General features: G+C 35.7%; 1 protein-coding gene across 1 annotated transcript; it reads left to right on the top strand.

Moving 5' to 3' along the window:
* Positions 1 to 20,149: 20,149 nt before the first annotated feature.
* On the top strand, positions 20,150 to 56,213 carry LOC120415943 (uncharacterized). The gene is made up of 4 exons (XM_052709446.1): positions 20,150 to 20,574; positions 37,277 to 37,616; positions 37,682 to 37,958; positions 55,023 to 56,213. Exons 1-4 carry the CDS (start codon positions 20,563 to 20,565, stop codon positions 55,942 to 55,944), a joined length of 1,551 nt encoding a protein of 516 aa, XP_052565406.1. The 5' UTR covers positions 20,150 to 20,562; the 3' UTR covers positions 55,945 to 56,213.
* Positions 56,214 to 72,089: the final 15,876 nt, after the last annotated feature.

Genomic DNA, 72,089 nt, shown 5'->3' with positions numbered 1-72,089 from the left:
AAAAGTTTTGAAAAAATTGGCCGCCGTTGATCATGGCCGTTCAACGTCCCCGCGACAGACACCAAAAAAATTACAGTTGAGTAACGGATAATCGGAAAGTTTTTAAAACTTTTTTAGTGTTTTTTTCGGTGTAAAATACATTTTTTATCGGAATTTTGAGACGTCATCAAATCGGGCGTCCAATTTTACACAAAAGTCCCTTTGACACCAAATTTCTATCTCATCACTGTTTCAGGCTGCAAATTATTGAAAAACACCTATTTTTTCGCATGTTCAAAAATGGAAGGGGTCGTACCGCCCCTCCGTCACGAGATATCAAAAAACGGACCTCAGATTCGTGATCAGGGACAAAAGTTACTCCTTAGGACAAAGTTTCACGCAAATCGAAAAGGGGTCGGAACAACTTTTCCCGATTTCGTGTGAATTTCGTGGTTTTACTGACACTTTCTTTATTTTCAAGTAACTGGCGTAGAACAAAAGTTACCTCCTAAACGCGGAAAAAATTTAAAAAACGAAAAAAATTAGACATTAGAAAATAATTAGAGAATGGATTTGTTCTAATTATTTCTAAACAAATGTCTTGAACATGAATAATAAATAAAAATTGTGTTGATGGTAAAGAAATCTATCTTTTACTACAACTCAATCAATCATGCATTTTTGTTAAAAAATAAATCATTGTTGAATCGTCATAATCGTATGGAGTTGTAAAACTGCTCAAATGAACATAAACAATAGATCAAGGTTAAACTAAAAGTTTAAATTCAACTTATTATCATATTTCACCACAGCACGTATGTATGTATGTATGATCCCCATACCCGCAGGCAACTTGGTCCTGGAACACATGTGAGCGCTAGGTGAACAATTCGATCATCTTTTACTCCGTAATCTGTACACCCACGTGCATAAGTTTTTTTTGCACGAATTTTAGTGCTACAAATACCGGCGCATATAACAAAATGGTTTCCCTTTTCCCTCCCCAAGCGCCGAAAATTTGTAGCGGGTGTAGGGACACTTCGCATAGACGCCCTTGCTCCCATCACGTCACTGAGGGTATGGAGCGACGAGAAATTAATAAGCATGTCCCCTCAGTCGAACCTTCATTAGAGAAGCAGGCAATCCACAACTCACAGCGAACGACCAAGGGAACACCCTACCGCGTATATAGTAAAGTGGCGTAGTTGTCTTCATTGAAATGTATGAATGTTAGAATAGATGAAAGAATTATTTGAAAATAATAATGGAAAGCTCTCACCAAAAACACGAAATCTTCAAGAACAACTCCAATCGTCTCGCCACGTTCCACTCGAATCTTCACTTTTCTTGAGTTCTTGTCTTGAATCGGCTTGATCAGCAGAACTTTCGACAGTACTGGTACCGCATGATATACAGCAAGCAACACACGACTTTGGAGTGGCAGGACGCCACGACGACCCACACCTTCTTCAGTAATTCTTGATTGACGCTGGTGTCGGCAAGGATCAGCCATCAAATACATCCCCGACGCCGTCCTGGATGTTATGTGGCAGGAACTGGACTCACAGGAACGCTTGAATTGATGGCCACTTCGCGATTGTTGTCTTGGTTTTCTTGTTCCCTTGTCGTGGAATCGAATTTTTCATGTTCCATGAAAATAGCTTCCAATTCACTTCCACTGTAAATGTCTTGCACCCGAATCGTCATATTTCACCACAGCACGTGATACATTAATTAGTCAATATATCTACTCCAAGGATCAACCGATATACCGATCAGAAATCTATAGCAATCCCATTTAAAACCCCCTTGGGGTACTCTCATAAAATTTTCGTCACCTGATCTTCAATCTGGTGTCCATTTAACGGCCCCCAAGTTCAGCAGTAGCAAACCACATCCCATTGAGTCAACAACGATCCTCATACGGTGACAAGCTGTCAACATAATTTTCCCCCTCGCTGTTCCATTGTGAACGCTCCTCCTGACTAAGGTCTGCAGCAGAGATGAATCACCTCGATTAACCAATTAGACACACGTAGCGCACGTCGACACACGCGACTCAAAAGTGCCATCGGCACCATGTTTAGATGGCGCTGACTGTTGCAGTGACTGTGGCGTCGCCGGATGAATGACAAAAATGGTCCCAAAAAAAAGAGACCGACTGGCGGTGAGCATCAAGTGTCAGCTCACGTTTCAGTTATAGTTTCGTTACGAAGTAAAGAGCAGATAAATCTCTTTGCAAGGTCGAACTAAAGGCATCCCACTCTGTTTTTAAAACTTGACCAAAATGGTGAACTGATGGTTATCTGGTGGAGGTCGTAAAGCAGTTTCGCGTTCAGATTATCAACACGACTTGAAGAATAGAAATGCAAAAAATAAACAAATCATAATCTTTATTTCAATGGAATCGTGGTGGGTTGTTAACAGACTTGTTAACCATAATGAACATGATTGGTGAATGCTACTGCAAGCAGGTTGGAACAGCATAAAAACATCCAGCTGCTTATGTTGAGCGCTACCAAAGCATGCACAGTTTGTTGCATAACGAAAGGCGCATGGGCTAGGGCGTCGCGACGCTTGGAACCGCAGTTCTTTAGGGTTCGTCGCTTAATTGTGGGCAAGTCTCTTGTTACTAATTTGCGATTTAATTGATCTTTGATTGATCAGATTCAACTAAGATTTTTTTGTTATGGCAAACTTGGTTCAAAAATGCTAGTTCGCTGTTTTAAAACTTGATACATATTTGATCTGTTAACCTAAAATTGTTTGAAATTCCTCTATCTATTGAAATTGAATTGGTGCTAATTTCACGGTTTAAAATAGTTATGAATTAGTTGACTTAACTTATCTTTTAAATTTAATTCCGGGCAGGTGGGGATAACAAAACGGAGATCATTTCAATAACAAGGCCTGCTAAAATATTTATTATTGTTATCAGAAAGTCAAGGCCATCGGTAATGATAAGACAACATAATAACATTCCCAGAATTTAGTCGAAAAATTGTTATTGAACAGATCTTATGAGAGAGTAAGACAATAACAACACAAGGTATGGAATATGGAAAATCATTTAATCATTTTTCGCTTTATTCATGTGATATTCCAACTTTTTAGAATCTCTCATCAGTTATAACCAAATTTGTTATTATTTTTTATATTGTTGAATTTTACTTTAAATTTGGGAAAATTGTTAACAATTTTCCATAACCCAATTCGTTATTATTTTTTTATTTTGCAGCATATAGCCAGGAAACTTTGACCAATTTTGTCAAGGATATTATTTGGCCATGAAATGTGACTTTATACCGAAACTTTATTTAATGATGAAAAATTGAAAAGTTGATTCTTTCAATTATTGGCATTGGAATATTCTTTTAATTATTGGTATATCAATAATCAAAAGTATCCAAAAGTTTGCACGAAAATGTTGTGCTAACATGTTGGCTATTTGCTCGCTTGGATTTTTTGGCTGGTCTCTGTTAAATTGTACAATTTTTCAAGTGTGTTCAAAAACTTATAAGCCGTCAGCCAATGTTTACTGATTTTATTCAGCATTTGAAAATATTTAATATTTAATTGGAACCAAGCAATAATATTAAAATTTTATAATTAGCTAATAATAAGAAATCAATATCAAAATCATTTATTTACCAGTGCTAAAAACTTATCTCAGCAAAACCAAAATGAGTAATTGAGAATATTTTTTTTTCTCTGTTATCGAATTTTCTTGTAATATATTTTTGATAACAGAAAGAGTTATTTTCCAACAAATCTATGTTATTATATTGTGTTATTATAACAGCTAATCTGGGAGTTTTAATTACAAGTTCTGACCTCCAGACAATAACAGAACTTGAAATTTTACAGTTATTTCCACGTGCTCGGGAAACTAGGCTATCTAATTTGGATTCAAAGTTTTTTTTTTGCTTTTTGCCTAACGGTTCTAAAACCATTCTTTGCACATTTCCAGCCAGATTTTGCGTTGTTATGCAGTTGTGTTTTTTCACAAACATATCTTTCCCTGATTTTTGTTTCCTACTTTTTTTTATTTTTGACGGAATAAAATGGAGAATGGCACTTATATTTGATTAATCTTTATACATTCATCTCAGATAACATTTAATGTAAATTTCAACAAAACAAAAAAAACCCTTAACAAAAAAGTCTGTTAGACCCGTACGCCATTAAAAAGATTGTGCTAAAACACATGTCGTTTCGCCGAAACACCTCACACATTCCTCGCAGGCCTTACTGCCGGAGTGCGTTTCCCCCTGGAGGCACGTTAATCTAATTTCATAACCTACAACCTTCAGCTGCAGAGCTCTCGCTCTCGGGCAGGACCTACCGCTGCTGTACGGTTACAGCCTTCAATTTCACGCACGCCGTGGCCAACTTGTCAATTCGGTGCACGGCGTGTCGCTTTCTTTCAACTTTATTAAAAAAAAAAGTTTCCCAGCATCCAGCGCTTGTCCTCGGCAAGCAAACGGTGTGTGAAACAGCGAATCGGACTGGTGAAAGAATGAGATTAATTCAATCGGAGTGTGGACAACACCTCGCCGAGGGTGTCACCGAGGTCCAAACGGTGCGAAATGTTGTGGAGCGTTCGTTTGATCAACCTGTTTTCAATATTTACAGAGAACTTAGCCTTAGCTTTAACCTATTAATTGTCAAAGCTAAGTTTCAGCTTAATTTCAACGGAATAATTAACCTCATATTATTGAAGAAATTTACCAAGCACAACAAAATTAAACTCACACAGTATTCGTTTAAATCTGGCTTTCTACCAAAGTTAGCGTAGGTTGTTCAAATGAAGTCAGCAAAAGAAATTTAGCCAAACAACACGTGGGCCAGGTTAATTTTTTTGTTCCAACTGTATCATAGACAAACAATCTGTGCGCGCTTTTTTTTTAAACCGTGTAGAGGTTCGCTGATTTGGTTACATTTCACCCGGCTGTTCACGCCCGTATTACGGTTGTAGTTTGCGTAATTAAAACATTATTACGACTGAAAGGCGACAGATTTGTGGGTTTTTTTTGCTTACTCAACTCGCAACATTTCTTTCACGACACTTGTCAGGATGTCCCATATATGACACTCACTCACATTATTTGTTGCAGATTGGTTCGCGGTGACACAGCTTGTTTCATTTCCTCTGTGATATTTCGTTTTTTTTTTTTTTTTGCAAAAGTTAATTGAGGTGTGTGTGCGCGAAAGAGGTGTTACGCAACGCGAGCAGGTTGCGGCTACTTTGCTGGTTTGTGCCGGGTGCGGAGGGAATGTCGTTCTGTTAATTGGAACTCAACGGATCAATGAGAGGTGCAGGAGGTATCAAACTGAGTGTGCCACTGGAAATGGAAGTAAGTGATGTTTTCTGTATCACGTGATTTAACAATAAAGTCATGTTTTATTGGTTGAGATTATTTCTCTCGAAATACGGAATTCTTTGAATTCACTGGTAGAAAATGGAGAAATATTCAATTTCAAATCGAATGGAATGTCAAAAGATGTTTCATATTTTATTTTTTAACTTCTGTCTTCTGCCTTCCAAATCTTCTTAATCTTGTAAATCTTCTAAATCTTCTAAATATTCTAAATCTTCTAAATCTTCTAAATTTTCTAAATCTTCTAAATCTTCTAAATCTTCCAAATCTTTGTAATCAATGCCTTTATTTTTGTTCAAAACGAACACTTTAAGGCTTATTACAAATTTTGAATTTTGGGACCACATATTGCGAGCACTTCATGAAAAAATCAACATCGGCGCAACACTTGAAAAAACTATATTTTCATGAATTCATTAATATTTTGAATTGACAGTTACAATATACAGCAATTCCATTTGAAATGAGCCTAAACCGAAAAAAAGTTCTTCGATCAGGCTCAAAAAAATTCTGGGGATTCCTTAGCCGAAATAATTAGACCCGTATTTTTTTTGTTTGGCCATTAGGATGACCTACACCATCCTAGGGTGGTCCCAAAAACGGAAATTTACGTCATTTTTAGCGAAAACCACATTCTTCAAAAAATTATAACTCCACGCCATTTCATCCGTTTTTGGTTGTCTCGGACAAGGGTTTCCAGCAAGGCCTCAGACTGGCAAGTAATTAATAATTACTTTGATTTTTAGCTGGTAATTAAGTAATTTTTTAATTACTTTGTAATTCATGGTAATAAGAGTAACTTAATGTAATTTATTGGTAATTAAAGTAAATTTTGAGTAATTAAAGTAATTGATTTTTTTAAATTGTACTTCTTCAACGAAACTATTTACTATTTAAATATAATCTATTATAACAGTATTTTATTAATTTCAAATAAGAGTGAATAACAAAGATTAAAAAATACTGGTTCTGTATGTAGAAGGCCTTATTCACCATAGTTCTCTCCTAAAACTCTCCTAAAATTTATTTTTATCATGTTGTTTATCGAAGCTATATTTCCTAGTGTTTTTTTTTTGTAAATCCGAAATCTATTCATTTTTTTTAAATAATTAATAAAATATGTATTTTTTTGCAAGAACTACATTAGAATTGATTAATTTTTTATGCTTTTCCTAAAAAATGTGCTATAATTTTTGAAAGAGCTATCGAATGAGCTATTTATAAATAATTTAGTTAAGAACCGTAGAAATGAATACTTAAATTTAAATTAAATGTTTTTTATCGTAGTGAAAAGTAATTAAGTAATTTATGTAATTAATAATTTTGGGTCAGTAATTTGAGTAATTAATTGGCAGACTGGCAAGTAATTAACGCTTCTGGAAACCCTTGGTCTCGGACGCAGATGAAAGGTGACAAGTTGGTCTTTCTAGGAAAAATTGTCTTAAGACCGAAAAATCTAGCCTAGCATATGAGAAGGTCGAATGAAACATTAAAATGCCGTTTTGACGGTGTCTGGACCAAAGAGCCTATGTCTGAAACTATTTTTGTTGGATTCCTTGGACAATTTTAAAGTAACATACTCAAAAATGGGAGGTTTTCATTAACAGAATTCCGAGATATGATTTTTTGAAAATAAAAAGCGGGATTTTCGGCGCACCGCGCACATAATTTAGAAAATGACGAAAAGGGGAAAAAATCTATTTTTTTTTCACTAAACCTGCGATAACTTTAAATTTCAGCGATGAAATTTTGGATTGCCATTTCAGTAAAATAATTAACTGAATGCGATTCAGTAATCATCACTTTTGCTGAAATTCGGTAATGAACAAAAACATTGCTGAAAAATCAGTAACTGCATATCTGTCAAACTGAAATGTCACTTATGACTTATTGTTTGGATGCTGCCGAGAGAAAATCCTCTTTCAAACATGTTGTGTTTTTTTAATTTTGTATTGTGTTCTTTAGAAACCAAGGAAAGAAAAATGTTAATAGCAAATGCCTCGATGCTAACCACCTGTTTTTTTAGGTTTGGACGATTGATGAAATAAATGTATAAATAACAGTACTGGAAACATTTTCAATGACAAGCAAAATCAAATTTTGATAACTGAAATACCAGCAACGATTGCTGAATCTTCAGCAAATGATCTGTCAAACTGCCACAAGAAAATTACTGAATTTTCAGCAAAATAATTTAACGTTTCTTTTGCTGAAATTTCAGTTGTTTTGAAAACCATTTTACTGAAATTTCAGTAAATCATCTGTCAAAGTGACAAATATCAGTTAACTGAGAATTCAGTAAAATCTAAATTACTGAATCGTTTACTGAAATTTCAGTAGATGAAAATTCAGTAAAACTTTACTGAATTTCAGCGAAAAAAATTTGGTGTGTATACATGTTTGTCCGAGCAGGGGTAAATAACACGGGAATACCAAATTTTGGTATTGCTTGGGCAAATAACAGCGACCAAAATGTGCCCTTGGTTGCCCAGTAATAGATGGTAAAATACCATGAAATCATACCAAAATCTTGTATGTGGAAGGGCACAACAATACCAAACCATGTTATTCCAAAGGTAAAATAATACCACAAAATAAAATCATTTCAATACCAAGTTGAGGTCTTCTGGATTTTTGAACATTGCTTTAATACCAAAACTTGGTATTGCCATAGTTTTAATTTTAGGTATTCCCGCGCCCTTGGAAAATCATATTTTGGTATTCCTGTGGTCTTCCATATACATGATTTTGGTATGATTTCATGGTATTTTACCATCTATTACTGGGCAACCAAGAGCACATTTTGGTCGGTTGTATTTGCACAAGTAATACCAAAATTTGGTATTTTCATACCATTTTTATTGCAGCAGTTGCAGTTAGTGAAAAAACGGAAATGATCCATATGCAACAGTCAAATCTACTCACCTGATGATTCCGTGTTGTTCTTAGTGATATTCTTCACCACACCGCATGCATTTGTCATTAATGAACGGCATGTGCTTGAAGTTCTTGAAGCTTCTGAAAAATAACAAGATTGAAAAATAAGTATTATTAAAATGAAACTGGATTGAAATTCACCAAAATTCAATAATCTGTTGATTGACTCGTTTTTCAAAGTATTTGGTTTTCAATTTCAACGTTTTTGAAAAAAATATAAGTGGGTATATCACAAAAAAAAATTAAATCGGCTTTAACATTTTTGGGTTTCAAGTCGTTTCAGAGAAAATCGATGAAACCTTTCAATACCAAAATAATACCAAAATGTGGCATCCTGACTTAGAAAATTTTCCACAATTTCAAATCATTTCTGTAGGGGGTATATCAAAAATGTTTAAAATCAAGTTTAAAATTTCTGGTTTTCAATGAAGGCATTCGCTTTGAGACATCATTTAAGCGCAAAATTAATTATTTCGTCAAAATTGGTCAACATTTTCCCATCGTTTCAGAGGAATTTGATAAAATACTATAATACCAAAAGAATTCCAAAATGTGGTGTTCGACCATTGACAAATTCTGCAATTTTGCAATATCAAAACAATACCTTAAATTGGTAGGATAGCACATTTTGCTCTTGCATAATTCTTAAGACAAATTTTAAAGGGTCCAGCAATACCAAAATTTGGTATTGATACCAGAGAAAGGTATTATTGTTATTTACCCATGCTCGGGTGGGCACCATAAGTTGTGTCTTTTATTCCTTTATTTCGGTTTCGGTTCTTTTCAAATGTAATTGCTGTTTATAAGAATTTTGTAACACTTTTTGTACAGAAAAAAGAAAAAAAAATTGCATCAAATTTTAAATACGGTTTTTTATATCTTTGCCCCTCCCCTCCCTTTCTCCTCGACCTCAATCGGAGCCTAGGAAAAAAAAAACTTGGAATTTAATTTGAATTTATCTTTATATAGAAAATAACATTGAAAACATGTTTAACTTGTTTCACATTTCAATAAATCATAGACAACGTTTAGCCATTTCAGAAGAAATATATTTTCATAAAACATCGCACGCAAAATATTATAAACCGAGATACCACATCGGAGATTTATACGTAGATGGAACGATTTTAAAAAGATATTTGTTTAACAAATTTGCAGAAAAAAAATTACCTTTAAAACCCTTTTTGAACTTTGTAAATCCATTTTGATTGTCAAAAGATATTCCACTTTGAAGAAATCAATTTTTATGTGATTTTCGTTTGACCTTGAACCTCTGGGACCATCTATGTCACTAAAAAATCAGACCTAATATGATTGTGTTAATATTGGAATATCTTTTGACAATCAAAACGGATTCACAAAATACATAAAGGGTTTTAAAGGTTAGAGATTTCTCTACAAATCTGTTACAACCAATATTTTTGAAAGATCGATCCACCTATAAGGCCATGTTAGTTAATAATCCTTACTAAAAATCAAAAACCTTAAAATCTAGAAAAACGCAATTTTCACCGATAGAATATTTTGATTAATGCAGCAGATCCTGATTCAGGACGATAAAACACAACATCCTACGTGTAAATATCCGATGGGGTACCTCGGGTATAGTATTTTGCTTCAGCCACGCCGTGCATCGTTTAAAAATAACAGTAAATATCAAGTTTGAGCATTCAGCAGACCAGTGTTTCTTAGTGAATATTTTGGGTTATACAACAAGTTGGTTTGGTACTTGATCCATATTCGCACTCCGCTCAAATCGCCCTGCACCAAAATTGATTCATTGATAGATCTACCAATTATGCCACATTTATTGGCCCACGTGTTTACAAATAAACACACATACCCACTTCCATCCCCGAGATGAATAAATGAAGTCTCTCAGCAGCAGTTGCAGGCCACTTTCGATATCTGTTCGCGACCCAGAAAGAGGACAAGATTCGCGAGATCTTAGCGCGGCACCATGCGTATAGCACCGGGCGAACTCAACGCAACCTGCTTCTACTCTCCAGATTCATTTGGAAATGTGTATCACTCCAAACTGCACCGCCATGGGGGACGAAGGGGGGACACTTTCTTGACTTGTGCGCCGGCAACCTTTGCGCCTGCGAATCTTACGTAATCCGCGCGCTATTGCCCTGATGACGACTAGGCGCGTAATAAACGCATACCGCCGCCGTGCTTAAACACATGACACAAAGCTGTCGATGAAGGAGCCCAAAAGGGGGTTCCGTTTGCGTACAAACCCCTACAACTGTTTCGGAGGATAAATTTGTTACTTTTATTGCGCGGCGGCAGCATACAGTGAAGTATACTCGTGAAACAAGATGTTTTGCGGGCAAAATTTAGTTCAGTTTGCCCCCGAGGTTCACCCCGCGGTTAATGAGGATCATGTCGCATGAAGAGTTTGGGCCAAATTTCAAGCGTAATTGGTTATTTGTAGCGTTGAACTGGATGTAATGGATGTGGTGTGTGCACGATTCACGAAAGGTCTAGATACCCATTAGTCGGACAGGTTTGAGTGTAATTAGCTAATTCGCGGGCGTTACGAGATAATCATATGAGTTCTACGGTTGTGGTAGGTAGTAAGGACAACAATTTTCGTATATAATTTGAACCCTAATGATAGCATTTTATTTAACCTTATTTTGAAATTGTAAATATGGTATAACTACTTTGTTTCGTTTGCAATATATTAGTACACAATTTAGTGTAAGACTTTGATTATGATTATAATCATGGTTTTAAGTACTATTAGAACAAACTGGATTACTTTTCCCTAAATGAAATACACAAGAATTAAATGTATATTTTTTATTCTCTCAAATGTATCAACCCTTTAAGAATGGTTCATGCCAAGTCATCATGTTTTAAACACCAACTGTTGTCAAACGAAAGGGGTCACGTTTTAGTTTGACACCCCTTTTACACGGAGTTCACACACACTACCAAGCGTTTGTATTGATAGTGTGCGTGAGCGCCGTATAAAAAGTGACAGTTCCGTAATGTTTTCTAAAATCAAGTATTCTAATTTGAAGATTTAAAACCAATTTTGGTGTTCTACCTTTTTTCTTTTTTTAAAATGTGGCAAATTTCGAAATTAATTTACATAGGTTGTCCAAATTCCAGTACAATTTTGTAAACAATTTCGTTCACTACCTCCCACCAGCAAACCGGTGGAATGTTGGTTCCGATAGCAATCTCCTCCACCCCAGCGGCTGCTTTCGGAAGAAATGGTGTTCGTGTAATGACACCACTGCCGGAATGCCGCAATCGGAGGAAAAATGAAGTTAATAGCTTTTGATTGGAGACATTTTACCTTGTGCACTTTTTCCATGCTAATTTGATGGTTTTATCCATTTAATCGTGCGAACGAGCTTTGTATCAAAGTTGATGAGAAGGAAGTGTTGCCATTGCTCGGGCGCTCTGCTAAGTAGATGCCAGTTGAATCGATCTGTTTGCCAATTTGTCCTGTTTTCTAATTCCCTTTCGTGCTGTAATGATGGCAATTTGGCGCTTTTTTGTACGGCCAAAATTTCTCCTGTCCGGTTCGAAACAGGTTCCGAAAACTGACACAAACCGATACGATCAATCATAGTTTGCACCACTTTCGGGCTTCTTGAAGTGTCTCTCCCTCTCTCTCTCTCCGGCTCAGGTGACATGCCAAAGAGGAAGGTGACTGTTTCTTCGGCGGCAGCTTTGCGCTCCACCCCAAAGTGTTACGACATTCCCTTTCTTCGTCTGCGGAGACTCACAGCGGTGTAGACCTCCCCCGAGGGGATACAATGGCACAATAACAATCATAATAACAGTCATTTCATCGAAGCAGCGCAAAAACAAGCCCAATAACGATTTCACAGCCCAATATAGAGCAAATGTGGGGCTTTAATTTGCACTTGCTGTCCGGCCACGATCGATCGCCAACCAACTCTTGTGCATGTCCGCTGGGAGTGTGTAAAATGTTTCAGATGTTTTCATTTCATTGAGTAAAGTGTTTTGATTCACACTTTGGACGGTGGATGGGCAAGCAAATAAATCGATTATCCACTCCAACTTGTTGTGTGGATTAACCGACCCACGATTCATGCCGTTGAAACAGACCCATTTGGCCGGTGGAGGTCCATTAAACACTATAGCTGAGGGGCACTGACCATCTCGAAGTTGCCCCCCCTAAAAAGAAGTTTAGCTGGTCGTGATTTGAAGGCACTCTCATGTGGTTCATTAGGCACTAATTCTTAACGGTAGGCGTGAGGGCATTCGATTTGAGGGCGAATTTACATTGGCCACGAGTGGAATGCATGCATGGCTGCTTGAACCATGAGTGATTCATTGAGTGAATCAGTTGGGCATATTTGGATAATAGTTTCAAGGACGGTGAAAGAAGTGAATCGAAAAGGGCTCGATCTTGAGATCGAAGAATGAGTTAGTTCTTTTAATTCAGGATTTAATATCGACACAAATCTAATTTAAATACTTTCGAAAACAAACAATCTTCAAATAAAGACTGATAAAACATCAGTTTCAAAACTATTGAAATCAATTATATTGCGTGAGCCTTTGTCGTTAAAGGAGGCAATCTATTTCGAAATACGCTTTAAAAATTATTGTTACTTGTCTCGGTAGAGTCGCTGGTTGGAAGTTGCACTTTCAACCCAAAGGTCGTCAGTTCGAAACCCGGGGTAGATGGGAGCTTAAGTGTAAAAAGAGGTTTGGATTGCCTCACCGTTTCAAGCTTTCGGACACCTAATTTCAAATAGGAATCTTGCAATAGATAACACTGAGGTGCTGTAGAGCGAACGATTAGATTTTTTTGATTTTTATTCTTCTAAATACAGAGAAACCTCTCTTACGCGGTGGCGTTACGCTTTTTATTTCGTCGATTCTCTTAAACCAATCGATATTTTTGCAAGCTTCAAAAAGTGTTTTGTAGATCAGAACAGAACCTACAAACTGCATTTAAATGATTGTAGAAATTTTGTGTCAAATTAGGAAAACGTAACGCATCGAGTAAAAAAAGTTTCTCTGTATTAAAAAATATCAAGAAAAATAGATATCCTTGGAACTATCTGTTTTTTCAGTTCAGTTAGTTCATGTTAGTTAGTTAAACCACTGATTAAAGAGATCTTGGTACCAGAATATTTTGTGCTATTTTGTAGATCAAATTTTTCACTACAAACAAATTCTCAGCGATTTGTTTTAACAAATTTTTCATAACCTGCTCATGGTTAATGGAATGCAAATGTCTGAAGAAAAATTTAAACAGACAAAAAATCTTAAGGAAAAATCTCTTTAAAAAAAAAGTATAGCTCATAACCGAAAAAAACCAGAACTCGAGGAAATTATAAAAAAATAATAATGCACTGCTCATGTTTAAAAGAATGTCAATGAATGTTGTATCACAGACATTTAGTACAGCTAATTATTGAAAAATAGAACAAAAATATTCAAGAACACTTCATGTTTCAAACAATATGAAAATTCAGAGAAAAAGATTATTAAGTTTTTGGCCGTTTGACATTTTTATAAATAAAACCGAATAAATTGCAAGGAAATTTTACAAGAAATTTAAAAATAATCAAAAGCATTTTACTTTGATAAAAGTGCCCAAGAATGCATCCCCCCCCCCCCAGAATGGCCGGTTGAGAAACACTGTTGTAGATAATCAGAAATCATAATCTTTTATTCCCCTCACTGCCAAATAAATTATGATCATCTCTGTTAAAGCTCAGGCATTTTTGGTTCTTACGAAATGTCATACGAGAGGATACAATTTTAGACAGCAAAGGAACTCTTATAAAAATCAAATAATGTACCAATTTTTGGTTGCTATAAATGTATACAAGAAATTGGTAGTAAATGACTAATTTAGTTCAATAATTCATTCATCTTGTTTTTTTTTGTGAAATTCAGTTTGAGGCTCCAACCTTTCCCGAGAAGCAGGATTAAAAAATAATATTCACTTAGAAGGAAAACATTCTGTCAATATGAACATAATTTTACAGAATATTGGTTGTACGTTGAACAGTAGTGCCCTTGTTGGCCAAATTTCGGTAAGTTTTTACCGAATTCGGTAATTAAATTTCACCGAACTGTTCAGCAGTTGAAAATTCGGTTAATTTACTGAATTCTGTTGAAAATCTAAGTGTGCGCACCGCTTAGAATCGGATCGATAATCTATCTAAAACAGGAACAAAGTTCCTGCACTGACCCTAAATAGTTTTGTTAGGAAATAGAACTGAATAAAAGCTTAATTAAATCAACCAACACAAACAACCGAAATTCAGTAATGTAGAAGTAATTTTATCGAAAATCTGATGTTTTTGTTATTTTGAGTATCAACATTGAATTCAGTTTATGGATCTTCAGTAATGCCGTGTAAAACTCTACCGAATAATTTGGTTAATTTGACATTTCACCTTGGTTTTCAATTAACTAATCGATCGACTTAAATTTAACCGTACAGATTAACGATCGTTTAGCAGTTGAAAAATCTGTAAAAATTGCCGAATTCGGTTAAAAAAATGAACTGTGCAGAGTTTAGTATTAAAAAAGTATATTTTTTTTAAATAATGTAATTCCAATTTCAAAAATATTGCCAGCAATTTAAACATTTTGCCTTTCTTACTAAAGATAAGACTTTCCAACGAATTACACAGTTTTGTTGTTGTTCATAATTAGATTGTAAATAAAAGAGTAAGAAAAAATAACGCAACTCGGCCTTTTTGAAGTTGATGACAGTAAACGCTTCATTTTCTTCAATGTATGATAGATTTGGGCTCCCTGAGCAGTGAAAACGCTCCAATCGACATAATTGGATTTCAGTGAATTTCTTGAGAATGAATAAAGTTGTAAATTTCGAGTATAAATCGTACAAATGCTATGAAACCTTTCTAAGAAACCAAGCGCCACCATTGATTTTCTCAGAATGAATCCATGAAGGCGCCTAGCTTTTTAGCACGGAATCATATCATTTGTATCCGAAATTTACAACTTTACTCTTTACCAGTCTGTCGATTGGAACCCATTAAGGGAGCCCAAATCTATCCTTGGCGAAATTGAAGCATTTACTGAGATCAACTTCAAAAATGTCGAGCTTTGTAATAAATATTTCAAAAGAATGGCCCCTTCCAGAGCTTGGATATCTGGGGCAAAGCAATTTGTCGAGTTAAATTCTGGGGAATGATATCAATCATTTTTGTTTTCTTCTTCTTCAAATTCAAATGGTCACTTTCACTGTCTAGCCCAACTCAAGCCACACACCGCCTTGTCTCATGCTGATGCTGGCACACAGCTCCAATAAACTCATTATATCCGCCAATCTCCCACAGCAAAGCCAGAGCAAAAAGCATCAATTACACTATCTTTGTTCAAAACACCCCCGTCAAGCAAACGGTTGGTCAGCGTTTCGATGACAGCGATCAAGACGTTTGGGCGAGACTTCACGATTTTGAGCTTCTGCTGATCGATCTGGTGGCACGCGTGCCGTACTTCAAAGGCTCGTGCCCCTCGTTATGTTTTTTTGTTGTGCTGTCTCCATCGAATAGATCGGCAGTAGCCAGTTCGCTTGAAGTCACGAGAGCTTTTTAGCACGCCCAGCCGGGGGTGGATTGGTTTCAGGTTGGCCGTTTTAGATGTGCCTGAACACTATCGGTATGGGGTCGAACCGGTAGGTTTATTGGATTAATCAAAGATTGAAACATTTATGATTGAGGTGTGTGCGTTTGATTATGAAATCGTCGTATTGTCGTGTCCAGTTGGGGTGGAGTTAGTTGAAACCCATGATTTTTTGAATTTATATCTGAAGGAATGAACTTGGTTTGCGTACGGTTTAACAAAACACACAAATGTTGTCCGTATAAAATTCAATGCAGCATTCAAGGGTGACGACCTAAATCGCATGTTTCGAATAACTGGCCTAAGGCAAATTAAAACTAACCAAAGTTGCCTTGCCCGAAGAGAATGCATGTGCCAAAACAAAACCTGAGTCCGAGTTCGTGAAACAACTTTTGATTGGCAAAAGCTGGTCAAAATCTCTGTTCACCACGTGATTGCTTCCAAAATGAGAAAGATTTGCTAACCCAGAAAAAAATAATCCATTGCCCAACATCATGCTGAAATTTGCACAACGTCAATTAGAAGTATGCATAAAAGAGTAGATTAGAGGGGAACTGCAAATGACAACGTCTCTGCTTTTTGGTGATTAATTGTCGGATTTATGACCGTTTTGTTGAGAAGTGAACTAACCATGGCATCGCGGTTGTAACTCTCCTCTTTAATTTCCCCAGAAATCTCCCGCAGAGAGTTATGGATAATGTGATAATCTGACTGAGTGAAAAACTTAAACTATCACTTTAATGATAGTCAAACGAACTGTTAGACAACTCCAAATAGAGTGGTTGTTGTAATGTAATGGACGCAGCAGACGACAGATACCAAGCTAATTGACTCGTCAATTCGTGGATAAACAGGCCAATAAATCAAGAAGACCCAAGGAGAATGGGAAACTGTCCCGCAGTCACGTGTTATCTGAATGGTGACCCAACAAAGTGTTTGGTCATCCGAAAATCGGATGAAGGTTTCGGAGCGATTGATGACTGCCAGATATGCAATGTATGTCAATCGGATCTAGGTCTGTGACCTTTCGAAAATGAAGGACAGGTAAATCAAGATTGTTTATGTCATTGGAAGTGCCCTTGGTTTGTCATGAATATTATAGCCACTTGTTTTGAAAATCGCTTCCGAAGCATTTTTCTTTTATATTTAAATGAAACTACATGCTAAACCTATTTGGTTATTTTGTGTTTCTAAAATTGGCAACATACCGAACGGGAAGGAATTCTCTAAATATTTTCAAAATTGTATTGGACCCACCTAGAAATTAATTTTCTCAGTGCCGCAACTTTGATGGTTGATTAACTTGAATATAAGTCAAAGAGCTGTTTTAACGTTGGCATTTATTTGTGAAAAAACACATTAAAAGCATGATGTGCTAAGAACAGTCCAGACTTGCCCTAATTCATTATGTGTAGTAGACGGATTTCGACAACAGCTAACAAGAAAAGATTATAATTTTGAAGCGAAAAAAAAAGCAAATTTAACGCCATTTATTCAAAATTTGAAGCAAAAACTAAAGATCTTTGACCGATTCTTAGCGAAGCTACACCAAAATGTCACATTTTTCAATTTTCAAAGTGATTTTTTATATGAAAGATTTCATTTTTATTATGATTCAATAATTGCAATGTGCTTTAAATGCGTTTTCTTACCTCAAAAGCCAAAAATATTGACCAAATATGGTCAGCAAGCCATTGAATGAGAGAGGAGTTTTTTCATAAATCTGCTCCTTTCGTTGTCCCGTCACGAAAAGAAATGGCTGGCAAAAACTCAAATTTTAACCAATTCGTTCAGTTCAAGGAGCAAAAGATTGGTTTTTTTTTAATTTGTGATAATGTGTAGAAGAGCAAAAGTTTTTAAAAATCAAACTGGCAAAACTGTAGCGATTTTTGTAGTGTGTCTTTTAAAAGTTCAGCATGTTGTCCCGTCACGCTACATTTTTATTTCAGGGGAAGCACATGTACTACATGGTTCATTCTACATGATATTATTTTGTAGGAAAATCGATTTATTTATCTGTCAATTTGTTTTAAAGAGATAATTTGGATAGTTTTCCGGGTTTTCCTCAGTTCACAGTTGATTATTCATTATTTTTCCTTCAAAATTCCTTACAAAACAATTTTATCCGATAAAGCTCCAAAGGTTTTCTATAGCTTGTGAATAGCTGTAAACATTTTAATTACAAATCTAGAGTTTTTTTAAAGGTCCTATAAGCTTTACATGTCTATAGGACCTTTAAAAAACTGTCTTGATGTTTTCATTAGATAAGCAAACTTGGCATTTCGAAAACTTTTAAACGTTATACAAAAAAAAATTAAGAACGTGATGATTTGATTCAGTGAATCGCGGCTTATTTTGTGAATATTTTTAAAAGTGCTAGTCATAAGCAAAGTTAAATTTGTTAAATGTACAAACGAGACAGTTTTATATTTTTAATTTCATATTTATATAATTTATTCCTTGACAGTTTTTGATGTACCATGGTGTCATATCGGCAAAGTTAAGGAATTTTGCTCAGCAAGAGTTGGTAACCTTATTTATGCTTCTATCAAAAATTGGCAAAATATCATTCTTAAAAAAATTCTTAAATTTTTATATCTTTTCTGATATGTTGTCCCAAAATTCAAAATTAGCTGAAAGTCCTAGTATTTGATTAAAAATGCAAAAAATAATGATATTTCATGTATTTTAATTAGTTTGCATTCAATTGTACAAGTTTATTCATTAAAAAAATAATTTTCAGCAAAAAATTGTTTTACTTGAAATAAAATTTGCAATTGCATTATAAGATATTTAATAGAAAACCATGGATAGGAAAAGTTTTCGATTGTCTCTAAAAGCAGCTTTAAAAATACATTTTAGCAAAATGAAATTAAATATGAAATAATAAAAATGTAAATAAAGCATTAGTGATATTAAATATTTTTAATTGCAAAAATTATCACAATGTGCATCATTACAGGTATGCTTCTGTCAAAAGTTAATAAAATGTGTTTGTAATGTTTATAATAAATATGCTGTAGCTTATCGGTGATTCCACGTCCAACAGGAAGTCTCCAAATCAAAACTGCTTCGATTTGGCTCGAATCTGGCATGAGAGTTCCTTGGCCAAAATAATAAAACCTGTATTTTTATGTTTGGCGATTGCTTGTATCCAAATAAGGTGGTTCAAAAAATTAAATTTTTCGTCGATTTTCGTAAAAACTACATTTTTCAAAAAATATATCTCTGAACGGCTGAACCAATTTTTGAGCGCCACATTTCAAACGAAATAAGTTGAGCTTTTAAGGAAAATATGTTGAGGTTCGAAAAAACTAGCTGAATATTTGAAAAGGTCCTATGAAAATTTCATTTGCTAATTTGAAGGTCTCGGGACCAAAGAGCTCATGTCTGAACATATTTTTCCCTAATTCCCTGATATCCATTAACACGATTCGGAGATATGTATATGTAATGCCACGCTTTCTCACTCCCCCCACATCATTCACTATGCATCAAACTCGTCAAACAAACCCCCGTAACGTAAGCAAAGACACACAACACCATGGTCAAGTTCGCCAAAACAATCAATAACCGGCATTATGAAGATGAAGATCCAACCGTTCAAAGATCCACAATTTTCATTGCCAACCAGCCGGTGTGTGCTCTTCACTGGGATCCCGCTCAAAAAATCTCCTTGCGACAACGCGACGTGACACAACGGATGTGTCGCGCAACACGCTTGGGACCCTCTGTTTTGCTACATGCATGCAACTCCGCGTGCAGGACTTGATTAAAGTTCACCTGTGAACGGAGAGAGTTATGATCGCGGAGAGCGTGAGCATAATTTCTCAGAAATTTGCCGACTGATCAACGCGCGTAGTACAAACAACTTGTTGTCGTTGTGGTTGCTAGTCGCAGGTAGGTGAATTGTTTGACAAATATTTCTAATATTTAATCTAGAAACTTGTCTTATAGATACGAAGATCAAGAATGCTACGAAAAAGACAACTTAGGCGTAAATTGCCAACAAACAAAAGTGCGACAATATAACACAACACGTCACGACGCCAAAAACCGACCGGTGTGAGTGGTAAAAACAAACTAAATTAAGACGCTGAGGCAGCAAGAGAGGCTGAATGAAAGTGAAAAAAAAACTCGAGCAAAAGAGCGCTGGAAGTTTCGAGTTGCAACGTTGCAGCATCACACCGCCGTTGGACGGATATAAATTGCTTAAACACCCTATCGAACTGTTTTAGTCTGGTGCCGGCGGTTGGCGTGATTAAACATACGCACACGTGGTGGGACGGAAGGATACTGTCGCGGGTGACGCACGTGACGCGGTTGACGTTTTGAAGATCTGGAGAATAGCTTGGGGGTGATCGGGAGAGAAAGTGAACGGACGACCTTCGAAGGACTTTTACTTTTCGGGTGGCGAACCGGAGGCGGATTTTGGTCGAGTTTTTTTTGTGGTGCAGTCGTTTTTGGTGAAATTGGACCGCAGTGATTTTGGATATTGTTAGTGGACTGTGAGACATTGTGAGAGTGTGTATGAGAAGAGCACCAAAACTAAACCTAATACGGTGTGGTAAAGTGATAAAAAGCACTTTGTGAAAGTAATCAACCGGTAACCAGTTGCTTTGACCAGATCGTAGCGGTGATTAAATTTCGCAAAATGGCCAAAATGGTGAGTGATTTAAGGATTTCAGCAAAACATTTACCTTTTATTCAATAAAAAACGAAAAATTGTATACTATTGGCAAATTGGCTAATATTTAAGTTTTCATTGATTAATTAAAAAAAAGTCTATCATTCAAATGCATAAACTGTTAATAAAGTTCTGACTTATTTGCAATCAATGAGCCAAATTATTGCAGTTCGCACTCCAGTTCCATCTGGAGCAGTTCTAGAGCAACATTTGAAAAAAGCTCATAAGAATTTTGACAGCAGGAACTATTTTGCAAATTCTCAGGTTTTAGGTAACTTTTTAACTTAACTCGATGTGGAAACTTGTTGGACTTCTCAGCTATCATCTAGACCCTCGGTTTTGTAAAATAGTTACTTTTTGCCTGAAAATTTGCAAAATAGTTTCAACTATCATAATGCTTATGCGGCCATTTTAAATGATTCTCCAGAGTTATCCTTTTTTGACAGTCAATCCAAAAAGCAAAAAAAAAAATGTTTTTGTTTTTTGAACCTTTTCAAAAAAACAAAAAACTCTTGATATATTATAGTCCTAAAGCTTAAGGGCATACATGAACCACGTGATCCATTTTAGGGTGGGAGGGGGTAAGGCGATAGTCCACCTCCATACATTTGTATGGATAATTATTAGGGTGGTCCAAATTCGGGTTTTTCATTGGGCTACCTCCTGAAATCAAAGATTGACCCATCACTAGGTTAAATTCCAAATTTGAGCTCATTCTGACCACGGGAACCCCTCCCTCTAATCGCTTGAAGTTTGTATGGGAAAAATCGTCAAAATGTATGAAGAAAAGCAACTGTTTCAGTTTTTTACCTATGGAGGGCGCAACAGTCGTCAAATCTTTATCAATTCTTAGATGTAGGACCTTCATTAAATTTAGAACAACTTTCCAGAAGACACCATAATTTTAGGATTTGTTACTGAAAAGTTATTAGCTTCCGAAAAGGACCGTTATTGCGCAGACGGCATTTCCATGGTCAGAATTAGCTCAAATTTGGAATTTAGCCTAGTGATGGGTCAATCTTTGATTTCAGGTGGTAGCCCCGAGAAAGCCCGAATATTTAGACCACCCTAATAATTATTCACGTGGGGCCTCTCCCACTGAAAATTCCCTTTGAAATTTCCAACAAAAGTTACAACGTTTATGGATGGCTCCCATGTGAGCTTTAAAAAAATTAAAAGTTAGTCCTCGTTTTTGATAATTTTGTGACGTAAACAAACAGAAACGAAAACATGACTAATATTTGTAAAGCCGGATGATTTTACAAATTCTAGTGATATTTCTCAGTAAGTTCAACTTTGTTGGAAAATTCTAAATGTTTTGTTTCGAACAACAATGTTTTCCTGAACGTTACGGTTTCTTACACTGGAATTGTTGGCTTTTTTTATTAACCAGCACTATGTAACAAAGACTAACCAATAAAATCACTGTTAAAATTATAAAATCTCGCAGTTTTTGTGTAGAATGTTGATTTTTCTCGTTTTTGCCATTTTGCCGTTCCTGCGCAGTGCGTCGAACAATTCAACCTTTATTAGCAAAATACCTTATTAGGAATGCTGTGTTTTTTTCTTGTCTCGATGAAAAGGAAATTTTTCGGACAACCCTAAGACGGCGTAATTCACACTAATGGTATTTTTTTTCGTTTTTATTATGTTATATGGGTCATTCCACCTGAAGCGGAACACCATTTGAAAATTACCATCTCCTATTCTGCTTAAATTTGGCAGAGCTGTTGAGACTATCAAAACATGCAAAAATCCCGAATTTCATCAAAATCGGACCACCCCCTCCATTTTTGTACCCTCCCAAAAAATCGACTTTTTGGCGATTTTTGAGCGAAACCCCTATCTTCAAACGACGATAACTCAGGAACCACAAATCTTAGAGGGTCGGTCTTAGACTCAATTTTGAAGGAAATTGGACGTAGAATCCATTTCCGTGATCAAAATTTAGATTAAAATATGTTTTCTACCTGTATTGCGCAATTGAAAACTTTAAATGGCTGTATCTCAAAACAACCCTATTTATTTTTTAAATTTGACCTCACCATCGTATTCCCCGTCCGATTTTACATAAGAATCACTTATCGACAGAAAGGAATATTTTTCGTTCCAGAGATATCGAATTTTAAAGTTTTAAGTATTTGAAATTACCTATAATATCTACACTCGCCGCATCTGCTAGAAGCACTCAGTCGTGCTGATCAATAATAACTACCTGGTGTTCTGTAAGATGAATTATTTTTTTCAATTTTATACGATTTTGAGATAATCAATACCTTGAACAATCTATTTTTTGTTTAATGAATATTTATTGTGTAATTTTTAATGCACTATTTTTCCTGATCTCAGTGTCATTGAACCATATTAAGTAAAATTTGAACTTTTAATATTTATTTGCAAATGCTACAGAGTTTTTACAATAAAATTTTCGAAAATTTATCATTATTCTATTATTTTCATATTTTTTCTAATTCCTCAGGCCGATGCAAATATTTAAAAAAGTTTTTGTCCCTCGGCCCTGGCCGAGGTCAAGGGGGGGGCAAAAAAATAAAAAAATATAAAAATTTAAATAACAAGCCATAGTCTTCACATTTAAATGAAAAAAGTGTTTTAAAATGCATTTTGCACTAGTTCAGTTGTTTTGCAATCATTAGTTTTCAGAAAATCTAAGATCTGACAAAAACAAAAATTGCATCGGAAAAAAAGATTTTGCATCGAAAATTTTCAAAACATCTTAAGGTTTTTTAATAAACCCAAACATGCTAAAAATGATTTTAAACGCAGGAGAATGTATTTTAATTTGATTTCAGCTGGTTGCACTTAAATTTTCATTGAAATTTTGAAGTTTATTGTAAAAATATTTTTTTTGCCCCCTGATTTTTCGGGCCAATTTTGAAGGGGGGGGGGGGGGGGTGACAAAAACTTTTAAAAATATTTGTACCAGCCTCATTTCTTCCCACTTTCTCAAATTATTTCTTTTATTTCTTCTTTTATTTGAAACGAGAACAAATGTAGAGCTGGCTGTAGTAGATGAAATAATTCTCATGGGTTCTAGAGCTTTTGCCATGTGCGGTAGCGAAATAGTGCCATTCAGCAAAAACCCCAAATTCTGCCTTAGGGTTTGAAAGATGGATCATATTAAACCGATTTTTATTATGTGTTTCATCAGAATAATTGATGATTTTTTTTTCAATTCTGGTACATTTAATTTCAAAAGCAATACCATATACTTCTGATACATGTGGATAACAGCTGTATCGTCTTCCAAGATTTCTAAATGATTGACAAACAAAAAAAAGATTATTGTTCGGACGGTGTCAAAATGAACACAACTGAATAATAACACAACTAGATAATAAATCAGATTAATCGTTGTGATTTTCTTACCTTTTTCCAGTTTTCTACTTTCCAGAAATCCTCCTCCTTAATCATGCTTCACGAGAGTTTTATTCATATTAATTCATAATTTTTAACACGATAATGTATCGTACACTTATTCTTAAGTTACAAGATCAATTACAATTTCCTGCTAGCTCTGCGGGAATTCCATTCTGCCCTGTATTGCGTGTCGTTCTTGCTTTGTACTGTAGGCTAGCACACAAATTCACCGTATACAGCAGTTTCCTACAGTGGTGTACATTATATTTTTGCCTTATTTGCTAATGATTATTTGGGATGAAATCTTAATTCAATAAATAACCAGGTAGCAGTTATTGAACAGCGCTTCTGAGTGCTTCTAGCATATGCGGCGAATGAAGCTAATGTAGGTAATCTCAAAAACTAAAAACTTTAAAATTCGATATCTCTGGAACGAAAAATATTCCTTTCTGTCGATAAGTGATTCTTATGTAAAATCGGACGGGGAATACGATGGTGAGGTCAAATTCAAAAAATAAATAGGGCTGTTTTGAGATACGGCCATTTAAAGTTTTCAATTGCGCAATACAGGTAGAAAACATATTTTAATCTAAATTTTGATCACGGAAATGGATTCTACGTCCAATTTTCTTCAAAATTGAGTCTAAGACCGACCCTCTAAGATTTGTGGTTCCTGAGTTATCGTCGTTTGAAGATAGGGGTTTCGCTCAAAAATCGCCAAAAAGTCGATTTTTTGGGAGGGTAAAAAAATGGAGGGGGTGGTCCGATTTTGATGAAATTCGGGATTTTTGCATGTTTTGATAGTCTCAACAGCTCTGCCAAATTTGAGCAGAATCGGAGATGGTAATTTTCAAATTTGCATTTTTTCTTGCACACTTCAGGTGGAATGACCCATATGCATTTATCTAGTTAAGCTTTAGATTTTTATTGCTATTTTTTGGACTTATCTACAAACTCCAATTATAATCCTGTACCTTTTAGCTGTTTTTAAATACTTCACAACTTTTTTTATTTTTTTTTGTATTATTCTTAATATACACATCAATTATTTGCTTTTAAGTTGCAAAACAGAGTGTTATTCGAGAAATGACAATTTATATTGCATGCTAATTTTGACACAAAAGTAGGGCGTATAAGTTCATACATAGCACGACTAAAGTTGCCTCCTAAAAAATATGCTTTTTTGAAGAATCAAAATTGGTAAAATGTTGATGGCCATTGTCTCAACTACTTGACAGCTGGTTTTGAGCCATTTTGACTTGATTTTCTATAATCGAGCATTATTTAATTTCCAATTGTGCATATTTTCTTAAGAAAGTGCTTAATTTCAGTAAATTTTTCAATTGGACAATTTAAAAATGGACTGAAAAATTCAGAACAACAATTTTCCATTTCAATTTTGAGCCCCCAAACAACCCTACAAAATTTGGGAGCGATTTGTTTTGACCTGGATTCCATAAAGCTTTTCACTGAATTTAAACACTTACATTGTAGAATAACAGTTCTGAATGTCCTCTAATGCTTTCCGGATGAAAATATTGTCCTGTCCGGCTTTTTTTTTTTAAATAAAGTGTTTTCAAAATAAGTACTGAAAATTATCTTTCTTGCCAGCACTGCTGGAACAACGGATCGGTGTTACTTTGTTACACTAGCAGATATTTGCCGAAAAAAAGTAGAAAAAGCTGCTGAAATTGCAAAAAGCTTAAGAGCGAGTCCACGAACAGGGCATACCCCTTTGTTAAAGACGTCGTTTGGACCTCACCAATCTGCCTGAAATTTTCAGGGGTTGTTTGTACATATAAAACTAGCATCTGGCCAAAATATGAGCACTCTAGGTCAACGGGAAGTGGGGCAAATCGGGACACAAAGTTTGAAGGTTCAAAAACGTCAAAAATCTTAAAAAGACTCAGGCAAAATTCAATATAATTTCAAAATTCAAAATGCATCTGAAAGCGCTTTAAAAATGCAACAAAATGCAGGGAGAAGCACCCCAATTGGTTAAATCTAAAGAGAGTTATTGGCATTTTAGTGAAAAAATAGCATAATTTTCAAACTCAAATAAAAAAGTGTTCCATCCAGATATCAACTCGGTTCGACCTGCAGCTTGTAGGGGACATCTGGGACTACCATCTGAGACTGAGACCGCTTTGGGTAAGGCAGTTTAACATATTAAATAGACACTTTTACTTTTAGTGAATTTTTTGGTTGTAAATTTTTGCTCGGGGGACCCCTTAGATCAAATTTTCCGGTGATAATTTTATCATATTCGTGTTCCTGAGACAATTTCACAATAGAAACATGCATAAAAATGTTTATTTTCATCCATTTTAACCCTTTAAAAAATGAAAGTAAAAAAAAATTAGAAGCTGCTTTTTTTCTGGTGTCATCTAGTATCCTTGGAAACGAACTTGATTTTCAATAAATGTGAATCGAAGATTTTTTAAACTTTCATTTTTTAAAGGGTTAAAATGGATGAAAATAAACATTTTTATGCATGTTTCTATTGTGAAATTGTCTCAGGAACACGAATATGATAAAATTATCACCGGAAAATTTGATCTAAGGGGTTCCCCGAGCAAAAATTTACAACTAAAATATAATTGAGCTTGGAGTAATGTAAAGAAACATTTGCTCAATCAACAAATTAATACAACTTGATTGCAACATAATCAAATCCGCCCAGTCATCGATTGCAATTCTAAAATCAATTTAATTTCGACACGCTTCCTTGGGCTGCGCAAGGTTGTCACCGGCCCCAGGTTGCTCTACTGAATCAATCTCGATAGATAAAAAAAGTGTCTCAATTTACGAAATCCGGTCCCCTTCAAGACAGACCAGTCCAATTTACCTACACTACCCAAACATACAATTATCGTACCCCACTGCCCAGACTATGTCTTTATATACTTGTGTTTGCTGTACGCTGTGCTATTGACTTCACATCCGCCATTCGAGGATATGTAGAGTTGCGGCCACACTTGTCACCCTCTCGAGGGTCAAATGGTGGAGTACCAAAACAAAACCACTAGAAAATGCAAACCATCACACGCGGGCCACAATAAAACGACAAAGACACCTCCTTCACTCAAACAAAAAATCGTACAAAAAGTGACACTAAGTTGCCTCTCCCCTTCGCTTAGCGGGTCCCCCCGCCTCAGCAAGCAAACTCCGCGGAACATAATTGCATATCAGCGCGGGAATTGCACGTGGTTAAGTGAGTAGAAAAGTGCCCCCTCTTGTGTTGAATGGGCTCGCCGCGCTACACCACCCATCGAATTTGATCATCTACTTCCCTTCCCTGTGAACATCTGATGCTGTGTGGTAGTGGCCAAGTTGGTGGAGCGGTATTCATTGACGATCAACGAGACTACCCATATGGTAGAGGGTTGGGCGGAGGTTGGCTCGTTTCACGTGTCTAGACACGGAGGAAATGTAGCTGACCTGGGCAGGTTGGCGGGTCATAAAAAACCGCTGGCATAGGTAATCAACCCGTGCAAGGTTGGCTAAGATACGTTCCTTTGGTGTTAGTTGGATAGTTCTTCAGGTCGGAGGTGTATCATTGGGGCCATCTGAAGGTTTGTTGTTTCTGATCGATGGATTTGTGGCTTTCATCGCGTATTTTTGGTGGTAAATGAGTAGTAATAGGTGTCATCTAGATGATCTGAGAAATTTTATTGGGGATAATAAAACTGCTATCTTCGGAGCTGTTGGATTGCTTTGGGTGACAACGTTTTAGAAGATTGATTATGACACCACGTGTTGTCATATCGAACTTGGGTCACACATTATGTGACTCTTAGGCAATGTTGTTTATTGAACGACCTACAAAGGTCGAATTTCCAAATCATTATTATTCTGAATGTTTCTTGTATTTGAGTCATTCTCTACCACATCACACAGCTGTTTCCAGATGAAAGGTTTTTTCAGTAATAATTCATCTTATCTCATAATACCCAACCCATGCTCTCGAAAGTAGACATCACGTGCAAGTATCTCCTTCCCATCATACCAACCCCGGCATTCACTCCAAGGTTGTCCGTGGGTCCATTGCACCCTCCCTCATACTCTACATGTGTATCAACTCGACATTACACACCGCGTCGCCATGCGCCGCCGAAAAATGCGACTACCTGGTGCACCTGGATTACATAACTCACCGGATTCATGCCCAAATTCGGCCGCGAAGAAATGGATCAACCCGCGTGCCAGCAGCCGGGGCAGTTTAACCGCAGTCCCTCGCATTTCCCTTTCACGTGAAGTAAAGCGGTCCTGCGGACACTGTCCCACGGCGAAAGGCGACTCTACTTATTCGCAACGGTGGAGACCATTCACGATAATGTTGGCTTTTGTTTGGGAAAGTCTTTTCTACCTGCCGCAGTGCTTGCATGCAGGTCACCTGGGTCAGTGCCGTGAACAACTCTTTTTTCAAAAAGTAACTTGTCCCTGACTATACAATTAAAATTTAAAACTTTTATATCTCTGACTGTGCGTTGAGCTACTCACTTTCGAGTCAAAATCAAAAACCCAATTCGCACTATAATGCATTCCCTTTATGCACTGCTCACAATTCATATTACGACACGGAGTCCTCTGAAGTGGCTTAAGTTGACGTTGAAGCTCAAAATCACCACCGCAAGGGTTAATGCGAAAGGTATGTCATGTGGGCCGGTTTTCTCACAGTCCCTCCTGCGACCCTACTCCCATGGAGTGGGTGGTCGGCACATGCCGGTGCCGGTCTTTGGAATAATCACATGACACAAGTGGCGCGACCACCCCAAAATGTAAACCAGCGGGCAGTCCACCAGGTGGATGGGTTCTGTCACAGTGAATTTGTGCGTTGAAAACAAAGCTTAGCATTATATTTTAACTGTTTTTAAGTAAAAATTAATACAACATACTTGTCGAAAAAAAACTCTTTTTGATTCAGGCCATTACAAATATCTTTTCAAGTTACCTCCCCCCCCCCTTTCTTGAAAATTTCCTCATAAAATGAGGGGGCAACAATTTTTTTTGACTGAAATCGTGTGTTTCATAGAAATAACTTGTGAATTATTCGAAATAACTCATAATAAATTGTATTTCGATTATTTATGCAATTGAAATTAAATAAAGACTTTTTATATTTTTTACAAAATTTGAACTTTTGGGACCACAAACGTAAAAGTTTAGGAAAAAAAAATATTTCTGATAGTTGCACAATTGTAATGATGTTTAAATTTTTTTTCATAAAATTATTTTTATTAGGTCCTTTTCGGTGCTGGGACCTGGTTAGGACCGAGTCGGCTTTTGTAATTACATTGTTCTTAATGCTAAGAGTAATTACAGAGGATCTTGTGTGTAAATGTTAGTGGGAGGGGAGCCGATTACCCGCGGCCTACACGGGGTTAGTAGGGAAGGGATTGATGTTAAAAGACAAGGCGTGGGAAAGGAAGGGGGATTGTGTAGGGGTCTTGGTAGGCTCTGCTGACCTTTGCTTTTGTCCTCAGCCGCAATTTTAAACATTTTGTGATACTATTTCAAAAATCAGGTTTAAATTTAGAATTTGGTTTGTTGCCTCCCTCCCCCTTTAAACTTGACCAGTGCCGATAAACAAAAACCTAAAAAAAAGATTTGTACCAGCCTTATCATTGATTAATATTCCGAAAAAAAATGAGCTTTTGTTTGTCTTTGGTAGAGTTGTTGCAAATGGAACGGGGTAACTTATGGCTTGTTTGAAAATTTGGGTGGTTGACGATTAGGCCGATGCAAATATTTTTCAAAGTTTTTGTCCCTCGGCTCTGGGCGGAGTCGAAGGGGGGGGGGGCAAAAAAATAATAAAATATAAATTTTGAAATAACAAGCCATAGTTTCAACGTTTGCATGGAGAAAGTGTTTTAAAATGCCTTCACTTTTTTTGAAATCTCAAACCGACCCCCCCCCCCCACCCTTCGTGGTTTGTATGGAGCGTGGACAAGCACCATACCCCCCCCCCCTAAATGTCAACGTGGTTTATGGATGGTCCCTACAGTTGTTTTGCAATCATTAGTTTTAAAAAAATGTAAAATTTGAAAAATACAAAAATTTTAGCGAAAACAAACTTTTTGCGATACTCAATATCAACAATTTTCGAAAATTCAAGACATTTTTATATCAACCCAAACATGTTAAAAATGATCAAGAACGCAGGGGAATGCATTTTAAATTGATTTCAGCTGATTGCACTTAAATTCCCATTGAAATTTTGAAGTTTTGCCCCCTGATTTTTCGGGCCAACATTGATGAGTGGGGGGGGGGGGGGGGAACAAAAACTTTAAATAAAATTTGTACCAGCCTTAGGGTGTTTCAGAAAATCCAGCATTTCAGAAAAAAATGTGATTTCGGTCTCTTCTAGAAAATGTTTGGGCTTGCCAATCTGAGCAACTTTTTTATTTTAAGGTAAAATAGAACAAAAAATAGATACAATTTTAAAACTAAACATCTCGAAAAAGCGCAAACCAATTTTCATGACCTGGTTGCATATTCTGAGTTTCTATTTTTTGGGCAGAATTAAGATTCAGCGCGAAAAATTACATCGAAAATCATTCAGCTGAACATTAATCGAATTGCGTTAGGGTGGTCTTAAAAACTTTTCACTTGAAAATTAGAAAATGAAGATATCTTGACAGATTTTATCAGTATTTCTAGTGCTAAATCTATCCTTTCGATTGCAATCAGGAGCATAAAAATTGGCTTGCGCTTGTTCGTGATATTTAATTTGTAAAAATGCATATTTTTTACCTAAACATGGCTGTAACTTTTGATCAATAGGTCCAATTTTTCAAGTATGGTAATATCGATTTTTCAGAGCTCTAAAAGTGCTGTCAACATCACTTTTTTTTCTTTAACTTAACTCTGAATTGCTGTGTTCAAAATCTGATGTTTGAGGTTGTGCTCTGACACCGTTGATAAAATTAGTTAAAAAGCTTTGATTGCGAAATAAAATTTTGATGTCTTCTACAAAGTTGCTTGGATAAGCAAGCCCAACAACGTTCTATAGAAGAAGAAAAACCAAAAAATATTCCTGAAAAGTTAGATTTTCTGAAACACTGTAATCGTGAACCACCCTAATTTTCAACCAAGGAAAAAAGTTTCCTCTTTCCATCTGCAACAACACTTCTTAAGACACCGAAGCTCCAACACTGCACCTTTTCCACCTAATTTGTGATCTACTGTGCATTGTAGATTAGATAATACAGTCCAGACTCGATGGCCTTGGCAAAATGTTTTTTTTTTATTTTCTTATTTTTGATTGTCGAGCTTAAGCTTAATGACCCCTGAACTACTCTAAAGTGATTTCAATCAAAAAAAAAAAAAAAAAAAAAACTAAAAACAAAAAAAATCCTTCAAAAATATTTTTTAATTTAAAGGGCAATTAGGGGAAATATACCATTTCTCAGCCTATTTGTATTATCGGCCTATCAAAACTTTGATCATGAATTACAGCTTTCATAAAGTGTTTTTGACTATTCCAAAGTAACAAATAGCTCAAATAAAATTGAGCAAGCAACTCTCCATTATTGATGTGTCTGAAAAAGTTGATTTAATAGCGGAAAAATGCAAAAGTATATTTCCCCTAACCATTCAAATTTGACTAAAATTGGGTCGCAGAACTCGAATATGATGTTTAAAACAAGAAAATGCAAAAATATGTTTTTTTTGTTCGTGATTCGATTATCCGAAGTCCCTTAAAAACTTTCGGATAATCGAACTTGTTAAAATTCTGCTTCACCTTATAACAAGTAATTTTTTTGCCAAAAAACCAAAAAACCAACTTTGCCAAAAAACCCCCATGAAATTATTTACATAGCTCAAGTAATTTAATAAACAAGCTCATATTTCACTCTCATAGGTTATCATATTCCAAATCCTCAGCTATCTCAAACTATATCTACAATTATGACATACCACCTAATATGGCTACAGCCGCCACCAAGCACCAACCACCACTACCTGTGCCTGGTTTTAGACCTGACTCTCAACGACCCGGAATGTCCGGCTGTTCATCACGCTTTTGACGGACGTCTGACACACGTCGCGGTCGGTCCGGTTGGCTGGTGTTTAGGGAAATGACGAACCGGTGTGGACTGCAAACTGACCGCCCATTAAGGGGTCCGAGCAGGGGGGTTTGTTGTTGTTGCATCAACCGACCTGCCCCACGATCCCAAACGATATAAGTGGCTCACGCTGGCCAGCGAAAGAATTCAAGATCAAAATCAAACCACTTTCACTTACGGAACTAAAATTGTATTTTTTAGTATCATTTTTTGCTTGCTTCGGTTGCTCTCTTACCTGTTTGGAACTTCCAAGTTGGAAGTTTGCTCAGCTTGGAAGCCCTTAAAGCGACCGGACCAAAAGATACCGCAGTGTGAGGGGCAATCAGTTTTCGTTAGGTATGGAACAAACAAATTATCAAGTTTCCAGAAATACAAAAAATACGAAAAAAATATTTTTTTGAAGAAAACGGGAAAATGAAGTTTCAAGTTTTTCCACAACTAAAAGGTTTTGATAAAATGTTTCAGCAGCACCAAATGAAACCTCACTGTACTCCACAGCCGATGTTTGTGCAGTTTATTTTCTTAATTTCTCGATCGGTTGGCAGTTTGTGAGGCACATTTTTTTTGCTTGCTTCTCCTTGTTTTATGATTCGATGAGGGTCTCCGTGAGTGTTGGATTACCACCGCTGGGCGACCACGTCCAGTAGCCCTGTTTGCCGACGAAACCTGCTGAACCCAGGAAGAGGAGTGCTCGAGTTGGGCTTCCCTCGTGTGTTGTGAGCAAGCAAGACCGCAAGACGTTTGAACGAGCTAAACCTTAACATGATCGATGGCCGATAGCGGAGCTTTTGTTGAATTGTGTAATTTAGTTTATGGCATAGAATTAGTACGAAACCGGATCAAGCTGCTGCGCAGCTGCGGGGATCGTGAGGAAGAGGCTGGGCTGTTGATTGATTAGTGTTATGCTCATTAATGCCAACATCCTTAGTGTCTGTCCCCCCTTCCCCCCTCCGGCAATGGAGCTGCGCGGACAAGTGTGACGGTCTCTGTAGGAAGAGACCGTTTAGCGACAATTGTGTGACTATCTTTCACTTTGATTTGAATGGATCGTAATTGCAGTTGCGGTATAATAGAAAGGATTGCATTTGACGATCGTAAAACATTTTAATTGATGCATTTTACGTTTTTTTTTTTGTGAGGCAACCAAATCTGGAATTGTTGATGTGTTTGACACAAAAACGGGTTTTAAGCAGTGGTTATATCATAATCATAAATCACTTTCAGATGAGTTAGCAAACTATCCTTTTTTGAGTTTGGGAAATATTTTGTTATCTGAGTAAGGACAATATGTTGTGGCTGTTCAGTGAAACATCTAATAATTGGGTAATTATTCGGCAACTAACACAGCAGTTTCCCCGACCCCTCTCCGATTCGCGTGAAACTTTGTCCTAAGTGGTAACTTTTGTCCCTGATCAGGAATCCGAGATCCGTATTTTGATATCTCGTGACGGAGGGGCGGTACGACCCCTTTCATTTCTGAACATGCGAAATAAGAGGTTTTTTTTCAATAATTTGCAACCTGAAACGGTGATGAGATAGAAATTTGGTGCCAAAGGGACTTTTATGTTAAATTGGACGCCCGATTGAATGACGTAGGTACCCATAATTAAAAAAAAATGTATTTTCATAAAAAAACACTTAAAAGTTTCAAAAGCTCTGCCATTTTCCGCTAAAAAATTACCCAATTGCATTTTTCATTTTTTTAGCATAATTATCTGAACATATCAATAGATAATGTACCGTCTCAAGCAAGTCTTATGATAATATTCTAATTGCTAAACTATGCTTTTTGATGAAATTTTGGGAGAAATTACCTGGACGAAGATTTGGTGACAATCACTAAAACTCTTTTTTTTTCGAAATACTTGATTTGGCATTTTAGTCAAATTTCTATACATATGGGCAATATAATTATTAAAGAATTGCAATTATGTCTAACTGTCATCGTATGATGGCACAACCCAGTGTCATTTTATGTCATTGATTCACTCATACAAGTCTTCATAAAACTTTTTTTTTACAAAAAAATATTTCCCAATTTCATTCCAAAACGGCGGAATATTGAATATTTTGCCCTTTTAAAATGTCTTGATTTCAACATTATTAAAATATTTTTATCGAAATTCACAAATGTTTCATTTTTAAACATTGTAATTTGGACCATTAGTTGCTGAGATATTGGCATAAGAAAATTGGGAAGCAGTTTGATTGAAACTTGGGTGAGAATTTAAAAACTTCAATGTTCCTGTTTTTGTTTCTTTTATCCACTGTACCTCAGCAACTAGAGGTCCGATATTTAATGACTTAGAAAATTTTTAGAAAATGTTGAGTACTTTCCAAAACAAATTTTTTTTTCAAATTTTGTCTCCGATGTGTACTGTCTAAAAAAAATCTGAACACTGATATTTTTAAGGTATAATCAAACTTTCAATGGCTTTATTTTGAAAACGGTGCACTTGCAAATTGTTATTGCAATTTCGATTTTACATTAATAACTGAAGTCAAAAAATTTTAAGTAAAATTAATATTTTGTTTACCAAAAAGACATTTTTCAAAAAAATCCAAACTCAACAGTTTAATTTTTGCCCGTACATCTCTATGACTCAAAAGATGCGGGATTTTGTACCTTAAAACATATAAATAAATTGAATGGTTAAAAATACCGATTTTGGTAAATTGGCCGTCTGCCTATGTGGATCAATCGGACCGCGCACTGGACTCACAATCCAGAGGTAGCTTGTTCGAATTCCGAGGCAGACGCAAACAATTCTATGTGTAAATAGAGGTATTCGGTACCCTCTCCCCGTGCCATACCTTCACACTTAGGAGACCCGAGAGGCGAAGTCTTATCGCAAAAAGAATGAGGTTCAATTGGGTCACATTATAAGGTGTTAACGTCAATTCCGTTCCGATTTTGGTAAATATAATAAATGTAAAAAAAAGTTTAGTTAAAAATCGGCTATTTTTTATCGTGTTGTGAATAGTCATCATCAATACCTATAACTATTTTCCTATGGACAGCTTTCAAATTGTATGGGTAAACCGTAAACCAATGACACAAAATGTATTCTTTGATCAGAAGGCCCCAAAAAAAATTGAGCAATATAAAAAAGACTATAAAATCAATTTCAGGAATTCGGGGAGAATTGCTCTCATACAGAAATACTGTTAAAATATTTAAAAAAATCTATTCGATTTTTTTAAATTTTTTATCAACATTAAAAAATACCCTTTTTTGATTGGACTTTTCACACACAAAAATTGAATTGCGCAAAAAAACTTTTTTTTATATTCTCATTTTTGGATATGTTTTAAATGACAAAAATGCCATATTTTGAGCTCTGGGTCATAATTCATTTGGCAGTGTTGCCGATTTACAAGAAAGATTTTTTTTGAAAAACTTTAAAAAAAATACTTAACAAATTGTGTAATTTTATTTTTTAATCTAAAATCAAATTTAAATATAAGAGCTGAGCTGATGTTTAGCTTGCGAGTCTTTATAGACATGCCTTACCAAGGGTAACCACACCAGACACATGACATGAGAACTTTTAAAAATCTTTACTCGCCCTAATGCACTGTTTTATCCCAATCAAAAAATACAAGTATTTTTCGATGACTGAACTTTCTGAGAATTGCTTAAGATACTAAATTTTTAACGCGAATCATTAGAAACGTAACAAAGAATTTAATGTTGATAAAATAATCTCGAAATCAAACTCAAAGCTTTATTTTAAAACGAGTTGTAGAATCTACTGAAAGCGATAACAAATATATCGAATGTAAAATGGAAACAAAGTTATCTAACAAAATTATTTTGATTGACACATGAAAGAGAATAAAATGTGTACCACAATATATTTTTTCCACTCTCAAACGACAGAATCAGTCAACTCTCGCACTGACCCAAAGGAAGTGATAATTCAAGACGCAGAAAAAACCAAACTGCGTAAGGAAATTCCATTCGCAAAAAAAACCTCCGGCACGCAGACGTCGTGCTCCACATTAGGCTGAGGTTTCCGCGTTGTCAGGTACGACCCCAACCTGGCTGCAGGGGCTCACCGCAGCGCGACTGTTTTTTCCCTCTAATCGAAGCTTTACGCACAGCAAGTTCCACTTCTCCGGACTCAACAGCTTCATTTCCTCCTCGAGCATTGCCCGAATCAATCGGCGGCGGCGACAACCTCCCACAAAACAACAACAACTTCAACCGGCAACATCAACTGATGCTAGCTGGTGGTATCTAGTGTCTGATGGAACCACTAAGATCAAGTTTCCACGCCAGTCAACCGCTTCAAGACCGAGTAGACCGAGCGTGGTATGAAAATTACCTCATTTAGCCACTAGCTGCGTCGTATTACCGCACATTTTAGTATTATTTAATTTCGCGCAAACTTTCTTTTTTTTCTAAAACATGCCCCCCCAAGGGTCCACCACCACCACCGGGGAATGCATTTTATATCGAAGTGACCGGTTGGGAATTGCCGCCTTAATCGGTGCGCGCGCTAAACTGTTCCACGCCAGAGGCTCTTGAGGTTTGTCCGAGAGGTCCGAAACTGGTCCAAGCGCGCGTGCGAGTCCAACGTGCGTAAAAGGAGCGACCGCACCAAGCGCTATCGAGATCTGCGGATCTCGGAACGATTGATGCCGCGAGGGTGTTGAGTTGTTTGTTTTCATGTACGGGTTCTATCCAAAGATGAATAAGGTACATTTTTTCAGAATTACCAAGAGCTTTGAAAAGTAATCATTAGATCATTATAGACAGAAATTAAAAAAATGATTAAACTATTTTTTTCCAAAAGCTACAAATTAAACAAAAGAAGCATGTAAAAAATTAAGTTAATTGTCTCCAAACATCAAGAATTGGAAATACTTCAACTGACCAAAAAATCATCAAAAAACATCGCCATCGAATCTTTTGCGTGTTCAGAAACGCCAAACAGTAGGCAATATTGGAGCTGCGAACCGGTACAATGAAGGCTGCAGTCTCGATCATCCAAGCGGTTTACGTGCTTGCTTTGATATTTAGTAAAACTGTTGAAATGTTTCCATTGCCTTTCTTGGAAAAGCTTCTCTGGTTTGACCAAAGATGGCATTTGATAGGAACTGCAAAGAAAATTAGATTAAAACTTTAAATTGATTTTTTATTTTATTATTTTTATTTAACGCTCCTTACATCTAATTTTTTACTCAGATTTATAATTTATTATATATATATTTCATAATTCCAGGTCATCATTGGCTTTGTGATATGGTCATGCCTGTTGCTAAAGCTGACTCCCGCCGAACCGGAGACCCAACCCAGCCGCCAGGTCAACCTGGAAGACATCGAACGGGACAACCTGAACAGCGAGCGCCACCTGGCGTTCAAGAAGGAAGCGAAACCGTATCAACCACCACTGCAAGCATCCTCTTCCCAGAGTAGCAATCACTACGCGATCCAGATAGAGCACCACCCGGGAGGTGCCACCAGCCACGCCGGCATCAACTACGTCACGCCAATTCCGTCGGGACCGGCTGGGATTACGTACGCTAAAATTCCGTCCGGACCGGGTATAACCTACTCGAAACGTGAGTATATGATTAAGTTTCGTCATTTTATACTCAATTCCCTAACATGCATTCTTTCCTTTTAGCTTTCACGGCCCAGTACAATGCACAGTACAACGCACAGTACCAGCCTCAGTACCCGCAGAAGGTTCCGCAGGTGCATGAAGACCACTCGACCTACACCGTGCCGTCGCGTCAGTCGTTGATCCAGCCGATCATCGGCGGAAGCGCCCCGGCCGCGAACCATCTGCTGACGCCCCAGCCGCAGTACGTGTACGTGCAGGCCCAGCCCCAGCAGGTTCACCAGTACGCGAACCACAACATGGCCCAATCGCTGATGCATATTCTCCCACAGAACCAACAGTGAGTAGAGCTAAAGACCCATGAAGTTGCTCAAAATCAAAGCATCACGAATTGGCAGCAAAGCTTAAACGTGAAATCTACACGTGATTTGGTTATGAATCTAAAAAAACGGTTATTTCCCATAAAATGTCCATTATGATGCGTGCGACCTTTATGGAACTCTATTTCCTGTCCAATTCGGATGAGAATAATGATGGGATTGAACCATCAATTCAAAACTAGCAATGGAATCACAGAGTAAAAAAATACATCGTTGCAATATTAAAATGTAATTTTTTGCAGCTTAATGATTACCAAAATTTTATGTTAAACTTTTTTTGACTTTTTTCTTACCAATCATGAACATTATTTTTTTAAACACTATGCTAGATTTGATCAAAAGAAGCCTTTTTTGTCTTTGGTTCATCCATACAAGGGTACGTAAATATTCAAAAATCTGTATTGTTTGAAGAAATTTTTTAATCGGGTTGTTGTCTTCGGCAAAGTTTGCAAAAAAATGTACAAGGATTTTTTTACGGATATTTAATTAACTATTGCAAAATCAATATTTTTTAATTTTTGTAACTTTTTTAATATGTTTTTGAGGACAAAAACTGCAATTTTTTAGCCAAAGGTTCAAAGGTTGGAAACAAATATAAATTAATCGAAAATTTTCTTTGTCTTCGGATTTTTTTTTTTAATAATTTAAAATCATATTTGCAATCGAAAAATATTCTACAGATTTGTTAAAAAGGTGCACCGTTTTCAAGATATAGCCACTTAAAGTTTAATGTTAACTGAAACATTTCAGTTTAAAAATGTAGGGGAAATATACCCTTTCTAATCAAAAACCTATCTTCGTCACATGGAGAGTTTGATGCTCGATTAAAGCTCAAAAAATACTATTTAGGCTATAAGCTTACCAGCAACAGCACCGCCTCGAGTAAGCACGCAAATGTATGCCACTTACTGGCCAAAAAGATCAAATTTAATGCACTTTTGATCATAATTTCTATTTTGCGAGACCATTTCTCATCATTTTGATTTCACACACATCCACACGCAAGATCAGAGGTTAACTGCTTAACGAAAGTCGCCATCAATATCTTTTCACTTGCGCTAACGATTTCAAAGCGCTTAAGATATAAAATTGCTTCCAACTACCGGCAATATGTTCTTTTGAACATTAGTTAGTCCCTCACTTTAAAAATAATCCCGAAACATGTAATTAATTAGCAAGCGCCATGAAAAAAACAAACGCGCTAAGTCTTTTGACGTTTCAATTTTGAGGACCCATTCCAATCGAAGGCTGAAGAAAACCGAGCGAGAAGCGAAGGCAAATAAAGAACAAAGAGTGGCCACCAACACCACCAGCAGCGCTTGTGGTGTTGCCAGGAAATTTTCTCTATAAATGCTACTTTTCGTGAGTGTTCGCTTAAAATTTCATCAATTTTGGCAGCACTAAGCAGACCCAAAAGAGCGCTGGAAGAAAAAAAGAACTAAGCTGAAAATAGGAAAATGGGCGTGGCCCAATGCACTCAACTGATTAGAATGCATTTGGGAAATATTTTTTTTAAATGCTTGTAAAAGGAATAGCGTAACTTTTAATAAAAGTGAAAATAAACAGAAATGTTCACAAAAAGTTGCTCTACTCGTTGGTGTACCTGGTTTTTGTGAATTTCAAGGAACAATCCATATTATCAAGCATCATTCAAACACGACCGCTTATTAGGCTTAAAATGGGTATATTTCCCCTAGTTCATTTCTGAAAATACTTTTTTCGAAAAGTTATGAAAATTTTCAATACCATTTTTACAGCGAATAATTAAAAAAAAAAGGAAATTTAAGCTCTAATAGTTGTAAAGTTACAAGTGGAAGAATTAAAAAGTTTTTCGGCAAATCGCTAAAAAAGAGGGCTGTTCAAAAGAAAGAGGGATGGACTAATCGGCACTGCAACAACATATTTTATTGGGAAATAAATACATTAAAGTACTTAAAAAGTCATAAACAGTTGTTAAAAAAAATCCATATAAAAAATAGTGATATTATGGACATTTTCTATCTATCATCTATGTATTTTTTGTTTTTCGTAGAAACGATCAAAATATTAGTAAAATATTATAAATTCATCTGAAAATTAAAGAAAAGTTTCAAATACATTCTTAACTGTGTAGGGTGCCCAGAAAAAATGACCCCCTGCTCCACAAGCGGAAAACGGCTTTTTGGGTTATTTTAAGCATCTGTGTAAATTTTGAGCGAAATAGAATGAGATTAACCCATTGATTCTTTGTGTAATACATGTATCATGTATCATGTATCTTAAAGTTCACGTTTTCCCCTTTCTGAAACACCCCTGGTTTTTAAAATTTGATTGTTTCTACGCATATTTATAGCCATTTGAAAATTAGAATTTGACTTGCATGCAAGTTGGAAAAACTTGAATGAGAACCAACTGAAAATATAATTTTAAAATGGCTATAAATATGCGTAGAAATAATCAAATTTAAAAAACCAGGGGTGTTTCAAAAAGGGGAAAACGTGAACTTTAAGATACATGTATTGGTTTAGTTGTTTATTCAATAGTTCTTTTGTAAAATAGTCAACAAAGTAGCTAATTTTGGTCTAAACTAACATTTCAAACGAGTGTATCTCAAAATTGGGACCATTTGGAGCAATTCGGGACCCGGATTCGGATTCAGCAGGCAAAAATCTACTAGGAACACATATTCTCGTCTCAGAGACAAAATCTTGTTGGACTGTGTAATAAGTATTGGAATCATCAATATTGTTAAAACAAATCATATCAATATTGTTTTAAAAAAAATCGTCAATATCGTAAAAAAAAATTAAAGTGTTACTTATCTACATGTATAGTTTTTTTTGTCATATTTTGAATTCCCCATTAACTGTTTCTATAGTTAGTTTGTAACCTTTTACTACAGTTGATTTACTCTAGCTATTAAGCACCCGCAAACTCGCACTCAATTTTATACAATTCAGGCCTGCTATGGAAATAAGCATTATCAAAATCCAACCACTATAATATAAACATAAATCGAAACAATCCTACTCAACATTTTTTTTTTAATTTGAAGGAATTTTGGTACTATAACGAAGTAAATATGGAGAACTCCTAACAGAAAAGTTTCTTCCTTACTAATTATTTTTGTTATTTACTGTTATTCAAACCAACGAAACCTTACGCAACTGATGTGACAAATGAGGGACCGCATTAAACATTGAAATAACCCTGACTGTTACCATGAAATCTAAATTGTACCTTGTGGTGTTTCTGATTCTGATTAACGATTTCCTCGGTGTTGGCGACGGTGTCATCAATTAGATTGCATATTGTATAGCCTTCAAATCAAGCATCGTTACAAAATGAGTCGCAAAAAAAAAGAATTGGTATTTATTTTCTGGCAAAATTAAGCACACCTTCTGTTCTTAAATTAAATATTTTAAATCAATGTTTAGAGTTGTTAAAACTGAATCAAGTAGTAACCATCGGCTACATTAATTTGTGTGTGTATATTTAAAGAATTGTATACAAATATCTTAACATAATGTTTTTGATAACCTTCAATCAAAATAGTGGAAACGAAACATCATCAAAATCCACCAAATTACTACGTGCTCTCAACAGGCAATTAAGTTTACGATGTACAGTTGTTGGAAGTAATTGATCATCATAAACGCCACACAACTGAAGCAATAAGCAACGATGAATAAATCATGTTCGAGTTGCCGTAAACATTTGACACGCACCTCTTCATAGGCATTTGATTCCTGCTGAAACTGTACAAAAATTACCTATTTTACAATTGTTGGTCAACTCGTTCTGACGACGTGACAAAATATTTGTACTGCGCACTGCTCCGAAAGTTTCCAAACAATTAATTCTTAACCTTTATTGCGCACAATTCTTTTCAAACGTTGGCATTAAACCATGATTGCCTGCACAGAAAAAAAAAACTGAACAGACAAACTGAGGGTAAATACTATCCTGCAATCACAAAACAAAATTACACCTTAAGGTGACGTGCTCTAGTTGTGGCGAATAAAGATGCTACCGAGTCGAAAGGTTTAACACGATGATAATCATCATTACCGTGCCGCGCCAATTTGAATGACATTCTCGACAGTAGGTACGACACACTCTGACTGTTGCTACAATGTTTTCCGCTGCTGTTTTGGAAATTGCTACCCACCTCAGTTTTGTAAACCCGTGTGCTTAAGTGTGACGGTTACAAGTTGATTAAACTAAGACTCAAGTGAGTCAGCGTAATGTAAAAACACTTTTTTAAAGATATCTGGACTTAAGAGACAGACTGTGTAGACTTTTTAGATATTGTTAAAAGTAGAAGTTTCTAACAAACACAAAATATTGAGTTAATTTCGCTTTAAAATATATTTTTTGAAACAAGAGAAAACATGACAATGTTTTTTTTAAATAATCAATTTTAAACTCTCAATTTTTTCATGTTTTGAGAGTAAAAGCAAACTAAATAAAAAAATTAACCGTTCGTCATGCAATTTCACTTTGTACCGTTACAAAAAAAAAATAAGAAACAAAAATAACCCGTTAAGGTCATCGCGAATATTTTCACAACGTCAAAAGTATACTGTTGCTGATGCTGGCCCGATTTTCGCGAAGAGGCGCTTGCGCCAGATCCCACCAGAAATTGCACGATGTCAAAATAAGTAAGCAGATGAGCTTTTAGGTCCGCAAAACTTCTCTCGGCCGAGCCTGGCAGACAATTTTGACGAGACGTCCGAGATGGGGGCAATCTTTCTGCTGCTGCTGCTGCTACCGTGGATTATGATGATGATGATGATGATGGATAAAGAGTAATTTGTGCAGCCAATATTGGCACACACACAGACTGAGAGGTTGTCGAACACATGAGCACTTACAGATATTCAGCAAGATTGTTTGCAAAAAAAAATACAAATCACATAAAAACTTTTAATTTTGTCACAATTTATGTATTAATGTTTTTGGGACCATCCATAAACCACGTGGACACTTTTTTGGGAATCTCAACTCCCCCCCCCCCCCTTCGTGAACAATTGCGTGGACAATCGCTTACCCCCCCCCCCCCCCTAAAGTGTACACGTGGTTTATTGAGGGTCCCTTTTATACTTTACTGGAGAATTTCATGAAAACTTAACACTCGTAAGGAATGTAAGTCTCGAATAAATTTTCAAAAGGCCCTATCTGCATAGGAAACCCATGAGGGATAGGTTGTTTTGAAAATTTAATCTAGAAGTAAATAACATATTATTGGATATTTTTCATTTTATGAAAAGTACAAAACCTCTTTTCCAATTCCATTGTGAAACTACTTTGCCTTCTCAAATGACGAAACGGCCTACTTTTCATCAACAAAAATAACTGAGTTGAAAAGAAATATTTGTTCTACTTTTCAGCATTAAGTTGGGTACTCTAAAATTGAACGTTTCAGTACTTATATTGAAAAAAAAAAAAATTGTCGACATCATTTTGGATAGAAAGGTAAATTGACAAAACTCGTGGACGTTTGCTTTAAAATCCCATTCAAAGAGTGTTTTGAGATTTACAAAAAAGTTGTTCGCAACTCCATTTGTGCTGAAAAGTTCATCTTTTCAATATGTGCATCGAAAAGTAATACTTGTTCGTCATTACCTTTCTCCAATAAACATAAAAAAATGAAAACATGAAAATTTAAATTACAAGTCATGGTTTCAACATTTGGATAACAATGTGCATTTTAAATGCATTTTACTCCAGTCCGGTTATTTTGCAATCATTGGTATTTATTCAAAATTTCTAATTATTGACTAAACTTTTCTTTTCGCGACAGAAAAACTTTTTTTGCAATTCCGCTGTGGAACTGTCAACTTTTCCTGACCTTCTGGAGAAACAAAACAACCTACATTTCCCTGCCAAAAAATTTCAAATGCCAACACATGAATGTTTGACATAAAATTTCATTCTAGAAGCGTTTTTCGGAATTGCAAAAAAAACTTATAAGTAACTCGTTGCCAAACTTGATTTTTTCAGCACGAGTTGTACATTTATCCAACGAGCTGTCCCAGTTGGACCACGGCGTGTTTTTTAGAACAAACTTTTCAGGAAAAAATAGTCATCGCTACTTTCAAATGTGTCTTATAGGAAATTTTCTCAGCTTTACCAATGCTTTCCAACTTTGTAGAAGGTTGCAAACCGCTAAACATTTTGAAAATTATGTTTTGTCTGAGTTTTTGAATATATGGGATTTATTCAGTAATAAAAATCATAAAAAAATGTAAAAATATATTTTCTACAAGAATTATAAGATTATTACATATTTTTTTGTGTACAAATATCACGTGTCTGCTATGATTTAGCTTGTTCTGCCAAAACTTTGGCAGGTTTGTGATTGTTAATGGTATTATTGCATTTTAATGAATAAATTTGATATTTTCTTAAGCAAACATTAACTAGGCACATAAGTACAAATATGATTTAAAATCGAAAATGTATTACTGTTGCATGCTTCAAAAGTCATATTTTCATGAGTATAAAATAAATATAATATTTTCTAAAATGTTTATTGTTGAAAATGCACTTAAAAGTAGCAGTAAAACTCGAGTCTTCAAATTCAGAATGCTGAAAACACCGTCACAAACTTTTTTTTTGTTTGAACAAAAAAAATCAAACAGAAACTTTCTTTCAAAATAATTTGAACAAAAATCAAGAAATAAAACATTTTTTTTAAGATGAGATTGAAGATGACAGTCTAGTAAACTTTTAAAATATTGCTAATTTCTTGATCATTTAATACAAAAAAAAACTAAAACAATCATTTCATACTAATAAAAAGTATTTCTCCTAAAGCTTGCAACAGTAGTTTGCAGTTCAATTTCGAGTATTAAAAATATTTTGCAGTTTTTGATTTCAAATTTGCAGTTTTTCGATTTTCATAAATAGTAACCATGAGTGACCATCTCTAAAAATATTTTTTTGAAAAGTTCAGAAAATTTGCTATGAAATTGTCTAAGAGACATTGAAGATTGGACCTATGGTTGCTGAGATCCAGCCTCTTTAAGAAAAAGAAACACGAAAATTGAAGTTTTCCAAGTCTCAGCAACACAACCCACAATTTTCTAATGTCGATATCTCAGCAACTAATGGTCCGATTTTCAATATTGAAACATAAAACAATCGTAAAATCTTTTCGAAAAAAAATATATTGAAAAAAATTAAATCAAGACAAACAATTTAAATGGGCGTAATATTCAATGTTTGGCCCTTCAAAATGTTAGTCTTGATTTGAAAATTTCGATTGTTTAATGTTTTAACATTGAAAATCGGAACATTTGTTGTTGAGATATTGACATTAGAAAATGGTGGATTATGTAGGTGAGACTTAAAAAACTTGAATTCTCGTGTTTCTTTTTCTTAAAGCGGCTGGATCTCAGCAACCAAAGGTCCAATCTTCAATGTCTCTTAGACAATTTTAAAGCAAATTTTCTGAACTTTGCAAAAAAAATATTTTTAGAAATGGTCACTCATGGTCACTATTTTTAAAAATCAAAAACAGACTTTCGGTGGCTATATCTTGAAAACAGAGCCCTTTATCAAAAAATCTGTAAAGTACTTTTCGATTGGAAATTCAATTTTACCTTTAAAAAAATTGAGGTCAAATTTATTTTTGCATAAAATTTAAATTTTTTCCAAAAATCACTATTTTTTAAAAATTTAAAACTCGGCGGCAGATTTTTTGACCATGTTTTTCTATAGCTCAAAAGTTTGGGAAATTGAGTTTTTGTGAAAAAAATGTTGATTGAAAAATCTTAATTTTTTGTTTTCCATGTACCTATTTTTTCTCAATAGTCCTCAACAATACCTACAACTTTGCCGAAGACACCAAATTGATCAGAAAAATCACTCAAAAGTTACAGCTGTTTGAATATGCACGTACCATTTTTGTAAAGACAGCTGCCAAAATTGTATGGAGACTTGTATGGGTGAACCAATGACACAAAATAGTTTATTTGGTCATAGGGAAGGCCCCCACTCTACTGTCTTTTCCTGGATTATAGTTCCTAAGCTAATTACAATTTTATAGAATTTATTTTTCTCAGTTTGCTGTATTTTGGCTTTGGGACATTTATACGAACAATTGATGTTTACAATAAACGCAGCAGGATTAACTGAATGTTAAAAATTTGTTCTAAAAACGTTTACAAATAATGCCAGATAACTATCTTCACAGTGTGCCTTGAATTGTGAATTGACATGCAGTTTATTCCACTTTGACTGTCTAGTGTTATTTGCAATAAAGTTTCTCTCTAGCATCACTCGCAGTCGTAAATCTAGAAATTACTCTGCCAAACTATTGACACCGCAAAATTTACGTCAGTTGTCGCACGACCAGCCGTTAAAAACTGACACAATCTGCATCGAAAGTGCCACGGCACCTTTTTAATTTCTTCAGCGACTCGGACCCACGCGACATTTACGGCCACCGCGTGATTTCAGCAAACAACAAGCCGCGCTGCGCAAATGCAAATTCGGAACCATGCAAATCACTATTTGGATGACCCCGATATGCGCAAGGCTCCTCCACGCGCGTTCTGCGTAACCGGTCGAAGGCTTTTTTTTAAGACCACGCGGTCGGTGGTGGCTATTGTATCGCGATTCGATTTACTTCATCACCGGATTCGTCATGGGATATTGTGCAGTCGGTATGGTTATAATTCGGGGTACTATCGAACAGATGATCTGCAGCGGCAGCACTGTATGTTTTGGGCTCTCCATTGATCGAGTCAAGATGAAAGGAACAAATCAATAAAGTTCGGTTTCGATCTTGCCGCGTGGGACTTCAGGGCCTGTCAACGGCTACACTGGGGGATCAGGCTATTCAGCATTCATCGGCGTCGACGGGTTCGAATAAAAATGAAACTAATCGTCTATAATCGCCTGTATCGCTAATATCGAGACGGGGAGATCACATAAGCATACTTGGCCGAGCCGGCTGAACCGGTCGGTTTGGGGCAGCGCTACCAGCGCTCTAGCTGAGTGCATGCCAAGTAGTTGCTTTCTTGAACCTGAAGAGTTGATGATACCTCTCCGGTTGACCAAGTTCGGATCGGTGTGGTGCGATGATTGAAATTGAAATGCAATATAAAAGTACAATCTTTAGCTTTGCTCTCGAGCAGCTGTTTAATTCGCTGCCGAGTTACGTAAGTGGTCCCGCAGATGATCGGTACAAATAACATTCCATTAAGGAGACCGAGCGTGAGCAAGGAGACTGGATCCCGATCATTAGGGGAATGTTAGAACCATTAGAAATTATGGTACGCAATCTCAATAAATTGTACGGTCTGACAGAGTTCAGCTTTTTAAAACCAAAATATGTGGTTGAGGCTTTGATACATATGGGTACAATTTCTAGCTATACGTTCTCTTGAAATCTATATATTATATTTTTGCCTTCATCACTCAGGTAAGGCTATAATCCTGCTCAAAAAATGTTTTTTTATGAAAAGCTCGAAGACCCACCTTCATGTATACATATCGACTCAGAATCAAAAAGTGAACAAATGTCTGTGTGTATGTGTGTGCATGTATGTGACCAATATATTCACTCAATTATCTCAGTACTGATTGAACCGATTTAAGCCAAATTGTTCTCATTCTCACTCGGTTCAGGGTCCCATAGATCAAGTTTAACCTTCTTTGAATTTTTTTATAAGTGATAAGTATTGAAGATCCCTGTCTGAAGTTATAACCACTTATGTGACATTCATGTACTTTTTTGAAGCCAGATCTCACTTAATTGTATGTAAACTATGCCAGGAGCCATCATCCGATCCTTCGGTGACTAGTTAACTGAAAGACCTTTCCAACCAGTCTAAAAGTTTGAAGATCTGGCCACCCTGGCTGAAGTAATGAGCACTTAAGCAATATTTCTATACTTTTTTATTCCTAATCTAATACAAAGAAGAAATTTGTGTCCCAAATCCATCATATCAGCTATTGTTGTTAAAAGGTGAGGAAGGCATCAACCACATAGGTGCACACACCAAATTTTGGATTGCCATTTCTGTAAAAATAATAACTGAATGCGATTCAGTAATCATCATTTTTGCTGAAATTCGGCAATGAACAAAAACATTGCTGAAAAATCAGTAACTGCACATCTGTCAAACTGAAATATCACTTTTGACTTATTGGTGGATGCTGCCGAGAGAAAACGCTCTTTCAAATGTGTTGTTTTTTTTTGAATAATTTGACGTTTCTTTTACTGAAATTTCAGTTGTTTTGACAACCAATTTACTGAACTTTCAGTAAACCATCTGTCAAAGTGACAAATGTCAGTTAACTGAGAATTCAGTAAAATCTAAATTACTGAATCGTTCAATGAAATATCAGCAGATAAAAATTCAGTAAAATTTCAGTAAATTTCAGTGAAAAAATTTTGGTGTGTGGATTAAGTTAGTTTTTTAATTGTAGTATTGAGAGCATAACTTTACAGAAAACTGAATAATATTAATAGCAGAAAAAATCATAAGAACTACCGTCTCAAATTCGTATCAAATTGATTTAGAGATCAGTAAAATCTAGAAATATATTGTTTAATATTGTAAATTAGAACTAGACCAACCATTCCTACACGGAGAAATATGTGTTCCCAAAGTCGTGAACAAGCGTTCATGAAATACTGAACCCCGCACAAAGTTTTCAAATGGACTAATTCCATTCGAGCAGTTTTTGCTTTTTCCAAAATGTATTCCTTATGGGAGAACTGTCCTTCTTGTCATTTTGGAATTTGAACACTTTGTTCGTGGTTCGGAATTTTATAAACTTTTATTCACGATGTTGGGACATCGTTTTTCTCAGTGTACATTACAACCATGCGTTTGTTTGATTTTGATCGGATTTGAAGAAGTTATGCAAACAACGACATTAACCACTTGACAAACTGCTCGTATTATTACCAAGATCAAGATCAAAGTTTGAATTATAAACACATACATAATTTGTCCCATTCAGCTATTAATTTTGATTGAAAAGACTTAAACCCGGTAGTGACGGCCACGAAAGATAACATTCACTTGATCCCATATTGTTACAGCTGATAACTTTTTCGCCTCAAACGTTTATTGTGATGGAAATTGGATCAATCCGTTGTCGGCTGGGGGTATGTGGAAGGTCTCACCACCACTTTTTATTCAATAATAAATACTGGACACATTATCTTGCCCACAAACAACTGGCTGGTGGCCTGGATTTCCGACGGGTCGGCGTTACGTAACAACCGTGGCGGCGATGATGATGAGCTGTTTGGAATGACGACGACCATATTACTGGGGAAGAGAGCGCTTTTCGCTATGGAAATTTGCAATCTGGCCGAGGGGATCAAACGCTGGCAAGGGGAGGCTGCTCCAAACAGGTGGATCGCGGTGGCGATTTATCTCGTTTTGCTACCACCACAACCACTTGGAGGGATACGATTTGAAAGGCGCAAATGCTACGGATTATTACATAAAATTTGAAACAGACTTGAGAAACGAACGGGCCACTGTCCGTTTAATTAGGTTAATATAGGATGCTACACTGTGAGGAAATTGATTTATTTCAAATAAAAAGCGGTTGGCTTCTGAAGGTTTCCATCGCATTTTATTAGATGTTCATCAATCTTAGCCTTTAGGCAAGCACCATATTAACTGTGCATTCTTCCCACACACTGTTGAGCTGAAATCCGGTCGGACAATTGCCAGCACTATCCGGACTAGTTACGCAAAGACACGATTTCCTACACTTCAGTTTGGCAATCGATGGACAGTACTTTTTCGAATCTTCATCCTGTTGGCCATTGATAACGCCGATTAGCACAGCCACTAACACGGCACAGAACAAAACTTTGTTCATTTTGACTTTCTTTGACGACTCTGCACTTTTGAATGCTGCAACGAGTCAAATCTCCGGTAATTTGTAGGTGCATGGTGAACAATATTGTTATCGACAGGTCAAATAGCAAAAATAACACTGTACTGCAAGTTTTCTTGTTAGATAGCGATACATTGAAATTCTAGAGTTTTTTAAGGGTCCTATAAGCTTTTGTGTTTCATATGTTTAGAGGATTTAAAAAGCAATAATCTAGAATTGATCTATAATTCATCAAATATTGTGTAACACTGTGTGATTATCAACTCACGCGGTTAGCGCTCATAAACAAACTGTAGAGTGTAGATTAGTGAAACACGTGAGCACTGCATTGGTGGTGAGTTATTCCACTCACTTGCTAAGTAACTTACTCAGTACACACAACAAGTCATCTAGGATAGTATCATTTTTGCATTGTAGTAAAAGGCAAACATTTACAAAATTTAAGAGAAAACATTTAAAATATTTTATTCCTCCTGGTGAAATAATATTTCTAAACTTCTAAGACCTCAATTAACATACATAAGTTAAAACATTTTGAAACATATGAAATGGTTAATATCTTCAAAGAAAATTGATCGACACTCTAAAATGCTCTGTATTTGATTAAATATAAAGAATTTCTGTTCCAAAACCTATCAAAATATGGCGTGGCGATCATACCGCTTTTGAATACTATGATTGATTATTTATTTTTTAAGTTGGTATAAAGAGAATTAGGGTGGTTCGTCAAATTTGTATATAATCCATAAATTGTAATTTTCCTGCAAACCTCGGTAAGCGTTCTTTTATTACGCAACGCAGGTGAGTAGGGGGGGGGGGGTACGTTGGCCATGTTACGGTCCATACAAAAAAAAATTGCATGTAAATTTTGTTAAAAAGGGGGGGGGGCTAAAAATCAGTTTTTTTACGTTACGTAATCAAAGAACGCTCCCTTGGACAAAAAACCATTCGACCCTGTCTAAATATTTTTGGAAAAATCAAGGTTCTTGTGATTCTGGGGAGCCCAAAGTTCACGCTTCCCCTCGAGTTGAGTCAGCGCAGAAAATTATGTTGGTTGGTGTTATTTGAAAGTTTTCAATGAAATTTCGATAAACGAATCATGTTTTTTTTTACATAATATTTTTCTTTTCTCTGAGATCGAATTTGGTCTCAGCTTACTCATCTTAGTTGAATTTGAGTGGTTGACTGGCTTTAACATTAACAATTGGATATTATCAATATACATCCACCGCATTTCAAGTTTTTTGGGGTTATATTTGAGCTCAGTATACCAAAAAAAAGAAAAAGTTATAATTTCGTGATGTGACTATTCGAAGTGAATAATTAACTAGATTTTTGATGATTTAGTCTCGCCTTATAAACCGGGACCGTGGTGTAGGGGTAAGCGTAATTGACTCTCAGTCGGCCTGGGTTCGATCCCAGACCACAGTGGTTCAAAAGGCTGTTTTGACGAACTTAATTGATTAGAGTAAAAAGTAAGCATTTTTGTGCATCGACATGTTCTACAACTTTGTTCAGCGTTGTCATGGCCTACTTTTGATGAAATTTGTTTTTCAAAATACTCATCACAGTAGGCTATGGAATTTCTAACTTTTGACTGTTAAGAGATAGAGCTTTGGTGTCTTCGGCAAAGTTGTAGGGCTGAAAATTTCCACAAACTTTGTCGAAGACGCCAAAGCTCTATCTTTGCGTTGAATACCAGTTTTGGAACCTTTTTCATAAATCCCTGCCGAAAACCAGTTTTTTTACAAAAACTATGTTGAACTTTGATTTTTGACGATTACAATGTTCAGAAGAGTTGTCAGTAATATCAAAACAAACAACTTTGTCGAAGACGCCAAATTGATAGGAGCTATATGTGATGAGTTATAGCAAGATTTCGTGATAATTTAGCTAGTTTTCGAGATCGGTATACAAAGCCTCGGGCAAATTTGGGCAAAAACCCATACAATAGGCTTCAAGTATGACTATTCCACTACAAAATGTCAGGTGAATAATTCGTCCGAAGGTTTACGGTCATAGATTTCTGAGCATTTCAATTTATTTTATTTTTGATGACTATTTAAATGCATTTAGGACACTTTTAAGGCACATAAGCCATTTTTGCGATTTTTTCGGACACACGAGGCGTGTAGGCCAGACTCTTGTGAAAATTTTGATGTATTGGAAGTCTATCTTTGGAACCTATTGGCTAATAAATAATATGAATGTTTGAAATAATTTACTGTCTTTGCAACACCAACGTTATTACGTTGTCTAGATGTCTAGATTCGCCGATTAACTCTTTTGGAAGGAATTTTTTTTTTCAAAGATGTTCACAAAAATACACTGGATAACCTCAAAAATAGACTTCCAATACATCAAAATTTTCACAAGAGTCTGGCCTACACGCCTCGTGTGTCCGAATAAATCGCAAAAATGGCTTATGTGCCTTAAAAGTGTCCTAAATGCATATAAATAGTCATCAAAAATAAAATAAATTAAATTGCTCGGAAATCTATGACCGTAAACCTTCGGACGAATGATTCACCCGACATTTTGAAGTGGAATAGTCATACTTGAAGCCCATTGTATGGGTTTTTGCCCAAATTTGCCCGAGGCTTTGTATACCGAGCTCGAAAACTAGCTAAATTATCACCAAATCTTGCTATAACTCATCACACATAGCTCCTATCAATTTGGCGTCTTCGACAAAGTTGTTTGTTTTGATATTACTGACAACTCTTCTGAACATTGTAATCGTCAAAAATCAAAGTTCAACATAGTTTTAGTAAAAAAACTGGTTTTCGGCAGGGATTTATGAAAAAGGTTCCAAAACTGGTATTCAACGCAAAGATAGAGCTTTGGCGTCTTCGACAAAGTTTGTGGAAATTTTCAGCCCTACAACTTTGCCGAAGACACCAAAGCTCTATCTCTTAACAGTCAAAAGTTAGAAATTCCATAGCCTACTGTGATGAGTATTTTGAAAAACAAATTTCATCAAAAGTAGGCCATGACAACGCTGAACAAAGTTGTAGAACATGTCAAAGCACGAAAATGCTTACTTTTTGCTCTAATCAATTAAGTTCGTCAAAACAGCCTTTTGAACCACTGTGGCAGACGGTCCCGGTGGCATTTTTCGAGACGAGATTTGTCTGATCACGCCTTCCGTCGGAAGGGAAGTAAATGTTGGCCCCGGACTAACCTAAAGGTTAGGTCGTTAGCTCAGTCCAGGTGTAGGAGTCGTCTCCCTTGGTCCTGTCTCGGTGGAGTCGCTGGTAGGCCGTTGGACTAACAATCCAAAGGTCGTCAGTTCGAATCCCGGGGTGGATGGAAGCTAGGGTGTAAAAAGAGGTTTGCAATTGCCTCAACAATCAAGCCTTCGAACACCTAGTTTCGAGTAGGAATCTCGCAATCGAGAACGCCAAGGCAATGCTGTAGAGCGAATAATTTGATTTTTTTAAATAAATTTCATAGTTTTTCAAACTGCAAAAAAAAGTATGGATTAGTTCAAATAAATGCGTTTATACTCAAATTTAAGAGCATTGGTATCTGTTAATTTTAAGAAAATATTTTCAAATAAATGTAAGTCCCAGCAAATTAGGGATTAAAATCACTCAAGCAACCATAAAACAGCACACTTTAAGCACACCAATGCAACCTTCACCCAGTCACCTAGTCAGACCAGTAATGCGCGAAATGTCGAAATTGTCCAAATTAGCTCAATCAACGCCAATCAAAGGGAGCCGATGCCCATCACCATCATCATCAACCATCTTAGACCTCCATCATTACCCAATAGGCCATTGACTCACAACACTGCGATGATCCTCGCAGATATTTACGCTCCAATCTATTTTCGCACCAAGAGTCGAAAATCATCACCAAATAATCGCGCAATTTCACCCACCGTCCTACAACTGCACCCTCCTCTGAGCTTTTGTGGAAGAGCCCATGCGTGGTCAAAGGCCACCCCTTGCGAATTTTGCGGTTCGCTGAACATCATCATCATGATCATCACTCACTCACGATCAGCCGAAATTGCTCGCAGAAGCTTTCGGTAGGAAATCCACCCCATTTGATTGTTGATGGTGGCAACATGCGGGGCGCGGCAGCAATTATTGTATTTTACAATTTATTAGCCATTGCAGCAGTCACAACAAATATACAAATTCATTGATGAGTCTGATGGGACACGGTGGGTGAAATTGTGGGTAAAATTGTTGAGTATTTTTAGTACACTAGATAATACTCAACTAGGGGAACTATACCCTTTCTCAGCCTATTTCTATTATCGGCCTATCAACACTTTGATCATAAATTAAAGCTTTCATAAAGTGTTTTTGACTGTTCTAAAGTAATAAATAGCTCAAATAAAAGTGAGTAAGCCTCTCCATTGTTGAAACATCTGAAAATGTTGATTTAATATCGGAAAACGGAAAAGTGATGAGAATTGGTCGAACGGCTTAGAGTGATTAAAATGAGTATATTTCCGTTAGAACATCTAAAATAAAATTGAAGATTTTTCTTCCTACACAGAAAAAAAAATCATGGTAATATTACATCTGGGAAGGGGTACATCTTTTATGTCAGAAAAAAAGTGTAATTTTACCTCTGGAAATGTGTAATTTTACCACTTTTCTGGTGTAATGTCACTTTTTCAGTCTAAATTGAGGTAAAATTACATCATAAAAGAGGTAATATTCAACCTTCCAAATTTACATTATTTTTTACTGTGTAAATAGAATCTGAGATTATATTGAAAAAATGTGATTCAATTATCCGAAGTGAAATAAGGCTTTCGGATAATCGAGTGATTTGATTAATATAAGTTTTTACGAGGACTTCAGATAATCGAGTCTAGATTGTATTCATAATTAGCTGGAATATCAAACTAATAAATCCTTTAGTAATGCCCACCGAATGCGCACACAGTGCGCAACTGCGACCACATTTGGCCATTTATTTTTCTTGGCCGTTTTTGTTTTCCCTCATACCCTCCCCTGCTGGCTCTGACCGACTGCCGTGCCGAGAAATGCTGACCAGGGCAGTAGTGTGCATTTTTTCGCGAGCGCGCGCAAGAAGCGCACAAAACTATGTTATGCAAAGATGAGCTAATTTTCAAAGATCTGATTTTTTCGTGTTTCTCGGACTCTGACATTCTGTCTCGTTCTCTCTTGCAGAGCTTATATCATGATACCATCGTCCTACTACCAGCCACCGCACTCGGCACAGCAGTACGCGGCTTATGTGAACGACCAGGACAACCACGGCGGCAACAACAACCAGGCTGTGCAAGCTTACTCGCACGGTGAAACCGGCAACAGCAGCCCATCAGCTGCTGCGGCGCCCCCCAGTGGTGCATCGACTCCGTTGAAGACCCCCGGAGTGGTCTACGCAGCGGTACCTTCCTCAACGCCGGCTCCCCCGCGACCGCATCACACTCCAGCTGCAGCTGATGAGTACTCCGTCTCACAGAACGCCGAACCCGCGATATACTTCAACCACAACCATTTGGCTCAACCGTCTTCCGGAGTCCAGTACAGCTACTCGCCGGCCAAGCCTTCGATTCAGATCCACCACGAAGTCCGATCCAGCTATCCCTCGTTGGCCCAGCCAAACAACGGAATCCTCAACTACCTTGGCGTACAACACAAAGCCCCCACAAGTCTCCTTGATTCCTACGTCCCCAGTGCCCTCCAGTTCACTCCCCTCAAGCAGTACCAATATCCGACGAAACCCGCCGTTCCGGTTCAGGTCTACCAACATCCGTACCACCGTCACCCCCAGCATCACTACCCACCCCATACTCAACAGCCCCACCAGTTCTACCAACCCTCCTACCCGGTTCCCCACCACTCGACCTATCCAATCTACCAACCCCAGCCTCAACTTCACTTCCAGCAACCCCAGCCAACCCCAACGGCCATATCTCACATCCCGGCGGCATCCTCCCTCTACAACACCATCGCGTACTCGGTCCCGCTGGCGCACACCCAAACGGCCACCCAGTACAAGCGGTCCCCGGCCCTCGAGAGTGTCGCCGGATTCAAGCCATCGGTGCCGCAACGCACGAAGCTGCAACCGGCTGGAAAGGTGAACTAACGTGCGACGTTTCGCAAAAACTTACCGAATAAGAAGTCTAATTTATATACGATAAGATTAAAACCGTTTAGTTTCGAGACGATGTACGAAAACGCCCGAATAACTCTATACGAACGAGAAACTTCGCAGTTACCTTTCACTAATCACGAAATCATAACAAGTTAGATGTTCGAAATGTGGTGAAATAAACCGTCAACTAGAGTTACAGTGAAAAAATCAGCCAATTGTAAATATTTTGCTACGGAATGTTTAAATAAAACTACAAAATGTACCTGTCCTACTTTTATTATCCGAAACCATCAATTTAGTTTAAATTGATTTGGGGCTTGCATGGAAAAAACGAGATGTTGTTAAACTTTTTTGTTTGATATATTCTCAATGACTCAATGACTTCACTGCCAGCAACTTTGTCCCAATCATAAAATTTTGTGTTATTAAATAATTTGCGAAAAAGTTAAATTTTGTAGAACAAAGTACTGTATTCCGGGATGACATTAATAGGTTTTCAATTTATTTTTGAGGTGTTGTTAAACGGTAAGACTTTTCTCAAGATTGATATTTTTGAAACATGTAGGGGAGAGTGGGGAGACTTGATCCTCGGGGAGACTTGATCCCAAGCCTGTATCTCGTCAGCATGTGGGTAAAACAATTAGCTTTGTTCTAGAAAGATGTGCGAAATTAACTAAAACTCACTGTAGAAAACAAAGAAAAAAATTAAAAAATGTTTAGATTGAGTTACAGGAGTTACACACATTTTTCTAAAACGAGCTGCAAAAAACTTCCAAGAGATCTTTTTTTCTTTGTATGGATATGTATAGAAAACACTCAAAAATTATTCAAAAAAATATTTTATATACATGAATTGTTTGATAAACTTATCAACTCCAAAACCCTTACGCATTTGATGTTAAATTTATCGTCATACTATTTTCACAATCAATTGTTTAAAAAAGTGCGTTTAGGGAGACTTGATCCCTGCATATTTACAGTCACTGGAATCAGCCTCAAGATTAATTAATTGGGCTGGGTTTTCATACATAGTTTCCTTTAGTATAGTTGTACATAACTTACTGCAATTTGAACATTTTTTCAAAAGTTTTGTAAACAAAAAATTCCAGCTTTTGAAAACATGCTTAATTTTGGTCTAAAAAATAATATTTTAAGTTTTTAAATATTTTACATACTAAACTTGTTATATTTTGAACACAAAAGTACAGGTTTTATGTGAAATTGCTGTAACTTATAGAAAATTAAAAGTTTGAATGAATAAGAAACATTTTGCTTAAGATTTCTTCAAAATGTTGAAAGGGGGATCAAGTTACCCCTAACATTTTTAAAATGCCGGTTTAAAATATATTTTTAAAACGCTTGGCATGATTCGAAGAGTTCATCTGATGAAATACCCTTATAAGCCAAACATAGATGAATGTTTAAGCTTTCAATTCATGCAAAAAGTTTATAGTTTTGTGAGAAATTGACAGAGTTATGTGCGATACAAAAAAAGGGGATCAAGTCTCCCCACTCTCCCCTACTGGGGTTGTCCACACAATGTACATTTTTAAAATATTTTTTTTTTCAAAAGAGCTTTAACAAAAGTTTGGTTAACAATGTTATTTAAAAAACTGGGGTGACTTTAAAAGCCACTGTGTTTTGTTCATATTTCACCTAAAAAATGTGCAAATTCAAATTATAACTTAAATTGACCCTTATAAAGGTTCATTTCAATGTTTTAATCAAAAAATACTATTAAATGTTTTTTAAACTAAGTCAATGAACTTTTTTTTTAAAAGTATATCAAATTGATGTTATGTTGATAAAAAATCAACAAAAATGTTTTTTTTTTAATTTTTTGTGGTTACTGAAACCAATTTTGCAGCATGATTTTTAATTTTTTTTTAATATTTCCGTGGTTCGTTTTTTGATATCTCGTGACGGAGGGGCGGTACGACCCCTTTTATTTTTGAACATGCGAAAAAAGACATGTTTTTCAATAATTTGCAGCCTGAAATGGTGATGAGATGGAAGTTTGGCGTCAAAGGGACTATTTTTCATCGAAAAAAACACTGAAAAAGATTAAAAAACTGCCATTTTTCGTTACTCAACTGTAATTTTTTTTGGAACATGTTATTTTAAGGGAAATTTAATGTAGTTTTTGAATCTACATTAACCCGGAAGGGTAATTTTTTTCATTTGAAACAAAATTTTTCATTTTAAAATTTCGTGTTTTTTCTAACTTTGTAGGGTTATTTTTAAGAGTGTAATAATGTTCCACAAATTTGTAGAACAGACAATTACAAACATTTTGATATATAATCATGAGGGGTTTGCTTGTTATCGTGATTTTATGGAAAAAAAAGTTTTACATTTCAAATAATCATCCTGTCACTCAGTGAAATTATAATAATTTAATTTTCCACACGGAAAGGAGGTTTATAGTGAATCTTACAGAAAATGAGTTATTGCCAATTTTGCACCTAAATTGACGAACAGCCAGATAATATTCACACCTCAAATATGCACACATCAGAATGCACACCCCCTCTCCACCCCGCTTGCCTACTGTAGTGAGTAGGGCGTCCAATTTTCCCGGGTTTTGAATTTCCCGGGAAACGGGAAAAATATTTTTGGAATCTCGGGAATTCCCGGGATCCCGGGAAATATTTGAATCAGTAATAAAATCTATGTTTCATTATATTTGTTATGTTTTCAAGCTTAAAATCATTGAATTAGCTTAATAATATCAAATGGTGATAATCCTCACTTCAATCTAAACAAAGACGACAGTTTTAAAATAGCCTAAAAGATTTTTTTTGTCTTTGTGGTGTTTAGGATTTTATATCAACTACTTTTTTTAATTCCAGTATGATTAATAATTTTTTTATTTGCGAATCAAATAACATTATTTTTTTGTTTTTTTTTAAAAGGTCCAATAAGCTTTTGCCTTCCATATGTTTGTAGGACCTATTCAAAAAAAAAAAACTTTGGAATTATTTAATTTTTTTTTCTTTTATATATATTTTTATATGACATGACTAAAACAGCATAAAAAAATATTTTATATGTCTAAAAAACAAAAAAACGACAATAAATAAAATGATACTAGTCAATGTAAAATTTTAGATAAGTTTTGAATTCATTGTTTAATAAAAAACATATTTTACAAATTATCTTCAAGTTACTACCGCCAACCGAGGGAAAATCATAATTACAGTCTAAATAGGTACAGGAGATTTTAGAGCAATACATTTGGAAGTACAAATTGTTTTGTTCTGTTCCTGTTTTAACCGAAGTCATCCAAAACGTCATGCAATTATGTTTTGCTATAATAGCTGTATTTATTCGTTACATTTGTACGTATTTGCCCTAGATGCCGGTGTTTGATTATAAATAATTTGATATGAGGTTGTTTTTTTTTTTCAAATTTAAAATCGAAAATATACGTAAATATATCCAGTCTTTTAAAAAAATTAAATAATAGAGAAAAAAAAAGGCATTAGGCATTTAGCGGACCTGTTAATTAAAATTATAATATTTTTTCCTAAAAAGCCAATTTAATGCTGAGATTTGCTGAATACAAATTTTAATTCATTTTATTGTTCTACTATTTTCAGAACCAAATTTCCAGACCAAAATATGATTTTTTTTTTTCAATTTCGGGAATTCCCGGGACAAATTATAGAAAATCCCGGGATTCGGGAATTCCCGGTTTTGGAAAAATCCCGGGATTTTTGTCCCGGGAATTCCCGGGATGGACGCACTAGTAGTGAGTGTCCAGGATAAAAGCTATCATCGATTTGAAGCAGAGCTTTCGGGTGTGTGTCTTAGACAGTTTTTTTTTCTGCTGTAGTTTGAGGTGTGCACTTTTGTATAGAGCTTTCCACAAGTTGCACGATTGTCTAAAAATCGCTGCAATCTGCAATATAGAGAGTTCCACAACTTGCACGATTGTCTAAAAATCGCTGCAATCTGAGTCTTAAAAAACTGGTTATATTTTCAATCACATTTTTTTGTTTTTGAAAATCCCTAAAACAATCCTGGATTTGCAGTTCAAACCAGTTCCTAAAACAAGTAAATCTAACTAAAATATTATTAAATTTTTCTAATTTACCAGCTGAAAATCAGTAATGATAGTCGTATGTTTTCAGTTAGTCATTTTTTGCTGCTGTTCTAGGTAGGTTTTTGATTAGTATAGCTAGTTTTTCAACTATTTCAATATGTTTTCATTCAAAAAATATATTGCTGCCTTCACAGCAGGTTCTATTTACCAAGTTTTGGCTCAATCAGCTTGCTTTCCCTTTTTCTTGCTTGGTTTTTGGTGAGTCCAGCTAATATTTCGACAATTTCAGCTAGTATTTCTGGAATAATTTTCAAAATTTTCCATTTCATTTTGTTATTTTCATCGAGCCTTTTGGCTGTTGTAGCACGCTTTTCAACTATTTTTGGTCAGTCCAACGAATTAATCCAATGTCTCATTTTTTTTAATTTTGCGAATATGGCTTTTTGAGATGTTCCGTTGACAAATACAAACACAATAACTAAATAAAAAAAATGCAAAATGAAAAAAAAAGAGACGCACTGTTTCTTCAATAGCGCAAGGAATCTTGCCTCTATCGCAGAAACTGGCAATCAGGGCCTAGCTGTTTCACCAATTTGAAGACAGCTTATTTGAATTATTAAAATTCAGATGGAACTTCTTTCCGTGTAGAAAATTAAACTTTGTAATTCACCAAGATTGAGGTTATATTACAAAGTGAAATTTAACACCTTCTAAATTTTCCTATTTTTTCAGTTTAAGGGGTTACATACATGTAGAAACCCACAAAATTTCACATTACAGAAAATTCACTAAATCCACTGAAAACATGATTTTCGATCACTCCTGAAAGTTTCATGAAGATATTTCTTGACTAACTGAGTAAGAGGCGATTTAAGTTCACAATTTTTCCATGCGAAAAGCGAACTGTCAATCTTTGTGGACGTTGTTCTCTAGACACAGAGTTGATTCACGGATGCCACAATATCTCGAGATGGGATGGAACAAATTGGCTGAAATTTGGGGTGAAGACTACCAACATATCTCGTGTGCATGACGAAGACCGATTTTGAATTTTTTTTTTTTAATTCAAAAATCTAAAATAAAACTTTTTTTAAATGAAAATCATAAAAATATTTTTATCTTTATTTAAATAAAGTTTTTGAACATCGGCCTTCTTCTTGCACACGGAACCGGTTTAACGAATCTTCACCAAAAGTTTGAGCCGATTTTGTCAAAGCAGTGCTGAGATATCGTGGCACCCGTTTTTTAAATCTGCTAACTAAAAAATAGCTATAACTCGGCAATGATGCAACTAAATGTCTTCAAATTTATATTGTTGATAGATGAAAATGTATATTTTATGTATGTAACCCCTTAAGGAAATCCGTTCTCCAAAAACTGTCATGGATCGATCTGAACACCTAATGGTCAATTGTGTACAAAAACATAAGCCTTTGGCCTGAATTTAGAATTTGAGAATAAATTAAGCCAGTGTAATCTGCGCAAAAATGCCTAACCAAAAAACTCTGCAGGAATTTTAATCTCATTGAGATATTGTTAAAATATTTGACCAAAGGTCGGAAATTGGATGACCAATTCAGAAGAGAATCACAATTTGAAGTGTACTTTTTAAATCCTTTCAGTTCCGAATTTTTGTTCAAATATTTACGATGGGAAAATGATCGTGAGAACCATATGGAAATTGTAGGCTAATTCTACAAACTTTCATATTTGGTTATAGAAGAAAACTAATCGATATGTTTTCAGATAAGCTAAATTTATATCTTGGAGTCACAAATCTATCGGTGCGATTACAACTTCAAAAAGACTACTTGACCTAACAGTTTTCCTGATTATAATCATTCTAGTTAACGGAATTAGTTTCTAACAACCATTTTGTATTACTTATTGAACTTTTCTTTTGGACCATTTGAATTTTAAAATAAGTAGAAAATTGGTGATTTTCCTTCAAAATTCTTCAAGTGAAAAAAATCACCATGTGTCACAAAGTAACTTTACTGTTCTGTGCACCCATCATTGGCTGCAATCTCCTTCATCCTCGCGCGACTTTACTGCAATCGCAGAGTAGCCATTTCGCAGTCTTTATGCTGGTGCTGGTGCTGCAGGGGAAAAAGTGCACTGCAGAAAATGGCATCTCGGAGATCGTCATCGCAGATGAGATGCACCTTTCGCAAATATCAAAAAATATAGGGGGAGAGGGGGTAATATGCACCCCCGGGGCAAAATGCACCCCCTGCTTTTCTCGGTATTTGGAAGAATTTTCCGGGGAAAAAATCATAGAAATTGGAAGCTTAACATTGCTAAACCATGCTGGAAAAATTTGAGCATCGCAGTATAAAAACAGCTCAAGTTATTTGCAAAACTTTAAAATGTTGTGTTTTCATCTAATTTTCATTGAACTTTCATTATGATTTTTGGACAATATAAAAAGCATTTATTGATATTGAAAGTGTTGAGGTATATAGTTTTTGCCATAATCTTCATTATTCTGTAGATAAATGAGTCCAAAAACATCAAAAAATGCATTTTTAATTAAATTTTCTGCAAAAAGCGTGGTCGGGGCAAAATGCACCGCTGTGAAGCTCCTTTGTAAAAACAGCGGTGTCATCTAGTGGTGACTAGTGAAAACTGCTTTTACCCGGTGCATTTTGCCCCATGTTGTGGTGCATTTTGCCCCGTTGTTGTAGTGCATTTTGCCCCAATGTTGCGGTGCATATTGCCCTGCATGGTCGTTTGAAATGAATCAAAAATGTTTTTAGAAATTTGATATTTTTGAACAATTTTGAGGTTTTTAAGGACTTTTTTCACTTGGATGATGAAGAATAATAGTTGTTTCAGAACATCGAACAAAATTCTTCCACAGTAATGCTGTAATGGTTGAGAAATCACAGTTTTCCTTTAGGGGGTGCATATTACCCCCTCTCCCCCTACAAGAGAGCGAAAAAAAAAGCGCGCGCAAAAGGTTTAACAACGCGCGCGCGCCCGGCTGAGATGGCCTTTCGTAATCACTTTTTTTTCTGCACTGTAATGCACACGTACGCAAGAGCAGCATCAGCTGTGTGGCGGCGCTGGTCAGTGATGGTCAGTAGCGAAATTAAAAGTGTTTTATTAGCCTGGTTTTGCAGCCGAGGTTTATGGCAGCCTTTATAGTAGTTAAAAAATATCAATTTGAAAAGTAGTTAATGTTGTTCGCCAGAGAAACCGCGGTGGTCAGTTTGCTAAAAAGCGCTAATATTTTGACAGAAATGTGGGCGAATTACTTGAGTCACAAATTATTAAGGTGGACGCTGGACTTGCAGGTTCAACTGGTCAGACAAGGAAGCTTGTAACATTAAAATAAATCGATAGTAAAACATGAAATGGCTCGTTTCAAAAATAAGTGGCACATGACTCAGATTATGACTGGGAAAACACATGCGTACGATTGAGTTATTCAACGTTTTCTTCACATTTAACTCAAAATAAAATAAAATCACAATTTCTATTGCTACTTTAATTCCAGATTAAACTAACGTCATGATTCGAAATCCGGACACTTAGTACCATATTATTTTTGTTATAGCTGGCAAAAAATCATGTAATTAGTTGGAAATGTAGAAATATCATCAGGATTTAGTATAAACAGTCAGTTTTAAGAGAATGCATGCAAAATATGTCTTTTCTAACAATTTTTCATCAGAATTTGAAAATTAAAATGACTTGTTGTGCTTCGAATCCCGGACACTGTTAAAAGCTGATTCGAAATCCGGACACTTTTGCTTCGAATTCCGGACACTCGATTTTGCTTATGAATCGCATCAAAACAATCGATAGTTTATATAAAAATTTGCTAGAATTTAAGGAAATCAAAAACATAAATTTCTGCTTTGCCTTCCCGATGCTTCGGACGCCTATGAAATATTTCAATTGAAATGTTTCGCATTTTTGGTAAACTTATAATTTTATTTTATTTTATTGTTTTGGCATTAACTACAGCGTTCAAACAAACTTTAAATGAAAGTTGATGTTAGAATTCATCAAATAACACAGTTTTGACATTCATAATGCGAACTTATATCCAAATAAATGATAAAACAAGTTGAAGTGTCCGGGTTTCGAAGCGTCCGGGAATTCGAATCATGACGTTACACCTTTTCAAACCTACACTGTCTGTCACATCATCAATTCAAGTAGCAAATGTTTGAGGCATGTTTTTTGCATAAAACCATAGACACTTGGAAGACGTGGTGCGAAGTGACACAACACGGCAAATAAAGCAATTTAAATTTGAATAATGGCGGAGCATTTTTGTTAAACACACACACAAAAAAAACAACAACAAAAAATCAGTAAAAGACACACAACTGCTCTGCACAGCAATAATCAAAACACAAAACACAGCTAATAATTGTGTTTTGCATGCCGAAACAATAACGCCACTAACTAGCAATTTTACTGCATTTCCCATCCTAAACATCGTAGTTCGTATGTATATAACTCATAAAGAAATTGAGCCTTGGGCACCGAATAATTCTATAGAAAAAATATTTAAATTCAAAATTAAATTTAACAAGCTTTTAAAACTATTTCGAATTTTGTCAATGTACTTTTGTATTGAAAAACAAACAAAATTGAAACCACTTCACTTTCAGAAAAAAAAAACTCTGTTTGCAGAGAATTCCTCGTCGCGTCACATGGCGGCACTGGAGGTTGACTTTTCACAGCATTTCTGTGCCACCCGGTTTTTTTGGTTTTTCTCGCTGTCCGTGGTCTTGCCAGAAGATATGGCGCATTTTGGCATATCGTCGCAACGGCGGCATAGAGTTATGGGAATCAGGAAAAGTCTAGCGCGCTCCGGCATTGCTGCTGGTGTTGCTACTGGAGGCGGCAACACCCAGTGAAATGAGGAGGATGAAGTTTCGCAATAGGTTGCAAAATAGATGTGTATAATAAACGGTTTATATCGTAAGTCAGGTTGTCACGTGTGAAGAGTTTAAAAAATGCCAAATTGCTAATTTTGTTTCTGTTTTTCTGTATCTGTCGCTTCATTAGAATTGTTTATCGACCGTATAAAATTCAAAATCAGTTCAGGGTCTCTATTGAATAATATTAGCATGTGATCATCCTATCGCAAGTTATGGTTGCTTAACCCTCTACAACCCAACCCGCCTTTAGACGGGCTTCGAATTAAAAAATCGCCAAAAATCAAATTTTCAACCAATTTTTGATCATTAAATAGCATTGGAAAGAAGAACTTTAAGAGTTTTGGAAAATTTATGGGTTGGAAGTTTTTCTTGCTTGCCTCTACGCATTTTTATACAATTTAAATGATTATGGTGCCATTTTATAGAAGAAAATGTGAAAAACAAGCAAAAAATGAAAAAATGACTGTAAAAACATGAACAATTTAGATAGGCAAAAAGTAATGATAGGAGGTGGTAGAATAGGCCAAATACTACCAAAAACAAACATAAACTAAACAAGATTAATGCAAAATAAAATACTAAAAATGAAACAAGAAAAACATTAAAACAAGAGAAGTAAAGTTTTTCGTAGAACAAAAGTTGCTCAAAAAAACTTCCTGAACATGGGAAAAAAAATTTGGAAAAAAATTTGGGCGGTAGATGGTTTAGTTATTATTTTATGCATGTTAACCCTCTACAACCCAACCCCGCCTCTAGACGAGCTTCGATTTAAAAAATCGCCAAAAATCCATTTTTCAGCCAATTTTTGATCTTTAAAAAGCATTGGAAAGTAAAACTTTTAAAATTTTGGAAAAATTTTAGGGTTTTATTTTTTTTTTATTTTTTTATTTTTTTAGGGTTAGAAGTTTGACTTGTTTTATGTGACTTTGCCAATGTTTTTAAAAATGTATGTTTTAGGGGTCAACTTTGGCTGTGTTTTTTACTAACAATTCCTATATTTTAAGTAAAAAGAAGTATGCAGTAATTTTTCTAGTGCCCCAGACTATGCCTCTACGCATTTATTTACAATTTAAATGATAATGGTTCCATTTTATAGCAGAAAATGTGAAAAACATGCAAAAAATTGAAAAAGTTACTGTAAAAACATGAAAAAATTAGATAGGCAAAATGTAATGATATGAGGTGGTAGAGTAGGCCAAAAACTACCAAAAACAAACATAAACTAAACAAGATAAATGCAAATTAAAATACTAAAAATGAAACAAGAAAAACATAAAACAAGAGAAGTAAAGTTTTTCGTAGAACAAAAGTTGCTCAAAATGACCTCCTGAACAAGGGAAAAATAAAAACTTACGAAAAAAAAATTTGGGCAGTAGAGGGTTAAAAGCAAGAACTTAGTCAATTGGAAAACTATAATTCTATCATAGGGCACATAGAGTAGGCAATTGAAAGACCTTTCCAATAAGTCATAAGCTTTGGAGATAATATCTATTTCAAATTATGACCACATCATCGAGATCGTGCTACCTTGTCGCACGTCGATTTTGGGGCCAAATTGAGCTAAGAACGCCATTTTGTGCAGCTCTCAATGCCTCGCTTTTTAACCTTCACAGATCCCCAAAATTCTGTCTAATCCTGAGATACATATTTTCAATGAAATGTTTGTTAGACTAGGTTCAATAAGTTTTTTTAGGTATATCAATTTAAGGTTAAGTTCCCAATTTGATTAAAATTCGTTCGAAGCTGATTTTTTAAATAAAAATATCGAATTTTGTTGTCACCAAACACAATTTAGTAGCATGTATAAAAATAATTCCAATTTAATATGAAAATCATAACTCATAAATTATTTAGTTACATAAATCAGGGTCGCTCGGCTCAAAGTTTTTTAACGCCGGGCAAGATTTGAAGCTCACATTAACTTGCGGGCCAAGCGTAAAAAAAAATATTTGAAGATTAATTATTACGTTATTTTAATCTACAATGCTGGAAAAAGGAATCTACCTGAGTTTTTTTTTAATTTTTTGGCATTTTTTGAAAATTTGAACTAGTGTAAAATGCATTTTAAATACATTTTGCATTCAAATGTTGGGACTATGGGTTTTTATTTTTTTATATATTTTTTTTTATTTTTTAGATTTTTCAACAAAATATTTGTTTCGTAGAATCGGGATCAAGCAATTATTTTTACAGTAGGGTTCTTTGAAAAGCTTAAATTAAATCTTAATTTTTTACCATTTCCGGTGCTCCTAATCTTTATTCCAGCACCGGTTGGATGTTGGATGTTGAAGATGGGAGCGGCCGGCAAAGGATGGCTTTCATGGTGCTGCCTGTCCTGCTCTGGTAGAATTGGTTTTAGTTCCCTTATATCAATATCTAAGCAACCTGGGCTTAACAATCATCACAAATACATGACGAAATCCAGTACATCCACTTCTTGGAGTTATTTTTTTCAGATGGAATCTGCGCCGTTGGCCACACTTTTCCAATGAGCAAGTCGAACATGAAAGAAGATGTTGATTTGGCATGACATTTTTAGCTTTACTGGACAATTTACAAAAAAAAAAACAACAAATAAACGATCTTTGAAGATTTTCTAGCTGCGTGCAATCATCAGTGAGATTCCATTTAGATGTTTTGAACAAATTTAGAGTATCATTTATGGGTAAATATTGGCGACTGGTTGAAAATGGATTATATCGTAATTTTCATAAGTAGAAGGCGATTTCAACGTTGAAATTCGTTGGTTAGTCTAGAAAAAATAATAAAACTCGATCGAATTCAGATGCGTTTTTTATATTTCAGGCGGATTCATCGGAATTTTACTGTGTGAAAATCTGTTCGCTTCGTTTATGGGTGTGATTCACGGTCATGATGTCCAAAACAGCATTAGTGACAGGAATGACAGAATGTGTTTAGTTCCAGCACCAGGTTGACCCTTGATTTGGAACGTATCCTTTATGACCTCCGCTGAGGTTCAGCAGACGAAACTGGATGGAACTCGCTTGCCAAAAAGCTTTTCCGGAACATACAAACGTCCCGATTACCATTTGTACGGCGCTTTTATATCGATGCCATTTATGGCGCTTGGCAACCTTCATGTGCCAATTGACTCGTTCGTGTTGACCTGAAGCTGCTAAAGAAACGGAACAACTTTAGTCAAAATATCACTCTTGAAATACCCTCTACAATTTACCTTTTCCTCTTAAATGATGATCAACTGAGCAATTCTCTACGAAATCGGTAATTTTTCTTAAATTTTAATTTTTGTATTTTTTAATCCGACTGAAACTTTTTTGGTGCCTTCGGTATGCCCAAAGAAGCCATTTTGCATCATTAGTTTGTCCATATAATTTTCCATACAAATTTGGCAGCTGGTCATACAAAAATGATGTATGAAAATTCAAAAATCTGTATCTTTTGAAGGAATTTTTGATCGATTTGGTGTCTTGGGCACTATTTTTATTTTTTTTTATTTTTTGATATGTTTTAGAGGACATAAAATGCCAACTTTTCAGAAATTTCCAGGTTGTGCAAAAAATCTTTGAGCGAGTTATAAATTTTTGAATCAATACTGATTTTTTCAAAAAATCGAAAAATTGGTCGCAACAATTTTTCAACTTCATTTTTCGATGTAAAATCAAATTTGCAATCAAAAAGTACTCTAGTGAAATTTTGATAAAGTGCACCGTTTTCAAGTTAAATCCATTTTAGGTGACTTTTTTGAAAATAGTCGCAGTTTTTCATTTTTTAAAATTAGTGCACATGTTTGCCCACTTTTGAAAAAAATATTTTTGAAAAGCTGAGAAAATTCTCTATATTTTGCATTTTTGAACTTTGTTGATACGACCCTTAGTTGCTGAGATATTGCCATGCAAAGGTTTAAAAACAGGAAAATTGATGTTTTCTAAGTCCCTCCCAAACAATACACCATTTTGCAATGTAGATATCTCAGCAACTTATGGTCCGATTTTCAATGTTTGGCTCTTTTGAAATGTAAGTCTTGGTTTAAAAATTTTGAAAATATTTTTTTCGAAAAGATCGGAAAATTTCACGAATGTTTCATATTTTAACATTGAAAATCGGACCATTAGTTGCTGAGATATCGACATTAGAAAATGGTGTGTTGTTTGGGTGGGACTTAGAAAACATCAATTTTCCTGTTTTTAAACCTTTGCATGGCAATATCTCAGCAACTAAGGGTCGTATCAACAAAGTTTAAAAATGCAAAATATAGAGAATTTTCTCAGCTTTTCAAAAATATTTTTTTCAAAAGAGGGCAAACATGTGCACTAACTTTAAAAAATGAAAAACTGCGAATATTTTCAAAAAAGTCACCTAAAAATGGATTTAACTTGAAAACGGTGCACTTTATCAAAATTTCACTAAAGTACTTTTTGATTGCAAATTTGATTTTACATCGAAAAATGAAGTTGAAAAATTTTTGCGACCAATTTTTCGATTTTTTGAAAAAATTAGTATTGATTCAAAAAATCATAACTCGCTTAATGATTTTTTGCACAACCTGGAAATTTCTGAAAAGTTGGCATTTTATGTCCTCTAAAACATATAAAAAAAAAAAAAATAGTGTTTTTTTGCAAATCAAGTTTTAGTGACAAAAAGTTAAATAAAAAATCACCAAAATTTTTTTTACCGTGTATCATTTTTTTTCAGTGTAGTCCATATCCATACCTACAACTTTGCCGAAGACACCAAATCGATCAAAAAATTCCTTCAAAAGATACAGATTTTTGAATTTTCATACATCATTTTTGTATGGCCAGCTGCCAAATTTGTATGGAAAATTATATGGACAAACTAATGATGCAAAATGGCTTCTTTGGGCATACCGAAGGCACCAAAAAAGTTTCAGTCGGATTAAAAAATACAAAAAAAATTCGAATGACCGAAATCTGAGAGAATTGCTCAACTGTAGCTGGTGGCGCATGAACACCTACACGAGATACAGTTCAATTTAGACAACAACACTGCGTGTTTGCAAAACTCGCCTGGAACAAGTAAGAACGCTTGGAGGATTTATCTTTAAATACAGTTCGTGGTTTACTCGTTCTAATGATTTTGAATATTTCAATTAATTTCCATTTTTTAGTTTTAAGTTAGGATTAGTTTTTGAAGTGATTTTTTTCTTTTTTACCCAAATGTATTCGATTCATGGCAAAAATGTAAAACAATTTGAAGTAAATAAATAAATGTGAACAGTTAATAATAAAACGAAAAATACAATAAAGATGATTCTATAAAGAGTTAAAATAGATAAAAATATCATTTGAATCTAGATTTTAATGCATGTTTCTATTGTGAAATTGACTCAGGAACACGAATTTGATAAAATTGTCATCAGAATATGGGATCTGAGGGGTCCCCGAGCAAAAATTTACTCCCAATAAATTTACTAGAAAAAAACGTGTTTATTTTATATGTTCAACTGCCTTACCCAAAGCGTTCTCAGTCTCAGATGGTAGCCCAAATGATCCCTAGAAGCTCCAGGTCGTAACTTTCAGATGCAGCCTATCTAAGTCGGGGTGACTATCAATGTCTCCCCATTTTACAATATTACAATTCGTTAAACCAATTAAAAAGAGTACCCATTAATTACACTAACACAGTTAACCTTTCTAAAGTGGTTCAAACAAACAGAGCTCAAAGCATTCACAACTTGTGAAAACCAAACAACAGGTGCAAGTTCGCAGCGTCCACTCGAGCAAGGTTATTGCCCGGGGGTGGCAAACTCAGCATCAGCTTATTAGCCTGAAAATGTAGTTCAAGGCAACGAATCCGTCCGGCAGAGTCTGTCCGGCCATCGTTTACCAAGCTGCTTCTTTCCACTCTCCGTTTCCACATGAATCATGAATTTATGCTTTGTTTATGTTGCCCACCCCGCCCATTTGGCAGGTGGTTTCTACAGATCCAAACACGCGAGAGGCGTCCGGTAATTAACCGTATTTGTAACAAACTTTGGACGACTTAGCATCCACCGTCGTTGCACATTGTTTGTAAATAATGCTTAGTTAAGATATTTGGGCAGGTTCACAGAGATTACCGAGTTGAGTGACTCCCAAGTTGACCTGCCCATTGCGATAAAATTAAGATGTTTATTAAATTCAGTTGTTGCTGGTTGGGTCTTCTCACATTTGAGATTTCAAGAGATTGACCAATTATTTCAAGGTCACTTATTGGGAAGTGTATGAAATGAGTCTGGATTTCCCACAAGTAACAAAAACAACTCTTTTTAAACGTGTTACACAAGACGATGCCCACTTTACATGCTCGTTCAATTACTTAGGTACTCAGCCATCACATTATACTAATTGTGCATCGTTGTAATCGGGACATCTGTTCCGAGCGCAGTCATAGGTCATAATTGCCGAAAATGTTCACGGCAATTTAAGTGGTTCGTCGCATTATCCAGCACCCTGAGCTTCTGATGTCATCGTGCGGTTATGCCGTGGGCTGGGTCCGAGCCAAAACCTGATTGATAAAGTGTTACAATCTGTTGTGCGTACTTGTGCTAGTGGCCACCGAGAGGTGTGACAACGAGATGTCGTAAAGTGTTCAACGATTTTTATCACTATCACACTCGGCTAGCGGGACATGTGGGATCGCGTTGACGACCCAGAAAAACGGTCTTTGTCGTGCACGGTTGGATGGTCGTAAATGATTGAGTGATTTGGGGGTAATCATTTTAGAAGTGTTAACTGTGCTGGGATTTAAAATTAAATTTCATTGTCATTTGTAAATATGAAAAATGAAAAATTTATTGAATCAGTTTTCTTATCAGGTGAAAAGTAAAAGATAATTACTTTGCTGAAATTTCAAAACTTCTTCCAATCAATATTGGTATTTTTTTATTTCATTGAATAAACTTTGTTGTCAGATTACTTCTGTTACTTCACGCAGAAAAATGTTTTGTAGAATCAGCACGTACGAGGTTTGCTTCAAAAAAAAATTTGTTGAATATAATCAACAAAAAAATTTCGTTGAATCAAACCTTGATTTTCTCAATTCCACAAAAGTCTTTTTCTGTTTTGAAAAAGTTGCTTTAACGTTTAGCGTAGATTTAACAAAAATTATGATTTTCGAATCAACAAAATGTTTAGTTGATTCAAACATGCCTTTATTCTGTATGTTCTCGATACAAATAACCTGCATAATAATTATAAATT

The sequence above is a fragment of the Culex pipiens genome, chromosome 3 (assembly GCF_016801865.2).
Source record: "Culex pipiens pallens isolate TS chromosome 3, TS_CPP_V2, whole genome shotgun sequence".
NCBI classification, from domain to species: Eukaryota; Metazoa; Arthropoda; class Insecta; order Diptera; family Culicidae; genus Culex; species Culex pipiens.
This window is presented reverse-complemented; position numbering and strand designations above follow the sequence as displayed.

Bases quoted from the DNA above. Each gene is read 5' to 3' on its own strand.
- LOC120415943 (XM_052709446.1), top strand. The intron at 37,617-37,681 runs GTGAGTATATGA...CTTTCCTTTTAG, and splicing joins GGGTATAACCTACTCGAAAC to CTTTCACGGCCCAGTACAAT. The intron at 37,959-55,022 runs GTGAGTAGAGCT...TCTCTCTTGCAG, and splicing joins ATTCTCCCACAGAACCAACA to AGCTTATATCATGATACCAT.